Source organism: Hyperoodon ampullatus (assembly GCF_949752795.1).
Source record: "Hyperoodon ampullatus genome assembly, chromosome: 5".
Lineage (NCBI taxonomy): Eukaryota > Metazoa > Chordata > Mammalia > Artiodactyla > Ziphiidae > Hyperoodon > Hyperoodon ampullatus.
Window position 1 is genome coordinate 76,006,286 of NC_136918.1, and position 71,613 is coordinate 76,077,898.

The window sequence follows — 71,613 nt, forward strand, 5'->3', positions numbered from 1 at the left end:
CAGCCACCAGGGCTGCCTGCCCCACCCTCGTGGGAAGCTCGAAGATGGAAAAAGTCTCTGTGCTTCCTTGGTGACCCCCTCACCTGAACACCAGCAACATGGGTGCAGGAAAAGTGGGCCAGAAACACCATTAAGAACAGTTGTCTCCAGATGGCGGCATTTGGGAGATCTTGATTTTCTTGGTACACCTCTTTCATTTCCCATTCTGGGAACACACAGGACCCCACAAATCTCCAGGGAGCCCACATTCTCTGGAAAGTAGAAGTTAGAAACATTTGAACAATGTGAAAAATGCAAATGATGCTTTTTTTATATATAAATATATTTATATATTTTTATTTTTGGCTGCATTGGGTCTTCGTTGCTGTGCACGGGCTTTCTCTAGTTGCAGCGAGTGGGGGCTAGTCTTTGTTGCGGTGCGCGGGCTTCTCATTGTAGGGGCTCCTCTTGTTGCGGAGCACGGGCTCTAGGGCTCTAGAGCGCAGGCTCAGTAGTTGTGGCTCGTGGGCTTTGTTGCTCTGCGGCACGTGGGATCTTCCTGGACCGGGGCTCGAACCCCTATTCCCTGCATTGGCAGGCGGATTCTTTTTTTTTTTTTTTTTTTTTTTTTGCGGTATGCGGGTCTCTCAAACTTGTGGCCTCTCCCGCTGCGGAGCACAGGCTCCGGATGTGCAGGCTCAGCGGCCATAGCTCACGGGCCCAGCCACTCCGCGGCATGTGGGATCTTCCCAGACCGGGGCACGAACCCATGTCCTCTGCATCGGCAGGCGGACTCTCAACCACTGCGCCACCAGGGAAGCCCGGCAGGAGGATTCTTAAGCACTGAACCACGAGGGAAGTCCTAAATGATGCTTTTGATAAATACTTGATACCTTTGGGAATTGCCCTGGTTATAAGAAGTGAAGAAAAGATACAAGGATGTATAGAATCCCAATTTTGTAAAAGAAAACTAGAGGGGAAAAAAGATTAAGGGAAAAGAGACAGATGACTGCCCTTGGTGACCGCTGGGTGGAAAGTGTGGGTGGTGTTGGAGGGCCTCCCCTGTCCTAAATGTCTGATGGGAAGCAGGCGTCAGAGCCATCCCAAGCCAGGAGCTCCCATCCCCACCCTGAGGGGCCCCCCCAACCCTTGCTCAGGCCCCTTCAAGGGCACAGCCAGTTGGTCCCCGTCGCCGTGCCCTCGCCCTGCTGTCTCCCTGGCCCTGGCCCTGCTGGTGCGGCGGTGGGGAGGTTCCGGCCCCTGGGGTGTGATCCTCCCTTGGAGGCTGCTTTCATCCTCCCCGACGGTTGCCTCTGCGGAGCTGGATGGGATACGGGGCCCTGCCAGGCACCGCGGCCCTCGAGGCCTCCAGCGGGAGGGAGTCCTCATGCCAGGTTTCCGGAGAGCCAAGCGCTGCACGGCGCACCTGATTGCGTGTGAGTGACTTTGGCTAAACGGGGTCACGGGTTGGAGCCGTCAGGGCTGGTCCTGGAGGAGAGCAGGGGAAGCTGGCAGCGTGAGGACAGAGCTGCGGGCGCCGCGGGAGTATATTCTCTGCAGCAGATAAAGCAGGGGTTGGGGAGGATGCAAACGTCCCAGCTGTACTCCAGGGACGGAGGATTTTAAAACTTGGGCATATTTTCCCCGATGTTTTGGGAAAACTGCTTGGACATCAGCCTGCAGGCCGGAGGGACTCACGCGTTTTGGAGCCGGGCACCGTGACCAGCCCTGCTCGGCGTCTATCCTGCAGGATTCGGGATGTCCTCTTTTGCGGGACCTCGCTGTAAGGCGGTCTTCCCCAAGGTCAGGCTAGCGCGGTGGGGTCTCCGTAGATGAGCGGCCACCCTCCAGGCCTCGCCTGGCCCGACGCCTTTCTGAGATGGCAGTGATGGCGGCGTCCCCTCGCGGGACCCCTGCTTTGCGGCACTTTCCCCTGGTTTGTCGTGCGCTCAGCCGAGTAAATCAGACCGTAAGTTACTGACTCTCCAGCCCACAGGGGTAGAGCCTGTCCTGCCCGAGGGATGTTTTCTGGCTGTCTGGGCTCACGGTGGGCATTGGGTGCACAAACTTGTTGAGAAGCTAAATGCTGGCACAAGGGCCACCACGTTGGGGCCAGTCACCGGTGGCCCTGAAGTTCAAGGGCAAGGCCCACACCTTTCTCTTCTCCTCCCAGCGGCGGCCGCTTCCCTGACCTGAAGGCACCGCATCTGCTGGTCCAGCCCCTGCCCCTTATTCCACCCAGCAAGGTGCCTGGGCCTCCACCTCTGCCTCACCACACGCTCGTGACCCGCCCAGTGCTCCTTTAAGGCCCGAGTCAGCGGCCGGGACTTTTGGGTGCCTGCCGACCCCGTCGGTACCTTTGTCGACCGCCAGCCCCACCCCCACCCGGGCCCACGTCTCTGTCATCCCCTGACCGTGCGCTTCTCCGTCCTTCCCTTGGTGGCCTCGGGCTTCCTGCTCGACATGGGGTCCTGTGCTGGAACCATCCCGGGAACGGGGTGCATCCGGCGGGCGTCTTCAGGCCAAAGGGCACCGCTGCCCACACCACGCCGACTGCCAAGAAGCGGGAGCTGAGGCATCCCTCTCCACCCCCGACTTTCCAACGCGATGCCACACGAGACAGAAAACCTTCTGTAGATGCTTATTCTACTTCAAGTAACAAAGCTATGAAGCTCCATGTTTTAATGTACAGTAATATAATATTTTGCAATATAAAATACAATTTACAGAAATTTCTATCAAGTAAATACTTGATTTTTTACATTTGTTGTATTTAAATTAGAAAAATTTTGTTTTACACGTAAAAAAGCCTTCACATGTTGTTAGATGTTGGAACTTGTCGCCACTTTAATGTAACCTACTGACAGGGTCTCTAACACCAATCACTCCAAATTGCTAAGTTCTCGATGTTCTCATAACTTAAACGTTTGTGCTAGAAAGTGAAAAATCTGTAGTGATGTACAATGGAACAGACTCCAAAGAACAAATGAAATTCTCTAATTTTATGTTTGCAAAAGTAAGTTTATGAAAATATAAAAAAAATTATCAAAGTTTCTTTGTACAGTCAAATAAATTAGCAAGGTTTTTCTCTCTTTCGCACTTCAGAAGTACTTGGAAAATACACATGACAAGAAGCAGTATACTGTGTCTCACAGTGAAAAGCTTTCTAGTTGGCAGTTCTTAAGCTAGTATCACTATTTTCATCTCAGGCTTTACACAAATATTGTTCCATGTCAGTGACAAACGTTGAGATTTGTCACCTGACAAGTACCACAGTGCGGAGCTCGTGCACGTTTCCCGGGACAGAGAACGAACCGCTCAGATGGTAAAGTTCAACAAACAAAACGTTCCTGATTATCCAAATCAAAGAAACCTACTCCCTCCACCCACCCTGCCTTTTAAAGTACACTTGATTGCTTTCTTTTCTCACTTTCTTTAGGCTGGTAAAATTTACACCTTTCAAAATAAATTGTTCTTTAAAATTCCACAATTTCTATTCAGATGTTGCTTTTAATCCTGTTTGGGGCTGGGAGCAACATGTTAAGGCGATACCTAAACACTGAGCAAAACCAAGAAATGTGTTTTTGTTTCCTGGTTGAAATTTGTAATTCAAATTTCTTCATGACAAGAGAAAGATGAACCTGTAAGTCTGGTGTTTCTCAACATTCCAGAGACGAGCTGACACAGCCATGCACAGAAACACACGGCCGGCTGCCCCGAACCCTGTGAAGTTAGCTTCTGGAAACAGGTATCACAGATGAGATGTCAGGAAAGGTATGGCTCTGAGGTCCACTAAACTCCCTTAAAATTTACAATAGTCAAGTTATTAGAAAAGATAACTTTATAATCTGACAAAGCAATATGCTCTTGTAGATACTTTCCCATTTCAGTACATTCAAATGGACATGTTAAAGACTTCTTAGTTTTTTGTTTTTATTTTAAAAGGATCAGAATTGTAAAGGTGTCAACACCACCTGCTTAGCACTTGAGCACGGCTTCAGGGCGGCCCTAGGTCTGGGCGGCGGCGCGAGGGGCCTCGGCCTTGGGGTCCCGGGGTCGCTCCGGGCTCCGACTGCGGTCCCTGCGGTGCTCCTGCTCGCGGGCCTTGTCGCGTTCGTGGTCCCTGCTGCAGGACCTCTCCCGCTCACGTCTGTGGTCGCGGTTGCAACTCCATTCTCGGGCCCAGGGCCACTCGTGACGCTTGTCCCTGCCCACGTTGCGCTCGCTGCCCCGTCCCACTCGCGGCCAGTGTCCTTGTCGCGGTGTCGGTCCCACTCGCGACTTCGGTCCCAGTCCTGCTCGCGGCTCCAGGTTCGGCCGCGTTTCTGCTCCCAGGGCTTCCCACGCTCCCGCTCGCGCCGCCGGTCCTCGAGGGCCTGGCCCGGGCGGCTGTTGGGCGGCGGGGCCTCGGGCTCCTCCGGGGCCTTGTCTCGGGGCCGCCCCTTGAAGCCTGGGCCTCTGTACTCGTGGCCCCTGCCCTCGCGGAATTCGGCCTCGGGGCCTGGGACCGGCGCAGCGGGTGGTGCGGGCGGTTGGCTGCGCAGCTCCAACAGCGGCCGGGGCGCCGGCTTGGCCCCGGGGGTGGCCCGGCCCTGGCAGTGGAAGCGCGGAGGCGCTGACTCGCTCTTCTCTGGGAAGGGAGTGACCCCCCGAGGCCCCCCAAAGGGCAAGGGCGCCGGTGCCCTCTGGCCGGTGAACCTGGGCGGCGAGTGGACCCTCTGCTCTTCGAACCGCTGAGGCTGCATCCCCCTGGGTCCCGGCACGAATCCAGGAGCTTGGCCCCGGGGGCCTTCAAACTGCCCAGGGTGTGGCCCCCTCGGATCCACAAAGTGGCCCGCGGTGGGGCCACTCTGACCTCTGAACTGAGGGGGAGGAGGGCCACCTCGGGGTCCTTTAAATTGCGACAGCAGAGGCCTCCTCTGGCCCCCGAACTGGAAAGGCGCGGTGTCCCTGTTTCCCAGGAATGGGGCCTGCTCGGGCCCCTCGCACTGCCCAGGGGGGCCCAAGGCCTCACCGTACGGGGCCTCCGGAAACTCCCTCTTTGCCCCGTGGGGGTCCTTGCGGTCTTCAAATGGAGGCGGCCCTGCTCCCTTCGGCGGCGGCGGCGACATGAGCGCGTCCGAAACGGAGAAGTGGGCCATGGAGGCCCCGACGGCCGCCCTCTGCTGCCTGAGCGCCTCCTCCTGCTCCTCCACCTGCTTCTGCTGCTCCTCGATCTGCTTGGTGAGCTCCTCTATCATCTGCTGCCGCTCGGCCAGGGAGGGCGCCTGCAGGCCAGGCCCGCCGTGCGCGTCCACACACATTCTGGTGGGCAGGTCGTCAACGGTCACTTTGGCTTCTTCTAGGATCGTCTCGTCCTCCGGGTCATAGGCCACCTCCTCCCGCTCAGCTGCCTCCGCGGCCTTGTCCGCGTCCTGGCGTCTCCCGCGGTCTCCGAGCTGAGTGTCCAAGGCTCTCTCAGGACCGTACTCTTCCTCGGGGTCATACGGCCTGTCGTCTTCCTCCTCCTCCAGAGCTCTGTCTTTGGAGAGCTGACCAAACTGCTGGACAATTGGGTCCAGCAGAAGCGCCGACGGCACCCCGCCGCCGGCTTTGGCTCTCGAGTCTTGGTGGGGGGCTGGGGCCGACTCGGCAGGCTCTTTGGTGGGGGGATCAAACGCCTTCTTCTTCCCAAAGAGAGTCTGCAGGATATATTCTAGGGGTGAAGCTGTTTTTCAAGAAGAGGAAGTGACAGAGGAAGCGGCCACCGCAACCGTCACTGACGCGGGTGATGCTGTGACAGTGTTCGTGGCTCCTGGTTTGAGCGACGACAGTATCTGTAACCCGGAAGATGAGGCCGGCGCACCTGGTGCTTCTGGAGGAGGGGCTGGGGGTGGGGGAGACCCCGGGGGTGTGGTGCTCACAGCCGCGTTCCCTGGGCGCAGCGGGTACTTGCGGGGCTTCTTCTCAGGGAGCAGGGCTGCTGGCATTCTGGGGTGGACGGCATCCATTTCTTCTTGTGTCTGAATACGGGGCCGCTTCTCCTCTGTCTTGTCTCATTCGGCAGCATTTGAAGGCCGCTGTATTTTTTGGCAGATTACTAACCCCAGTATTATGTTTGGACGCGGTGACTCAAGACCTAAAAAGCAAAACAGTTGTGCAGGGCTTCCCTGGTGGCGCAGTGTTTGAGAATCCACCTGCCAATGCAGGGGACACGGGTTCGAGCCCTGGTCTGGGAAGATCCCACATGCCACGGAGCAACAAATCCCGTGAGCCACAACTACTGAGCCTGCGCGTCTGGAGCCTGTGCTCCACAACGGGAGAGGCCGTGACAGTGAGAGGCCTGCGCACCGCGATGAAGAGTGGACTCCTCTCTCCACAACTGGAGAAAGCCCTCGCACAGAAACGAAGACCCAACACAGCCAAAAATAAATAAATAAATTTATTAAAAAAAAAAACAGTTGTGCAAATTTTAGAATCGAATTGTAGCTTTTGTCCTTCAGGGGTCAACTCTGGGTGTGAAGGGCAGCGGGGGGATGGTTTCCAGAGGGAGGAGGAGGGGGAATTCTGTGGCAAAATAGAACCAAGTGTTCGAAGACCGGCCGCAAAAGACGCAGACTGCACCGCACACCTGCCCAGCCTGACGGGCCCACAAACCACAAAACCAAGGGCCCAATGCACACGCGCATTCGCCCAGTGCTAAAATTATTACAGGTTTTCAATTATACACAACGCTAGGGTAGAGGCGCGCTGGGGGAGGTGGGGAAGGCCAGCACGCACACACTCCAGACCGTTCACCTACTGGGAGTGAAGCCTGTATGTACCAGGATGTTTTCTAAACAAACTCTTAGCTGTGTTCCTTCATTTGCCTCTTGCTACAAATCAGGAAGGCAGCACCCCCTTTCGACTTTAACTTATGAGCTGCAATACGTAAATTAAGCTATTCATACTAAAATTAAAGGTTCAATTAAGGACCAATTCTACAACTCAATTATAATGATCAACAAAATTATACGGATCGATATAGCACAACCATTCGATAAGTTCATGAGTCACTGGTGTCAAAATGACAATTGATGGGAAAAGTGATGCTGACCAAAATGCCTAAAACAAATGTTCTTGCAGGTTTAGAGAGACATTCAATGACCAGTAACTTCTCAAAAGCTACCGAACGCTCAGGTGTCTGTCAACACAGGACGTGCGGCTTAAAGCCCAAAGGTGTTCAGTACAGAGGCAACAGAAGACAGACCACGTGGAGAACACGCTGGGAATTTCAGAACATTGCGCAGTTCTTAAAACATAATTATTTCTTAACAAATTCTTCGTGCAAACCTTCTGGACTGTGGTGCACTGAACCAGGGATGCTATTGTTTCTGTATGGCTCCGCCACCCTCACATAACAACAAACCCGGAATACCAACAGGGGAACAGAGAAGCCCACGTCACAGATCAGTAAGTTAGGGAGAAATGATAAACACGGGACCAACATTTTGTTTCAAGAGCATATTTTAAATTAATCAAATTGTATAAACTCAATTTACACATAAATCACTATTGTGTAAAAGACATTCATGCTATATATTTTTTGTTGACTCACTAAAAAAGAAAATCAGCACTGTTTTTCCTATTCTTTCTGTGATTTGAAGTTGATCACAGATCAAAGAGTTGTCCCTAGACACCCTCTGTGTAGTTCTGAGCGCCTGTCACCCTTCCTAAATTCCAACAGAGACGGGGTGACATGCCGAGCACGAGGGTGGCGGATGTCCCGTCCCGCCCCCGAGGAGGAGGAAGACCTGGCATGCCAGAGGGAGCTGGGCTGGCCCAGCATCCGCATGGATCGGCGAGGTACTGCTGGCGCCCCTCCCCACTGTGCTCAGCGCCTCGTTTCACAGGCTGACATTCAAGGGCTGAGGTGCCCATGAAGACACCCACACATGATAAGAGGAATGGCTTCCAGAATGTCCTCTGCCTGCCCTTCTAATGACAGTGGTGACTCAGGGGAAGGAGGAGCTGGGCAAAGGAGGGCGTGGACACAGGAAGGCCAGGCCCACTGCACTGAGCATGGCATCCAGATGGTTCTGCTCAGATGTGAAAGATACTCTATCGTTTGCTTTCTAATCAAAATGAATTATTTTAACTTAAAATAGTAAATCTCTCACTCACTGTAACAGCCACTTACTGAATAATTTACAGCTCACTAATATGCACTCTGGGGCACAGTCAATAGCTCAACTGGCTCTCGTGGCCCTCTCTGGACCGACTGTCACCGACACGGCCCCAGATCTGGTAGAACAGGTCCCCATCCAAGCCACAAGCTGGAGCCTTGGCCAGCCCCGTGAGCAGGAGCAGCAGAGGAATGTGCTCGGCCACGCGGGCGGGGGCGGGGAGGGCTGGGGAGCCCTGGCCGGGGGCGTCCTCTCAGCAGCCTAGGGCCCACGACTGTCCTCACTGTCCTCAATGCAGATGGGCTATGCTACCTGTGAAGAGCTTAACCTCTAAGGTGCCAACACCAGGGCTTGCGGCATGAATCACGTTTCAGGTCAAAGATGCTGTGTGTGGAGGCTAAGGCACTGCGTTAAATCCAGGGAGATGGGGTCCTGTCCTCGGGAGGTGTGCCAGCCCTACAACTGGCAACAGCTTTATATGCCTCCTAACAAAAAGGATACACCCCAGACTTGGCAAAATTCTCTACACTCTACCCTTTGGGGTCACAGGCATCACAGCTGAGGGTAGGATTCAATTACTTAACATTTACATTTGTTTCGAAAACAGTAAACTCCCTGGAGACCAGCATCTAACTAAGCAGCTAGTATTTTTAAATGCTTTCAGCTCTCAACTACTTCATCTACACACACCCGTAAGCGATCTAATAAAGTTGCAGAGTAGGAGGAGTGTTAGTTTTGCATTTCCCCACTAATCTTCCCCAGGATTTTACATTTGAATTGGGCTGTTTTTGAAGCAGTCAAACCTTCTCTACTTCACCTGTGCACGTTATGGCTGCATGGAGACTTGAAATGTAACTAGCACCGTGGAGATGACTGACTCGTGGAAGGATATGATTCACTGTGCTACCGGGGTCTCGGCAGTGACCTTTAGGGAGGTGAGGGCATGTCTGGCTCCACCCCACTCTGCACCCTCACGACAGGAGCCTGGCAAGGGCACGCTGGACACAGTCAAAGGGCTACTACCACTGGGGCGGTGGCAGGGGCAGCTTTCCCCCGAAGGCCCCATTTTATGCCTGGGGCCCCTGTGGGCGCGCCCACTGTTGACTGTGACCCCTGGAGAGGAAAGGGTGCCCCGAGACGGCGCAGCAGCAGTGAGCACGCTGGCTGTGTGCAGAGACAGGGCTCCCGCCGGGGGCCCGGGGCCCCCCCTCGGCTCCACACAGGGCCTCTGTCCCATGGTTACAAGCGGGGTGCTTACTTACCGACCTCCCTTTGAGGGTAGTGGTGAGGCTTATGACTCATCAAGTAGATGAGAACTAGGTGGGAGGCCACTGAACTATCATTTCCAGACAAGGGGTACTGGTCAGACTGAGCACCGGGGTGTCGGCACCCCTGCCCGACCCCCTCCGAACTGCGGGAGCAAACGTGTCCACAATGAACCGTCTGGTTGAAACGAGCCTTCCTAGCTGCATGTAGGTCCCCGAGTCTTCACGGTGAAAGAACGGGTCAGCCCCAGACCACCCGTACAAAGAGAGAAGTGGACAAACCCAGGGACGAGGGACAGCTGAAAAGGTGTGTGTGGATTTCCTGAGCCAAGACCCAAACCAGGATCTGTGTCCGGGTGTGTCAGCAACAGGGCCGCGGGGGAAGCAGCCCCCATGCACCTTGGACGTGGCACAGCGGGAGACAAGGTTTAGTTTTAATTAATAAACCAGCTGAAAACTGCCCAACTATCAAATGAGGCTTTTACCCCTAAATCAACCTGGCATGCTCCACTATTCAGTATTTACAGTGAACACCTTCTTATGGTCTGAGTCCGACAAGACAAAACGTCCACACCTGCGGGAACAGAAACTGTGCTAGAGTTAGCAGCAACCATCCTCAAAGAGGACTTGGGCAGAGACCCAGCAAATACAGGGAGAAGCAGCTGCCCGCCCGCCACACTCGGCTCCCATGCAGACTTCGCCCGCTCCCACTCTTGGGTCCCTAAGACCTGAGCAAAGCCAGGGCTCCGCGTCCCAGTGAGGAGAGCGTCGTCCATCCATCCGTCCACCCGCCCGTGTCCAGGCGCCCCCAGCGCAGCACCGCCGCCTGCACAGCCAGAAGCACACTGGCGTCGGCTGAGGCAAAGCAAGGTGGAGACAGTCCTCCCTCACAGTGCACCTGGATGGGCACCAAGAGCTACCAAATGGTTCAAATTCAGACAAACAATGGCCAGTTTCCATGAAATATTCATTGATTTCAAAGGAGAGAGAAGCACTTTCCATTCAGCACCATTTTGCCTTTGATTACAACATCTGTACACAGCTACGCAGGAAGACACGCAGAAACTGAAGACATGCTTTTATCTGACAATACTGCAAGTCACGGAAACGGTCTGCTATTCAGGAAGCAGTTAAGAGTGAGGACAGAAGGCAGACACCACGGATGGAGCCAGCCTAAGAGAATGGCCCTCTCCCGGCAGTGCCTCGGAAGGCAGGTCCCTGTCCTCTGCTCAGGGTGGTCCACACCTTAGATGCCCGAGGGCCCTCGACAGGCGCCCCCCACCCCCTCGGGAGGGCCGGGCACCCTGGCCTAGGCCCAGCATCCCATCTGCCTGCTCTTCCTTCCGTGAATAAAGCCCCTAGAATTAAAAACATATATACTAAATTAAACAAGCTGAGATTTAGAAGCCCTTCGATTAAAAAAAAAAGTCTTGGGGCTTCCCTGGTGGCGCAGTGGTTGAGAGTCCGCCTGCCGATGCAGGGGACACGGGTTCGTGCCCCGGTCCGGGAAGATCCCACATGCCGCTGAGCGGCTAGGCCCGTGAGCCATGGCCGCTGAGCCTGCGCGTCCGGAGCCTGTGCTCCACAATGGGAGAGGCCACAACAGTGAGAGGCCCACATACTGCAAAAAAAATAAAAAATTAAAAAAATTAAAAAAAAATAAAAGTTTAGGGTAAAATTGCCCGTACAATCACGTTTCCAAAACCCCTCCTTTTTTTTTTTTTTTTTTTTTTTTGCGGTACGCGGGCCTCTCACTGTTGTGGCCTCTCCCGTTGCGGAGCACAGGCTCCGGACGCGCAGGCTCAGCAGCCATGGCTCGTGGGCCCAGCCGCTCCGCGGCATGTGGGATCCTCCCGGACCGGGGCACGAACCCATGTCCCCTGCATCGGCAGGCGGACTCTCAACCACTGTGCCACCAGGGAAGCCCCCTCCTATTATTTTATTTTAATGAAACATTCGTTCTCTATTGTGGATGAAATCCTGCAGGGTTTTGAGCATCCCCTTCAGGAAGTGACAGCCTTGGCAATGCAGGTGGAGGAGTGATGTCCACTCCGCTGGTCATCAAGTGTGGTCACTTAGCAGATGAGGTGGGCGCCCTGCCCAGCCTTCCTTGTCCCCGTGTCACCCCGGAACACCCAGCGAGGCCCCCTCCCTCTGCCAGCCGGGCCCCAACCCAGCACTGCACCAGCTCCCGCCGCGGCTCCGACCGGGGGTTTCCTCGGTGGCCCCCGCGCCCCTGCCTCCTCACCACGCCTGACCTCGTCCACCTCTGCCCCCCTCAGGGTCTGTCTGTGGACCCGAACCCGGCAGCCCCCTGCTCGTGTGACAAGGTGCACCGGGACGGAGTCAGATATGACCCCACCGCGGGCTCTGCAGGTGGAGCCGTGAGAGGGGCTCCAACACGGGTGAAACAGGGCTTCGTCACCTCCCAGGTCCCGCTGCTACAGACGCGCAGAGTGTGCGTGTCACAGGATCTACGCTCACACTAGGCCCCGCACGGGCTTCCGCCCTTGTGACTGACCGGAGGCTCCTCACGGTATCGGGAAGTCAGCTTCGCCACCGTCACCGCTGCGTCGGGAACATGGCGTCCAGGGAGCTGGCCGGCGCCCCAGGAGCTGCCCGCCAAGAACCTCGGCCACAGCCCTCCCTGCTGCCTGTCAGGCGGCACCGCTTTAGCGCGAGGAGTGGGACAGCCCCCCGGAGAGCTTGGCTTCTAACGTGTTTGGCACTGAGATAGTTCCGTGTGTTGTGTCAGGGGCCACGAGCCCTGCGGTCACGGGGACCGACCAGGACGCTGGGCCCAGCCGCAGAGCTGCCGGGGCGCGTAAGTGCCTGGCCGCGGCAGGGGCGCTGGCCATGGACACGGAGGCGCCGGGCGCAGGCGTAGCTACTGCCTGTAGAAGCAGGTGCTTCAAGAGCCCTCACCGCGGGTTACACTCAGAATCTTTTAGGCTTAGCCGTTTTGGGGGATGCCACGGCCAATGAGACACCCCCATTTAGGAGAGACTTAAATCCCGGCAACTTCACAGGGTTAAGAGGAGTTGGGTCCCCAGAGACCACGCCCCCCTTGGAATCACCCTTAGCTCCCTTGAGAAGCCTGAACTTTCTTTCTGGTCAGCCTGGAAGTAATTCTTTAGAAGCAGCACTTTCTAAGGAATGAGTGACCAAAACGTGGTCTGCCAAAGACACGAATTCAAGCAGCAGATTTCAAAGTGACTATTTCTAGAACTAGTTCCTGTCTCTCAACGCTATTTTTCATTTCTCCTCAAAACGAATGCCTGCAGCCAAGAGGCTCGGCCTGAGGCCTTCAAGGAGCCAAGCCCACAGGCCAGGCCCAGGCCCTGCCCTCCCGGCACTGCCCAGCCCCTGCCAGCAACACCCTGCTCATGCCAGGCGGGCGGGCTCCGGACAGGGTTGTCCCTCTTCACAGGACTTTTCTAAGACAATGCACACCTTCCTCAGGGGACCTCCCGTGCCACCCTCCACTATCCGCTGCTTCACCCCTGTTCCCAAGTTCCGCTGCCAAAGGCCGGGTCTAGGTGAGGCACGCAGCTCGCTGGGACGGACTCCGCAGGGCGTCGGGGGGACGTGTGGGCGGAAGCCTGGGGCCTACCTGGTCCCTCAAAGGGCAGGAGTTTGGAGGGGACGGGGTCCGCGGCGCTCAGCGGGATCAGGTAGAGGTTCTTGACGTGCCTGCTGTCGTTTACCACGACGCCGAAGCGGCCGCGGCTACTGAAATAGGAGTACAGAGACATGTAGGCCACCTCCTCCTTCTCCGTCGTGGGGTGGAAGCGGATCAGACACAGCTCCTGCAACAAACAGAGGGCGGGGAGCATTGACCTGCGGCCACTCGGAAAGGCAGCCCCTTCTCCTTGCACCTAAGCCCCAAAAGCAGGAGGGAAGCGAGGAGAGAAGCGACCAGCCCTGATTCTGACTGTCACAGCCCTGCTGCCCAACACATCAGAACAATGAGCTGCTGAAGAGGACACAGGACCAAGTCTCAAGACTGCTGGGTTTGATCTTGGTTTCGGAGGACTTGCTTTAAAACTACTTAGCCCCACTGTCCTCAACACAGAGCCCACCTCCTGGGGCTCTCGTACTGATGGGGTACTCAGTGTGCAGGGCCAGTCTGGGGCAGCGTCTGACACAGAGCTAAGTGACCACTAAGCGTGCGATGAGCTGCCCGCAGCTCCGAAACGGGAGGGCTGAACTAGACCAGGGTCGTAACCCTTCTGTGACCCCAGTAAAAACCAGAGCCCCACCCCCAAAGAGCACTGCACACGCAGACACACAGCTGCGTCCGCATCTCAGCGGTTCACAGACTCCAGCCCAGCCGCCTCCCCCGACCTCTCCTCCATCAGCTCAGACAAGAAGGGACACAGCATCTGTATTTCTAACTCTGAACCACACATGCGCTTTCACAAAGCTTCCACCGTCGTGCTACTCAGACCCCCCTTCACAGGTTAGCCAGCTATCAACTTCAACGTCCACCTGCAAACATCTCACCAACTAGAGACAGTTCAAGTATTAACGCGCAAGATGAGACGTCAAAGAAAGAGCCGTGTGTAAACAAACCCCTTCTTCCTTGGGTGCAGAGGTCAGACTGTGGGCAGGTACCTTAGACACCGAAGACCTGAGTTTGCCGACGTAATCCCAGACTGTCTTCGGGGCAATCCGTCCACCGATGTGAATTGTGTCGGGCAGGTCCTAAGTGAAATGAGCTCTGATTCAGTGGCCGGTGGAACCGTGGCCGTCACAGAGACAGACCCCCAACTACCCGAGATTCACAACTAAGACAACTGCAACTATCCCAAACACAGCGGCAATGACTGTGTCAAATGTTGCTTAGTTGACTAACATCCGGGATTATGAGTGACCAAACCCAAGGGTGGTAGGAGGATAACCTTCTGCTAAATAGGATGACATTTAGCAAAGTGTGTTACTGTTGTCTTTTAGGAACATACACATACAGGAAAGATCCAGGTATGTCTCAGAAGAGACTGAGCACTCTTTCTTAAGTCTGAAGTGCTAGTGCTGTTTCGTTAATTTTGAAAAATAAAAGACCTGTCAGGTGTGCCCCTCCACACCAGGGCAGGTCACGCGTGCCTGGCCACACCTGCAGTGGGCACATGCACACCCAGCTTTTGCACAAGCTCTAGCAGAACACAGGGATAAGGAAAACGAGCTTCAGCTTTTTCAGAAAAGAGGGAGGGTCTGATTTCTCATTTGAATTTTCACCACTGTCCAAACTGCGTAACCTGCTGACTCGGCCCGGCAACCCCTATTTTGCCTTCAGAGGTGCTTGTGCGTCCAGACACTCAGCAGGAGGGGGGGTCGCACGCCTGACTCCAGCGCCGGATCAGAGTGCCTTTGGAAAACGCGCGTGCACGCACACGCACACACATACTTCTCTCCCTCCTGGTCCTAACCTCACTGAGATAATCAAAACATCCAGACAGGATACGCCTTAGTGACAAACTTCGCTACACTCTGCATGTTAATGAATCCTTTCCAAATGGTGCTGAGTTGAGACAAAAAGAGGGTGGTATCTCCTTCTGGAGGGGACCAGGACTCTGAGATGCTGTAAAACAAAACCACAGAAAATACGTGAATCTTTCTCTCTGCCCAAAGAATCCCCAAGATTTATTTATTTATTTATTTAACGTGTTTATAAAAGCAAAGTGAATTCTTGCAAGTTTTGATAGCTCACTTTTTCAAATTAATTACCTTCATCATAATGATATGAACAAATTCTGGTCAAAGAAATATAAACTATATAGGCAATAAACTGGATGGCTGTAAATTCAAATTCCAGTTTTCAACAACTATATGTCTAAGGTGATAATTAGTCATCCTAAAACTGAAGCTTTAAAAAAACGACTTTTTAAAATAGAAAATTGAGGAGAGTTGTGTATCTGGGTGGATTTCAGAGCTGAACGACTGAATCACTCATTACTGCTCCTTCTCTTCATCTGAAAGAAAGGCCACAGCTCAGCTGCTCAGACCACACACGGGGGCAGCACCTGATGCTTGGCGACGGCGGGACCGACAGGAGTTATCTGGGCTCGGGCAACATGTACGGCTTGACCAGGATGGACTTGGGCACCGTCACGGAGGTCGGCACAGGCTTCGGGACGTCCTGTCTGGGCTCCGCTGGGTGGGTGCTGTCTGGGCGGGCTGCCGAGGGAGCCGTGCCCGTGCTCGGCCTGCCTGGTGCAGTCCTGGGGTCTCGGCCGGACACCGTGACTGTGGTGAGCACTGCGCCGCCACCAGGGGCCGGGCAGGGGGTGCCTTCCAGGGCGGAGGGCTCGGGGTGGCCGCCCTCTGGAGGCACCGGGAGGGTCTTTCCCTCCAAATGGGCGCGAGCAGTGCTTTCCAGGTCTGGCTCCAAGGTGTTTTCAGGCAGAGTTTCTGGGGCCGCATCATCGGCTGAGCTGAGAGCAGGCTCAGAGGCAGAGCTGTCACGCTTGGACTTTGAGTCCTCCTTCTTGGCACAAGTTGACCACTTTTGTCTTCGCAGAGCTGGCTCATCTTCCGACGATGGAACCTGACCTGGAGAACAGAAGGCAGGCCTTCGTGAGAAGTCCCACACATTCGAGAGCAAAGCCTTCCCATGGGTAGACAGACGATCACTGCTTTAAAACAACAACACTATAAAGGTAGGGGCTCACTTCCTAAGCTTGAAGAAACGATTCTAGCCTTTCCACTGTGTGACTTGGTTTGAATGCAGCCGTCCTGAGAAGGGTCTCCACAGTCTCCCCCCAGATCTGCTCACCTGTGCAGATCTTACAGTTCCGGTCAAAGAGGTGCGTGCGGTGCTGCCCGGTCGTGTCCTGCAGCGTGCCGCCGCCAAGGCCCAGCAGCGGTACCGCGCTCCTCTCGGGGGCCGCCCGCACCGATTCTTGCTGCTCCTAAAGCACAAGAAGCAGAGGAGGTCATGTCTTTCCCACCCCCTCTCCAAATTAGCAGCACCCATGGAAAAAACATCTCACGTGATTAAGAACCACTGAAAAAAGAGGAAAAGGACTACTGAATACAAGTCCTCGAGAAGCAATACAACTACACACACTTGTGTCAGCTCAGTGTCTTGCCCAGTAATTCAGGCACCTAACAACGCCTGGAACGGGATCATCTTTGTCAATTCTCGTGAGCACTGGAAATCCTAAACGCTTACATCACAATCTGATACTGGTGGAGAATCTTCCATATCGGGAATAGTTTCCGGTTTAACGGTCGGCTTCTTAGTCTCATTATGCAAGTTAGTTCCGGACTCCATCACCTAAGATGAAAAAGACAGACAAACGTGAACCCTTAGCCCTTCTTTCCCAAGGGGACTCTCTCATGCCAACAGGCTATTAATTCACTCTGGGGTGGGGTGGGGGGGCGTTGGTGTCAGGCTTCTGGCACTCGCAGCCGCCTCTCCCGTCGGCACACACAGGATTTGACGATCTCTCTTTCCACATGGAAAGCTCCTTGGAGACAAGTTCTTCTGGCTTCATTCTCACAAGTTTTGCCAAAGAGATTTCTTCACGCAGAACACGATGCAAGAGCCCCTGTAAACAAACATCTCTTGTTCACTCGTTCAAAACCCTCTAAGATACTAGAGAGGATGTGGAGGTGGGCAGCAAGGCAAGCCCCTGCCCCGCGGCAGGACGAGGGCCCGGAGCCTCCCATCGATGCTTGGAGAACAAGGGCCCTGAATTCGGGCAGCTCATCTCCAGTATCCCACCGCACTAACCCTGCTACAAAGACCACTTCACAGAAAACACAATTGACTGAAGAAGGTACAGTGTTAGGGACAAAGGTAGAAGAAATCCCTTCTGCCAGGGGGTTAACAAGGCGAAATGGAAAGTCAAGAGTATGTGCCCTGCTTCTAAACACAGGCAAGAGGTCAAGAGGCCGATCCAGACAGCGTGGGCCCCGGCAGGCACACAGGCGCGCAGGTGGCAAGAACCTCAGCTGGCGAGCGCCTGGCCCCACGGGAACAGCATGCCACTCACCCACAGCCGCAGGGGGACCCAGTGCCCTAACCCAGGCCTGGGCAGCCCCTGGCCAGGACTGCCCCAGCTCCTGACGGTCGGACACGCACCTGGTTGTTGGGGTCCTTGAGGTTGAACATGAGGCTGCGGTACTTGCTCTTGTACCGACTGTCTGTGACTCGGAACAAGTTAAACATCTCCTTCTCGAGGTGCAATGCAATTTTTCCTACTTCATTTTCTGTCATGATTAAGTCATCGCTGTCAGTGACTCTAGATGGAGTGAAAAAAGACCCACGGTAACTGCTGCACTTACCATGCCGCGTGGGATCTCAGCTCCCCAAACAGGGATGGATCCCTGGTGCCCCCTGCAGTGGAAGCGCAGAGTCTTAACCACTGGATGCCAGGGAAGTCCCACATGTGACATTTTTCTTAAACAGCGGGGCCATCGTGAAACAACCACCCTTTACGTGGAAAATTTTCCACTTCAACAGATAAGAAACAAAGTGGAACAGCCCACCTTTTCCACAAGATCTCCTTCAAGGAGCGTCGTATGTTTTGCCGAATTTGAGAATTTGGCTGTGACGAGGCGGGGCGCGCGGGGCCCAGGCGTACCGGGGCTGGAGAGGCCAGGGGAACCGAGGTGGTCCCAGGCTTCCTGATGGCGCCCACCGAAGCAGCGGAGCTGGGGAACTTTCTGGAAGAAGACGTAGCAGCAACAGGTGCCAGCCTTGCCTGCTTGGCCGAGGGAGCGCTGCCCGAGGGGGAGGGGCAGCCGAGAGCCACGGCCTTTTGGGGATGGTGCCCTTGAACCCCGGTGGCTACTTTTTGATGGCCGGTTTGGCTGCCGCCGCGTTTGCAAAAGGAGGGGACTTCTTTGGAAGGAGACTTCTGGGCGAGGGTTGCTTGAGGCCCCCCGAGGAGCCTGGAGGAGCCACCTTCTTCGGCACCGCCGCCACCGCCGCCTTGGCCTCTGCGCCTCTGTCCTCCTTCACGACTGAAAGGAGAGGGGCCGCTTAGTGAGGCAGGGGTGCAGGGGACCCCACACAGCATGTGCACGCGAAACCAGCAAAGCTAATAACCAGGCATCACTGTGAGACACATTTAAAGAGGATTTTTAAAGTAACTGTTAAATTCAGAAAAGGAGTGTAAACAGGGCTACCAGCAACTTTTATGATAGTGAATATACTTTATTTCAGAGAGAAATGGTTTAGTATTAAAACTTTTACTTCAACCGATAAACCAGTAAGCTATAAAAGGCTTGATTTGAACCGTTAGCTTAGCTTGGAACTCCAAGGGCAAATTTCGCTGTATCAAGAGAAGGCATAGATTTCAAAAACTTAGAACCATGTTAGAAATACTTCATTGTCATCAAGCAACAACCTTAACTGCAAATCTCCTATTTTCATCTCACAGAGCACCCCCCCAACCTTATGTCCCCTTGTCCACGGTGTCCCAATCACTGGCCCCACGTGTGCCGGCACCCCCGGGCTATGCTGTCCAGGCTTTCCCAAGACCACCCGCTCCCCGCTGAGCAGCACGCTTGTGCTCTACATCCACCCTGCTGGCTGTCACCCACGTCCCGTCAGCAAGTCACAGCTGTCTGACAAAGGAGGAACTGGCCACGTCATAGGAACTAAGAAGTATCTTTCTACGTATATTATTCATCAGCTCAAATCCATATTCCTAAGGCGCTACCATACCTCAGTACATGGAAACTTATCTTTACCAGCTCAGCCTCGGCTAACGGGGTCCACAGCACCTAATCTAGGCGGGGGGTGGGGGGAGACACTGCTAGAGCTTAAGTTAAATGAAATGGACAGAGGCCCCTCTTCTTGGGGGAAGGAACGAGAGTGGAGTGGAGCAGGACGCGGCGCCAGCTGTGACTGCCAGCAGGGGAAGAAGGAACAAACCCGTCCGGATTAAAATCGAGTCCTAAAACCAGCTCACTCACTGACTTCATACAAACTTTGCTGAGATTATTTTAGTAGCACATGTTTAAGCCACTCTAAAAAGCTGGCCTAAGGTGCTTCCAGAATTCTCAATGAGGCACCCATGATGGGGCCTCAAACAAATCTTATCATGTGACATTTACATTGTTTCAAGTGAGAATTCCTGTTGACTCCGAACACATTCACTCCCTAAGATCAACGCTCCTACTGGTCAAACTGGTGGTTTGTCTCATTCAGGGAAAACAGAAGCCAGGAGCTTAATTTTAGGACATTCACAGTACAGGTGATTAAAGGGACCTGCTATCCAAGAGTGGTAATGGCAAATGAACGTACTCTATTTAAAAAGCAGGGGATGGCTTTCCTTAACCATTGTGCTGCTCTTCTAGAAGATTAGCTGCTTCTGGCTTTTAAAAGTCAACTTTCATTATCCCTCACCTGCGTCTCAGAGCGTATGTAAGTATGATTACAGAAATAAAAAGTTGGTCAAATGTGGAAACTGGTGGACCCCAACAAGTCAGCTCTATCCCTCTTCTACTTGGAGGAAAAATGCTCAAAACAGAAAACAGTTGCATGTGGTCCCACCGTCAGCTGGATGCGGGTTAGCTGCTGCTGGAATGGCAGTGACACCATGTAGTGCCAAAGCATCTGACAGCGACAGAAGCATTACTTCTGAGTAGAGCTAAAATCACATTTGCAAATTCTTCATCCAAATTCCCTTTGAACTGTATTATGTGTATACATTCACAGAAGAGCAAGGCGTAACCAACCGACCTCGAAGCGCCAGTTCTAGAACAGAACAGCAGCCCACGCGCCCCCAGCAGAGTGGCTCCAGCAGTGGCAGGGCCCCCAGTGCTGCCAGCTCGAGGCAGGGTGATCATCTGCCCACGTGCGGGACAGAGACGGCCTCCTCGGAATGTACACCCAGTCTGGGCCATCCCGGGGTCTCCGGATGGGGAAAAGAGTGGCCCAAGTTCCAGGCCAGGTGCTGTCTCGGGGAGCAGATACAGGAGGAAAGGCTGGCCGGTGGCCAGGCCACCGCCCCACATGACGTCGTTTCTGCTGGGTCTGGCCATTGGTTTCTACTGGAAACGAGTTGTTTGTGGTGAAGCCCGGCAGGAACCAGGCAGGCCAGTACGCTCAGGGACCAGCAACAATCTAATTGGCTAACTTCCCAGTAAGCATGAACCTGGGGGCCTTCCCACAGGGCAAGCTGGGCCGTGGTGCTACGGCATCGCTGGCCACTGGGTAGCACTGGTGGGCCTTGATGAGGACAGGAGGAAGAGGGAGTGGAAGCTGTGTTACTCGGAGCAGCCAGTGCTGTGCAGCAGGACGAGAAACCAGCGCCTGGCAAGAGCCGAGTCGCACCGCAGAGCACAGCATCGCGCGGCCCCCGCCCTGTCACAGCTCAGTGACAGCCGTTGCCGGGGTGGGCCCTCACAGGGACCACTGAGAAACCCTGAGGGACGGTCACTGCTTTATACATTTCGTCCTGCCCCAAAGAGGTGCCAAGTTACCCTACAAATCCCCAGATATGAGGTTTTCAGTCACACTGACACGGTGGGGGGTAGTGGGGGAGACACTACTCAGAATGATTGGCTGTAAATGCCAAAGGAATCGAAGAGCTTCTGATGTGACCAGGTGCCAAGCAAGCCCACGTGGTGCAGGTCAGAGCGTCCCCTCCCCCCCGCCATTCCCACAGGGCCCCAGATCCACCCAGGCTCAGTGGTGAGGCCGAGGCAGCTACCGCCACAAGGCCCGGGTAATGTAACGGGACCAGCCAGGGCTCAGAGGACACAGTGGACCAGCGGCAGGGGTTGGGGGGAGTGGACTCTGCTCACTGTGACAGCGGTTCTAATTTCAGCTCAGCCTGACACGTGTACGAAGACGTTTCTCATTACAACTTTGTTTCTTGGCTGTCAAGACTTCAGTGTGAAAATTCAAGTAGCAAGAGAGAACCATTTTACTTTTGTGCCTTTGCTTAAATAGTTTGCAGTGAATTATTCCTGTAGAAGTTATGTTTACACAGAAACAGAGACAATCCCCACCGAAGACTTGGGAGGCCTGATCTCCATCTCTGGGGCCCTCACGCCAGCTGCCCTCCATCGCTAGGGGTCTGTATGTGGGTCCACAGCCAAACTGCCATGATCTGGGGCTACACAAAGCTTGTCCAGATTGACTTTTTCTTACTGATGTGCAGTATTTGAGCGACTTACACCTCAAGAGAGGTGCACAGAACCGGCCGTAACAAGCTTGCAAAAAACCAAGTACGCCTCTGGAGGCAAATGGACCCTTCCTTCTTTTCACAGTTTCACAGATTTTGAAAACCAAAAGCCAATTCATGTTGGACTGGTAATATATGAAAAAAATGGTCACATCATCCTTCAGCACGAACCACGAGAAGGAAACGGGGCCGAGGCTGTGTGTGAGACAGGCGTTCCACTCTCCTGTCTACGCCAACTGGACTGGCGGGGACTGGCCGCCAGACCTGACACTCAGCTGCAAGTAGAGCTGCTGCTTTCCCTCATCTCCAAAGCCCGCCAACAGGCACTTTCACCACTTTGACAAGGTTCAACTTTAACTGTTATCTGTGCCTGCACCATCTGCTACTTGAAGCAACATGATGGGGTCGAGGGCGTGATAAGACTCTGGGGCACAGAGCCCACGGCACCTGCTGACCCTGGCGGGTTTAGCGGCCGTTACCTTTGTGCTCGTCTTGCTGACGCCTCCAGGCGCACGGCAACGCCCCGACCTTCGTCGACAGAAATCAAAGTGGAAACCCTTCTTCTCGATCTTCCAGGTTTACTTCTTTAACTTTCAGAAGGTAAGACTATGACTACGTGCACGGTGAGGTACAACACGCAAAAAATCAAAAACATTACTTTACAGCTTCAAGTGTACCTGAGACTCCTACACCGTGTGGGAGGGTTTACAGCTGCATCTTCAGAAAGATCCCTTGGGACTCGATGCCACCTAAGGGACTCTGCCGCGGGACCGTCTGTGAACAGTGCCACAGGAGATGCAGAGCCCCAGAGGCCACATGAAGGCCAAAGGGCAGGTGAGGTGAGCAGGACCAATCCTGCTAGAAACTTCTACCCCGACCCCCCGCTAAAGCACAAGAACTAAGGGGGGCAGCCAGGATACATCTGAGGGTCTCTGTCAGAAAAAGTACATGTACATGCAAAACCTTCCCTGCACTAATTTTCTGAACAGTTGGCTATTAAAAAAAAAAAACCTGTAAAAATTAAAACACTTAAAAATACGAGAGAATGCCAATGACCAAGAAAATTCCAGGTATTTGGATAACATTAAAAACAGCTGTCAAGGTAAATCCTTATCAGGACAAGTTTTGGTTCTCTCTCCAAATGGGGGAGGGAATTGGTGAGATGTGCAAGGCTGCTTTGTCCCCACCCACATTTTTTTGCCACTGCAGATCTGGAAGAGACAGAGACAAACAGCTCGTGTAGCTGATAAAACATGCCTCTCCCACCGTTCCATTCCTACCAAACACCCCTTGGTCCAGGCAGAGCCCCCCATCTATGTCACCATGGGGACCTGTCTTCTCTTACTACCTGTGAAGCGTGCTCCCGGAACTCACACCACCGATCCCTGTGAAACCCGCGCCCCCAGATCCACTTCGCCACAGCACAGGAACGGACATGTGGCACACGGAGACCACGGGGCAACGCTTGCGTCAGGGCAGGATGCTAACACATCACTGGACCTGGGTGCACAGGTTCTGCCAGGGGTCCCCATTTCAATTCTCAAACCTACATGGAACTGCAGAAATCTGATTTCCCAGTCAAAATTTATTCAGGTCCCCAGAGTTTCAAGTCATCTCGGAGCCATTTAGGGAGCCCCAAACATGGGAACATGTGCCTATGCCTAACACAATTCCACTTCCAAACCCTAACCAACCAGGGCCACTTTAGAAGAACATCTTCAGCCCTCTTCGTGCCTGTGCCTGGACAGTAACGAGAGGCGATGAAGAGGAAATGAAGAGCAACCATGAGGAGGACTACGAGACACAGGGACCTGGGGGGAAATAAAATGGCAACTGTTTCCCTAAGTTACACTGTTTTTGTTTTCAGAAACTCTGAAAAACAATTTTAAAAACTCATCAGAGAACAAGTGGGTGTTAATCCCATCACTATGAGGACATTAAGATCTACTGACTGCCCCACGAGAGAAGCAGGTCAGAGCCTCTGTGTAGCAAGGTCTTGCCCACGATGCTCACGAAAGGCTGCCCTGAACCCACAACCCAAGGCCAGTGCCAATGGCCTGGGAGAAGTGGGGTGGGGGCAGAGCACCTCCAGGGGCCGCACACTGGCTGCCTAAGGATCCACCCAAGACCTGACCCGAGTCCAGGGCAACAGGGAAAACGCCCCCTCCGAAGAGCTGTCCCGGCATCACCTGCACCCAGAAACATATCACGCTCTGCAGCCAGGGAGGCGGCTGGGGGCGTGGTGGGGGTGCAGGGCTCTGCTGAGTGTGTGCGGGGGGCCCCCTCCCATTGTGCCTGTGTGTGGGGACCCGCGGAAGGTCCACAGCCACTGCCACTGTCAAGTAATGGTTTGGGGAAGAGGCAGAGGCACAGCTGCTACTCACCGAGGCTCAAGTCGGGTGTTGACCTTCGACCTTTTACACTCCTCCCAATCATCTTTTGGGAAGAGGACATTTCTGGGATAACAGAAAATGATCAGAAGCAACTAGCTCAACAGCATGTCCCTTATGCAGGCTACAAGCTGTGGCTATCCATCCACGAACTTCTGAGACGTAAATGCGCTGGGAAGGTGGTCAGTGAGGAGGTGATGTGCAGAGGAGGGGGGTGGGGCAGAGGGAAGAGAAACCCGGCCTGTGAGCAGAGCCACCACCTCCTTGAGGCCGGGCTCCCCGCCCCTCCACCCCAATCTTCCCTCAAAAACCGGGAAGTCAGAACTGGGGATAAGTAAGCACCCACCCCTCCCCCAAACCCCCGCCAGCTTTCCTTTCTCACTGTGCGCCCTACATCTGACTCCACACTCCGAGCCTGGGGGCAGTCTCCCGATTCTGGTCCACAGACATGGAAATCAACTGAATTGAAATCAATCACCCAGGGTTTTGTGGCTACACCTCTGGTTTCCTTTCATTCTGTCACGTGCCTATACCCAACTGAGAACATTCAGCCCAGGATTCCAACATGATGGCTCCCCACCCATTCACAGCTGGGCGATGCTTATATTTAGGTCCACTCGTAACCCCTGTAGAGGCGCTACGGTGTAGAGGTGCTATAACTTGATGGATGTTTGCGACACGTTGTTAGCATGAAGTTCTTGGATCAAACAACCTGAGGTGTACTGAGACTCGTTTTAATACAGCAAATGGTTAATTCTATATTTAACCACTCACTCCAAAAATCCAAAAATAAATACACAAATAAATATGTATAGAGACATATACACACACAGTATTGCTTGGCACTTTACTTGCAATTCCATTTCTTAGGTCTTGGGTCATTTACATTCTCAAAATGCATCTAGTTATGCAGTCTTCTAACCACACTACATCCACGAGGCCTTCCCTCAGGCCGCTGGCCTAAACAGCCGGCTGAGAGGAGGAAGCAGCACATGGCTATAATCCTGGAATTTAGGGCCATTTAACCTCTTGTGCTTTTAAAAAAAGTTGCAAGAGTATAAAAGATAGCATAAATAAAAACACAAAATGACCTTAATCATAGAATAAGAATAAGATGTGCCCCAGAGCAATTTAAATTTCTAACATTTAATTTTGGAGAATGAGCTGAAGAAAAGAAGAAAGAGAAAAGATTCAAGCTGCATGATCTCATCTGGGATTGCAAAGGTCTGAACTTGAAGCCTGGGTTGGGATGACCCAGCAGTGCACGTCAAGACTCCTGGTCTGGGTGCTGCTCAGAGTGGACAGACATTGTGCTCACTTACTTTCAAGCACGGGAAGCAGGGTAAACAGCCTTCAAGACTGGCATGTGTGTTTATGTTGTGTGTAGTATGTGAATTGGACATAAAAAAAATTCCGGTTCGGTCAAGAATAATATAACTCCTGCAAATCATGCTTCAGTTGAAAATCAGCTACAACACTACTGTGCTAATAGTAATAGGTTCCCACAATATACAAAGAAGTGAGGGTCACGTGTGCTGGGAGCAGACTGTGTGGAAAGGCCCCCGCGTGGAGAGCCCACGGCGGTGACGGCGCAGTGGTGAACACCTGGATGACGGCGGACCCTGAGTGCCGGGCAGCGCGTCCCCTTGTCAGATTCTGCTGAAGATACTACACATACTTACCAGAACCTGATAATAAAAAAAGCGATTAAAGACATCAATCGTTGGAGGTGAAACATTCAGCAACGGGGCTGGTACAGCTTTTTGGAAACACGGACAGGAAGTCCCGACGGACTAAGGATGGGCACGCGGGGCTCAGGAGGCCTCCTGGACTTGGGCAAGGGCTTTGATCTCTGCAGGTGCAGCAGAAAACACGGCTAGAACTCCTAGCTCTGGACAGGCCCGAGTGCACGGCCGTCCAGAAAGACCGGGAAGGGTCCAGAGCTCCCCCCCCGGGTGATACATACATTTATACAACAGTGGCGGCCAGGGGGCGGCAGTCTTTTCTGGCTTTACTGCATTGTACTTGTGGTCGCTGGCCCACGACGGCGTGCTGCTCTCACAGGGCGGCTCCTTAGCGAGGACCTCACTCCTTGGAGGCACCACCGCCACCTTCCTCGCTGTGTTCTACTTCTTGTCTGGAGCCGGTCTCTTGTGCACAGAAGAGATTTTAATGCCTGCCTGGATAATCAGTAAAGCCCCAATCATGAACGAGGTCAGAAATTAACCTTTGCGCATTTCACTCTGCAGTGAGGGTCACGACTCAATCAGCTCCTGGACCATCCTAAGCCCAATACACTGCATCTGCTCAGCAGAGGGCTTGGCTACTCCCCCACATCCAGCAGGCCCGCATCAACATCCGAACGATGAGAAGGTCCCTGACACAACAACCCGTCAACCTAGCATCCTGATGACGCGCTAGGCCGCCAGGATAACCGAGGGGCCGTGGAGTGAGGCAGTGAAGCAAGGCGGAGAGCACGACAGACCGGGGCCCCGTGTGAGAACGCGCCCAAGCAGCACTGACAGGCAGGAGCTGCAGACACAACAGCACGTGGAGAAAGGACAGGCGTACAAACGACATCCCTGTACCCTACCGGGCACTCAGTGCAGTGCCCCCAGAACCCACTGGCCACCCCGCTGACTGTGTGTCAACTCCCCGCACAGACTCCAGCAGGGACCACTCTCCTCCCAGCGGGGCTGGCGTGTGGGTGGACAGCTATTCCACGCAGCAGCCGGTTCCCACGTTTCTATCAGTTAATCCCTCGGCAGGAGGCGGAGAAGGAAAACATGAGAACACGTGCCTATTTGTCATTTCGACAAGAACACTGGTGGGCAAGACGGAGGGCAGTGTGAAGGTGCCTGCATCCCGTCCGGGCCTGTGTGCCCTACACTCTCCAAATCAACCCACCGAGCCTGTAACCTCCAGACGCTCATGGTTTGAACTACACAAATGGTTGGTCTCAGTCAACTTTCCTGAACGCTCCATTTCTGAAGAATGATTTTTTCCGGCCTTGTCTTGGGTTTCTTTTTAGGTTTTGGTTTCTGCTCTTTCCCTGCGCTCAGGAAGCGCATGGTGGCCGCGGCGTGTTTCCGGATACACTCGCTGCTGCAGTAGACAGAGTCGGGCTGCGCCACGCTCGAGCACCCGGGGCCAATGCATCTGGCGGCACCAGGCGCCTCTAGGACCTGCAGGATCAGACGTGGCTTCAGTGTACTCACCCACCAGGTGGGTACGGCACTTTGTAACAGAACTATTTATGGTACCGAGATGACTGCTTTTAATCATGTATGAAAAACTGTGAATAAACATGTACCTTTGTTTATTCAAAACGCACAAATCTACCTCCCCTGAGGAAGGCCCTCGGGTTCCTACCTGCCCTTCAGCCACGCAAGAAGGGCGGAACCCTAAGCGGACCCGGCACTCACGCTGCGCACTTCTGAACACAATGGGGTTTCACACCACAAGTAGGTTCCCTTATCGGGCAAATGGGCAGGGATTTTACCAACGAATTAAGATCCCAAGTGAGAGGATTCTGAGTTAGTCCAAAGGGTCCAACTTCATCAACTGTAAACCCTTCAAAGAGGAACTGAGCCTCCAGAAGATAGAGGATTCCACTGCTGCCTCTGCTGAGAGGGCGCCCATGCCTAGGCTCGGCGGGCAAGGTTGGGAGACGACACCCAGGACACTCAATTAAACATGGGTCTTAGAAACAACAAATAACTTTTTGCTATTATCAGGCCACAAAAATTGCCCGGGATATATTTTTCATGCTAAACCAAGTCAGAGCTTTTGGAAGTGGATCTTTCCCCAGCCGAGCCTCTGATACCTCAGGCCCCACAGACACCTGGAGGGCAGTCTTGTAAGACCCAGAGCAGAGGGGGCCCAGCTAAGCCAGGCCTGGATTTCGGAGCTAATAAATGTGTGTTGTTTAAGCTGCTGAACAAGTCTGTGGCTGCCTGCCGTGCAGTAGGAGCCTGGTTCACTACAAGGGCTGAACACAGCTGTCCATGATCACTAGAGCATGTTCTGATGGTCGAGACTAATAACATACATGAACATACCCCTCCAATGTACTGGAGCAAAATCTTAAATATCAAATTATGCACTTAATTGTTTTTCCTCCACAGAATCCAAGTTTTACTCAGAGAAATACTTAAGTTTCTGGGTAGTCTCAAACACATCAGCAATCACAGGACGTTTCCTACTGACTTCCATTTCCATTCATTCTCTTCCTTACCAGTTATCATCATACTTCCACTCGATGCCTCCTCATACCCCCATGACAGGTAAAATTTAAACGGTCCAGCCCTCGAGGCTACCTCAGTGCAAGGGGGAGATGGCAGGGAGCTACCACACGGCCACCGCAAGGTCGTCTGCATGCCCAACACTGGCTAGAGAACGGGCTGTGGGGGCGGCATGGGCCCCCAATTCAAGGAAGGCTTGGGGTGAAAACATGCTCTGAGTAGGACGATCATGAGAGCCTGTGACAGCTCTCAAGATGCACGGAATCCATGACAAAGAATCACAGCCCTTGGGCAAAGGACACTAGTGAACAGAGCTGGGAAAGGAGAAAATAGAGCTGCACAAGCACTGGTGAGTGGGAGACCACCATAACAGAGGGCGTGCCAGCCGCAGCTGTCTTGTCACCCTGCGGACCCGTGCGGTCACCAACACTGGCCTTGGCATCTTGCTGCGAGGAAGGGACAAGACCACTGGTTCTCTCAAGGCGCTGACGGGTAATATAGGTGCACACGTGCCCCCGTGACTCAAAAATAATTTTGTTTGTTCACATATGTACTTCAAACTCCGGATCCATTCATGAGAAAACTTAAGGGAAGACTTACAAAAGTGAGTCCACTTATGGAAAATGTTAAGTCAGTAATAACAGCATAGGAGATAGATATGATGAACAAACATAGAGAAAGAATAGACAGGCGTGCCAGCCTTGAGCAGGTGCATGGACCTGGGAGCTCGCAGAGCCCAGCCCCGTGCACAATGCCACTCCTGGGAAAAGCTAACTTATCTCAGGAAACAAATGCTTCTGTCTTGATGTTTCTGCCAACGGCAGCTGAGGGCTCCACAGTCACCTCTACCGCTGACCTTGGGAGACAGGTACTTACGGGCTGGAATATCTTGAGTTTTTTCTTGCAACTTGGGTTTGCAGCTTTCTCAATTCTAACCTTAATTCCTTGGTCTTCACTCGATTTCTGCTCCACGGTTCCTATACTTGTACAGTCCGTGCCGTCGGCATCTGCAGGTCTCGAACTCGAGTCCTGCGTGCCTGTGGTCTCGGAGCTGGGCTCGTCCTGCACTTGCAGGATGGTGCAGTTTGGGCAGATGTAATCCTGCCCGTTCCTTTCCAAGAGCCTCCCTCGAGCCTCAGAAATGCCCACACAGTCGCCATGAAACCATTCTTCACATCGGTCACAGCGAATCATAAACCTGGAATGATAAAATAAGGAATGGAGATTATTATTAGTATTACGAATGGAAAGTGAGAGACCAACTCAATTTTAAACACAAGTCAAATTTCAACATTCTATTATGAAAAAACAAGAATATTACAGAAACGTGGACAGAACAAAGAGCATCCACGTGCCCTTCTCAATTTTGCTAACATTCAATCAAATTTGCTTCATCTTTTCTTTCAGGGGAGCACCCTGCCCTGGACACCACAGTTCTTGTCCACAGGAGGGCAGCCATGCCTTTACCCTCCCCCTCCCTGAGCTGCCCCAACGTCCACACCACAGCCCAGTCGCAGCCGATCTGGAGCAGCGTCACCCAGCGAGCTCTCTGGGACAGCAGATCCCCTCTGGTCCAGGCCGCCCTGTCTGTGGCTGCTGGGACCGAGGCAGCCAATGTCCCACGCCAGTCCCCACCTTGGTGGAGGGTGTGGCTCTTGGCAGTGACCACCCATGCCGTATTTGTTTGTTTTTTCACAATGACTTGCTCGTCTTTCCCAAGAGAACAAGTCCCTCATTCAGGCCACCCTGGGACTCTCTAAACCAAAACGAATGGAAATCCCTCTCTGGCACTTTCCACAGCTTGGACTGCCCACCGGAAGCCTGGGCAGCCACACCATCCTCCTACGACCCACCTGTTGTTGTGAGGCTGGCGGCACAGGCAGTACAGGGCATTGGGGTCGTACACCTCACATGCGAGCTTGTGTCGGACTGCGTCTCCGGGTTCCTCTGCATTCCCCCCTGGGGCCGCCCTCCCTTCCAGCTGGCTCTCTCTATCCATTTTCGCCGCCTTGGACGCAGCCCCCAGGTTGGCCTCCGGCTCCTGCGGGAGGGGCCGCGAACCCTCCATCGCATCGCCTGCCTCAGCATCCACGGTCTCCACCGGGTCCTCCTCCCGATGCTTCTTCCTCAGGCGGTTCTGGATGCCCTTTGGGGGCCTGTCGGTGGGCTCCTGCTCGCGCTTTCTCCGCAGGCCATTCTGGAGTTCTTTCAAAGTCAAACCGTCACTGTGGCTATTGGAGGTGTCAATCTCGTCGCCACGCCCTCTGGCCTTTGCCGAGGAGGCCGTTCGTTCCTTAGCACCCGTGCAGCCAGACCTGGGACCGCTATTCCCGGCCGAGGTGCTCTCCATGCTCCCCTCGGAGGCGCTCTCCGCTTCTGTCACTGGACAGGACGCCGGCTCCGCTGAGTCCTCTAGGGACACGGAGGTGCCCCTCCGGCCCCGGCGCCGGACCGTGGTTGGGAACTCCTCCACCCGCTCCGTACGCTTCGGTTGCCTTCCACTGCAATGCAGCGACGGGCTCTGCTGCTGCCCGGGCAGCGGCTCCAGGGCATCCACCTCCGCACCTCCGCATGTTCAGTAGAAAAACACAGCTAGCAAACCAAATCTGTGCATCTGTCAACTGCTGAGGACGAGGATTTGTACAAGATGTAGCGGGGAAAGAGGAAGCGAGCAGCAGTGCTGCCAGGACAGGACAGGGTGGCGGGTGCCTCGGGCTCTCCCGCACAGAGACGCGGGGCCCATCTGGCTCTGCCCGCAGAGCTCGGTGGACAGAATGCCGTGCTGGCTCCGGGCCTAGTGCTTGGAAGCCCCGAGCTGCGTGTGAGACGTCTGACCACGCTGCTGGAGGGATCACGTGGAGATGGGGGATTCGGACCCTGAACACCCACACCCAGCCCCCGCTGAGCCCTGCCCAGATTCCCGAGCCATGACTGTGTTGACACAAGATGGGCCCATCCAGCTCTGCACGCAGGGTCTGCAGCAGCAGACCATCAGGACACTGAGAAAATACTGACCCACGCAGCACCTGTGGTATTTATTTCTTCTCTCCTCTTTCTAACAGACTGTTTAAACGGTCGTGTTTGTGAAAACTTCACTCCTGTTTAAAATGAAAAAGCCTGAAAAAGATAGTATATACCTTGAGAATTTTTTCCCAAGCTGCGCGGGCTTCAATTACATTTAAATGCTAACGATGACTCAGGTTTTACGCCATGATCCATCCCAGGGGAAGGACTAGTACAGAATGGAAACCTTCAAACAGAAAACACACAAAATTAAAAATCACACGTAACTGAACTCTCTTTTTCGTTCCCACTAAGTATGGTCACCTCCCATTTCCATGTCCAGCTCTGCAGCTCCCCCACCCTGGGCCTGGGCCCACACTCTCCCAGGCCACTTGGAAGCTTGCAGGAGTAGCTGTGACATCAGCACCTGTGCCACCAAGGACCACGCCACTGTCCTGGCCACCCAAGTCTTTCTGCAGGAAGGACTCTCCTCTACAAAACACAGTTCTCACCAGAGACAACATACAACGTCATCGTAAATGCACTAAAGAAACCACCCATGTAAAAATAAAGTAGTGCTCTGGATCAGATTCTTAACACACAATTAGACACTCTTCAAGAAATCTTGGGCTATAGCTTAAACCACTGCAAATAAATACTAATATCACATCAGTTTCTTTATATATAATGCCGCGTTTGAAATAGAAAACATGACATCAAAATTTAAAATTGTGTTGCTGGCGTTTAACACTATTGCCACGTTACCTGCCCCACACGGAAGCTTGGGCACTTCTTCCGACTTCCTAAAAACAACGAAAACCAGGCTGATGCAACTGCGGGGTTCAAGGGAAGCGCCAAGCCCCGAAACCCTGCTGCTGCCGGTCACTATTCACAGATTACAATGCAGATTATCTCGAGACTGTCACCACAGAGTAAGCTCCTAAAAGAAAACAACAAAACAGTTTAAAGATTTAAAGCAACTATAACTAAAATCATGTTTAAGAAAAAAAAGGCATGAAGCTTTCCAAACAATCTCTTATTTGAATGTACATTACATGACCCACAAAGACATTGGGCGGGTCGACAAACAATACCCACAAAACAAAGTCCCCTGCTTCCTTAAGGACTTTTAAAGAAGGGAAGATACTTTGACTACACTCTGAAAGCAGGGGGCTGGAAAGGCCTCCGCTTGCGCACTGGTGGGGAGGAAGCTGGTGGGCAGAGGGCAGAGGCCTCAGTGGGAAGGAGGGTTTCAAAACTGATCATTGGTACCAGCTGCTTTCCAATTACAATCGTATTTTTAAGATGGACCCAGGTCAGTAAAATCCCAGAGACAGAGAGAAAGGAACAAAACATGAAAAGATGAACAAAAAAATTACACATGAAAGTCATTATTTAGAAATTCTTTTCTTTTTAAATCTATTTATTTAATTTTTGGCTGTGTTGGTCTTTGTTGCTGTGCGTGGGTTTTCTCTAGTTGCAGTGAGCAGGGGCTACTCTTCGTTGTGGTGCGTGGGCTTCTCATTGCGGTGGCTTCTCTTGTTGTGGAGCACGGGCTCTAGGCACATGGCTTCAGTAGTTGTGGCACGCGGGCTCAGTAGTTGTGGCTCATGGGCTCAACTGATCAAGGCAAAAGTTAAAAAAGAAAAATTGTGTCATGTTCCTAACACAACTTAAAATGTGGGTCCACACACAACAGCAGGTCACCAAACGGTGCTCACACTGTACTAGTAACAACTTTTCCCCAGAGGAAAAAGAACGGTGGGTGGGCATCCCTGAAACTGGGAAAAAGAAAACCTGGAGGCGAACCTGATGCACTGAGATCGTTTTAGATCTTTACATTTCTAAGTGCAAATGTCCTCTCAGCTGAAAACGGCTCCACTTCCTAAGCAGACCTAGGAATACCAACACGAAACCTTAGGTTCCCCCAGGCCACCCAAGGGCAGGAAGCAGCCCACCACCTCCCAGGCAGCTCTCCAACGTTTTGCTGTCAAGGTCCCTTTATACCCTTACAAACTGAGGACCCCAAAGAGCAGTTGCTCATGTGGGATATGTATTTCCAAAATTAAACCTGAGAAAGGCTTTCAGAATTGTGGATGTTCCCTGATACCACATCAAACCTCCACAGGCCGCAGTTCCATGAAAACTACTTGGGACACGAATCTGCAACCACAGCCATGAATGCTCCACACCTTCCTGCGTCGTAACGCACTCTGAAAACATCTTTTGCCTATGTGCACGGTGGCCAGTTGGACACGTGCAGAGTCCACACGCTGGCACATTTCATTAGAACGACATGAGACGCATCTCTTAATGTGAGCGCCCATCTCCTGAAATGTCTTTCATTACTGGGAAGCCATCAAGCTCAGGGTGGAAGATAAAAGCTTTTCAAAATGCTAATCTTCGTTTAACGCTGGAATTTTGTCATCAGTAACAAATACAGTCAGTTGATTTCCTCGAGTCTCACACTGTGCATCTTCGAGAAAACGCCTGACACACACCACCTGAAAAATGCAGTCCATCGGCACTGCTCTGCGGCCCCTGGCTGCGGGCGCCTCTGGCCCCTCAGGGGCACTACCAGGAACCTCTGTGCCAGCAGTGCAAATGCCGACCCAGCAGGGCTGGCTCACGAGGCCGACTGTGACCCTGGACAGGGCTTCTGAGCTCTTAGCCTCCAAAGGGTTTCAAAACACACCATTTCCGGCAGCTCAAGAACACTCTGGATACACGCCAAGCACTCACACGTATCCGCACTCCAGTGTCAGAGGAGAGGAAACATTTGCTTCCACAAAAGTGTTCTAAAGACACCACTTCGTTTTCCCTTCAGACTCTCCAACCCTTGGAAAACGTTAAGCTGCCAGAAGTGATTTTCTTTCAAGCAAAACCCAAAATACGCTCCCTAAACAAACAACGTGGGTGCTGCCCGACTCTACAAGCACGTAAATCTGAAGGCTCCACTTCTACAAAGCTCGCCACAGGTAAGTAACCGCATCTTACCCATCTGAAGATGCTTAGTTCTATGGACTGGAGACTAATTTCTCTGAGATACTTTAAAATGTAATATATAACCACAATGAAGCTCCTATTTTCACAGCACAACAAACAGTTGTGGCTTCTCAAAACATAACACACAAGCGTGCACCTGCCCTGCCCACCTAGCGGCAAAACAAGGTGGTCCTCCGAATCTCACACCCCGAAACAATATTCAAAGCTAACAATTTTAATTTTGAAACAATTCTAACCTGCCGGTCACAAATTATATCCAATGCTACAATATAACCTCATTATTTCGGACACTGCTAACTCAATTTATGGTTCTAACAGGCTGGGCCAAAGTTCACAGTTACTGATATTTCACGTTAAGAGTCTTCCTTTTCATGACGAATCCTCTGCTGGGTATGAGGAGGGATTGAGAAGATGCTGAAAGTTCTATGAAGAACTGAAAACAGCAAGCTTTCCCAATTCAAGCCTCTTTCAAAATTCCATTTTTATTAATGGGACAGTCACTAACGAGGCCACGCCCAGGAATTTGAGAGGACCTGCGATATCCTGCCGACCTGGCAGCGGTCCCTCTCAGCGACCCCAAGCTCATCATGACTCGACTGCACAAGTGGCACTGCAGTCCTTTAGGTGGCCAATCCAAAGTCTGCTGCTTGCCAAATAACACTGTCATTCAAATTCCACTGAAGCAAAAGGACCCACAGCACGATACGCTTCTCAAGCGGTAACTACAGAGAGAAATCTAGGAACGACCTGCTGTCCAAAATTTCTTAGGTGTTTTTGCTTCACAGGTCTGTGCAGACAAAAAGTAAAACTTGTTGCTTAAAAGCTCGCCACGACTGGTGCCTCGGCAAAGCTCTGGTGAGGCCGGGACCCCAGCTCCGTCTTGGTGGGCAGGCAGCGGGCACTCTGGTTTCTCTCTATCCACTTCCTAGTGAAAACACAGGCTTGTGACCTCGGTGGGCAGCTCTCCAAAAGCGCTTCAGGAACAACCAGCAGAGCCACCTGAATGCGTCCAGGTTAAGGTGGAAGAAACGAGGCTTTCCCTGTCGTCTACGAAACCTCTTGCTACCTTGGATGGACTCCTGCTTGGGTCTGCACGTTTGTGCCCCCGGAGCCCTCCTGAATGGGGTATCTGCCCTGGAAAAGAGGCCCCAGAGTTCACCTGGCCCTGCCACCGGGACCCATCTGCCCCGGCATCCTGACCTCGGGTCTCCCGCCTTCAGAGCTGCAAGAAATCAAGTCCACTGTGTCAAAGCTCCTAGTCTGTGGTCCTTGCCACGGCAGCCCGAGTGCACTGAGGCAGCTCCCTCTTGTCTCTCAAGGAACAAGAAGACATGGCTTCAAACACTGGCAAGGGACTATCTGAATCCTACACCCTGGGGGTTGGTGATTGTAAGACAAGGCCCCCGCCAGGGTCTTAGGGACCCTCTGAACTGCACAGGCTCCTGTCCTCACCGAGTCTGCAAGATGGGGCAGGTCTGGCTAAATGCCCAGGACAACACTGGGATGGGCCCCCAAACGGGAGCCTCCCCCATCTTTCCCCAACCAAGACAGAGGGTGTGACTGTGAGGTGGGGGGGAGGGAGGGTCACAGACGGGACCTGGGCACAGTAAGTCGCTCCCCAGGACAGTCAGCCCTGCTGGGCACCTCAGGGGCTGCTTCCTAGGGACCCTGATCCTCCAGCTCCGCCCCACTAACCACCCACCCTATCGCTTTCATATCCGCAGTGGTCTCTCTGGGCCCCGAGTGCACCCGGGCTGGCTACTCCCTTCCAGCACCCACGGGGGCACTGCTGCCAGATCCCCGTGTCACCTGTAGCACCCAGTGCAGGCCCGGTGCACCGTGTCTCGCTGCGGCAAGAGCTGTTGGTAAGGATCCGGTGAGAGGCTGTGGGTGAGCACAGCCTACAATAAAGGCAAAATGCCACCGTTCCCTCAGGCCCAAAGACCCCTGGGGCCTCCTCACCCACAGCGCACCCCGGCTGTACTCTAGGGCTCTGCTTCCAGGCGGTCCACTTTGAGGGGGACGTGTGCACTGAACCCTCTTCACTGGGGACCACAAACTAGCCAGATAGTCCATGCTTTTCCCAAAAAGCAAGAACGTGGTTGAGGGCCCCCTGAAAACATTGCCTATCTTCTTAAAAGTAACCCATTTCCCCAGGTGTTAAGGTTCAGAGTCAACTGCCTTTTGAAATTCCCATTTCTCAACAATAAGAGCATTTCTAACCATGACCTACAGCAGAGGTTCTCAAAGTGTGGCCCCCGGGCCTTTCAGGAGGGGCCCCCAAGGTCAAACTATTTGCACAACACTAAGGGCACAGACGTGGTGGTTTCTCAGAAGCCAAATGACAGAGATAGGACGAAGGAGACAAGAGAATCTGGCTACTGTCGCTTAAACCAGACATTCAGGAGACCTGCAAAACCCTAGGACAACACTACCTTTCTCATTAAATTGTTTTTGTTTTGGAACATAGTTGCCATAAGGTGTTATTTACGTTATTATCTTTAAGTATATTTAAATGTCTCATTTTTAATGTCAAATATGGAAAATATCAATAGACACAACGTAAACAAAAGCCCTTTGGGGTCCTTGTTAATTTTAGGTGTAAAGGGGTCAGTCTGAGAATGGCCAACAACACAGACTTGACACTACTGGCAACTTCAAAGGGCTGCTCTTGATGGGCCAGTGAGACTGAAGGGCCGTGACAGTGACGCTCCAGGAGGCTGCTCTCCCAGACCCTCCCCACCTCTCCTCGGATGACTGAGAAGGCACCAGTTATGAAACGGCAGCATTCAGAGGGACGGCCACCCAAGCCCAAAGAGAAAATGGCTGGAGGAAAAAACCAAAGGCCTGCTGCTGTCTCACAAGCACCTGCTTCATGAGTGGAGCTGCATCTCATGCCACAGGCCAAGGGGCAAAAATAATGCTTGGAGACCTTGGAAATGCAAAAGTCAAGAATTCAACTGTACACCTGAGCTGGAATCTTCCTTTCTTTCTCTGAGATTAGAAGAGGCCAATGTCTACCTTTGGGGGGCAGTGGGGAAGGTCCAAGCTTAAATAAAGCAGTTATTAAATAAAAACAGGATTTTCTGTACTGATTTTTACAGATCCACACAGAGCTCAACTTGAGGCAACTTCTCCGACTCCTGCCACCACTGCCTGGGTCGGGAAAGTGCAGAAGAAAGCCACCTTACTACTAAAAACACAAATACTGTTTAAATTACAATCTAACAAACCTAAAGAGTCAATGACTAGCACTGACCTAGCCCTGTCTCCACGGGGCACTGGGGGCATTTCAGGGGGACCACTCCTTGTGCCGGCTCAGCATCCCAAGTCCTGACCAAGGCAGCCCCCAGTGTCCTCCTCCGCTGACCACAGCATGACCACACCCACACACTAACAAGTAGGGTAAGTCCTCTGATAAGCAGAGAGGGGGCTGGGAGGCTCAAGGGGCAGCACCACGGAAGAAGGCAGGCTTCACACCAGGGTGTCCCTGCCTTCAATCCCAACTACAAACCTAACAGCTAGGTGTGCTGCCCAGGGAAATGGGGACAACTGTGAAAATCCATCAAGTCAAGTGCCAGTCAGAATATGATAAATAGCCTGTGTCATTTGTAAGGGGGCTCCCAGCATGCCTTTTTTTTTTAAACTAAGGGACACAAAGCAATGTCCATCACCAGGAGACCAGTTTGAGAAAAACCCAGAAACAGTCATATGATGCAATTCTTTAAGACTGTAATTAAAGGATGATGAACTCCACGGCCCCTGCCATGGAAAGAGCCCCACACCCTTGAGTGAAGCCAGCAGGTAACAGTTCCCAGCGCATCTTGACCCCCAACCCCACCCCGTCCCAACCAAGTTCACAAACACATCCACAGCTGTAACTGGGCTTCCAAATGGTGCCATTTCTGGGGTTTCTGCTTTCTTTATATCCTTTCATATTTTATATCCTTTCTTTATATCCTAATTTTCTCTCTATATAAACTTATCTTTGCAACCCAAACACAGTACAGCTCTCTTTACATTGGGGGAGAACCTCATTTCCCTTCCTGTAGTAAAGGTGTATTGAATACCTCTTGAGTGTCTCTATCAGCATATGAAAAACAAAACCATAGCATCTAAGTTTGACACTCAAGAGAGAAACATCTGCTTTACAAATTACAAACAAGATAATCACATCTACTAAGTAAGTTTTATAATCAGGGCTACAACAATTCTTATTAAAACGCATACAATTACCTATTCAAAATTACGGAACAACTTACCCTCAAAATTAGAGGTGACCTTTCAACAACGCAGGAACTGGACTCCCATCCAGTTCCTGGGTATAACTTATACTTGACCTACGTATACAGCAGACTGTGCAGTACCATAGTATTTACAACTGGAAGAAGTCCCTGTGTAAGTGCACCTGGACAGTTCAAACCCATGTTCTTCAAGGGTCAACTATACTCAAAAAATAAAATGAAGAGAACAGTATGGAGTTTCCATTAAAAACTAGAGTTGCCATAGGATCCAGCAGTCCCACTCCTGGGCATGTATCTGCAGAAAACTCTAATTTGAAAAGAGAAATGCACCTCACTGTTCACTGCAGCACTATTCACAATAGCAAAGACGTGGAAGCAACCTAAATGTCCACTGATGGATGAAATGGATAAAGAAGATGTGGTTAATGTATACATCAAAACATTACTCAGCTATGAAAAAGAATGAAACGCCATTTGCAGCAACATACATGGACCCAGAGATTATTATACTAAATGAAATCAGAGAAAGACGAATATATATCACTTATATGTGGAATCTAAAAAACTTGACATAAATAAACTTACTTATTACAAAACAGAAATAGACTCAGACGTAGAAAACAAAGTGTATCCCACGGCCCGCATGCTCGGGCATGGGGATAAATTAGAGTTTGGAATTTAAAAAAAAAAAGGCCTAAGCGAGAGACTCCAGGAAGTGTGGGCGCTTAAGATCAACGGAGCTCAATGTAGACCGTTAGGCCTCCTCCTTCCCAAATGGTACATGTCCATTAGCTGTTAATCACAGAGCCTTTGCAGTGGAATTAACACACATCATTTGATGCTGGCCTTAAAGAGAGTAACATTAGGTTTCCACTGTACCTGATGCCACCATTTCAGTAAGAAGAAATGCAAAAGGGACTCTTTAAGGAAAGTTTTTCTTAAAGGACTTCCCGAAGCCACCAGTTGTATGAGAAATCAGGCCTCTACTGGACACAGTGCCAACTGCAGGGACCCAAGGACAACAGTGAACTGACCTGTAAACATTCAATCTTCGCTCTGTAAAAGCCAAATGGAAGTCACTTGGTAGCCTGCAACACGTGGATAAAAAAGGTAAAACACGTCATGTTAACAGAAATAAAAAACAATCAGTACCTGGAACATCTGGAAAACCTGGAAAACACACACACAAAAGACCCAGTCCGCGGGCTGCCAGGGAAGGGGCTCCGCGCCAATAAGGCACCCTGTGCTCAGTCACGGAGAGACTTCCAGTGTCAACAGCAGGACCCACAACTCCACCGCCAAGAAGAAAACGGGAGCCGAGTCCCCACTCCGAACCCTCCCCGCCTCACCAAGAAGATAAACCCCACCCACACGAAGGGCCACCTGAAGCACTGGGCGTCGCCCCGTGTCCAGGTTCCAGTGACGCATTTCCTCAACAAGCCATGGTGATGCTCACACACGCATACATGCTGGGAGGGGCACTGCTCGCCAGAAAGAAATGGTGACCCCCGGTAACAGCAGACAATCAGGGGAGGGGCCAACTGCCCAACTTTGAATTCTGCCCTTTCTTATCAGAGCATAACTCGCTTCGCCTGGAACAGCCTGAATTTAATCGAATACTAATAGAAGACAGTTCTCGGTGGAAACTCAGAAGGAAATTAAAGATACGCCTTATTCCTAAACTCACTGCTAACCTAAGTCTGCAAGAACACGGGCAGCTAGGAAACAGAAGGTGCTCAGGAAATGCATTAGGCAGAACGCTTCACAACAGGGTTGGGGCTGGGCCTCCCCAGGCGACCCCTGAGACGTCTCTGCCGTGTTAAGATGGGAGAGCAGAGGACTAGACGTGGAGACGTGGATGTTCAATACACGCCACCCTCAAGCGCCAACAAGGGGCCCCAGGCTCCAGGGACATGGCTGCCGACCCTCACAGGACCCCATCACACATGTCTCCAGGGCTGGGAAGGCCACCCTTCTGGTCCCTGCTACAACCAGGGTGCTTGGCACACAGGATGCAATAAATGTTTGTTGAATACAACGAGAAATCGTTCTAAAGGTCACAGATCTTATTTCCTTAAAATCCATGACTAAGATATGGGGATATGTGCATGTGGATAACTGAGTCACTTTGTTATAAAGCAGAAACTAACAAACCATTTTAAGCAACTATACTCCAATAAAGATGTTGGAAAAAAAGAACCAGGGCTAAAGCACCTTTCTTGGAAACATGAAGGCAGGGACTACGTAGCTCTGGGGAAATCATGGAACATTTGTTTGGGGTTGGCCCAACGGCCCAGTTAGAACCCAGCTCTGCGATCTGGATTGCTGGATCTGGAATCAAGGGGTGCGAATGGGGTGGCCCCTTTCCCTATTACCTCTCCTGATGCCCCGCAGAATCTGTGCTTCCTGTACTGTGACTCTCGGTTCTAGAGGGCTCAGTCCCGAGGGGAAGACAGCTTCCTCGCAGGGACGCAGTGAGGCTTCCTGGGGCCGTCGCTGGAGGCTGTGGCCTGGCCACTTGGGACTCTTCAGGCACAAAGCAGGGGCGGCAGGGCCCGACTGTCCAGGGTGAGGAGCCGGAGAACCCAGGTCCTCTTTGTCCTCCAGGCCGGTGGACTGCCACAGCGATGCCCTCGGGCCCGACGGCTGAGGCTCAGACCCGGCAGAAGCAAAGGTTTGGTTCACCCACCAGGCCACGAACTCCCAGCAGCTGCTCGGGGGCCCAAGGAGCGTGGACGGGTTCATGGAGGAGGGTCGTGGAGTGACGGCTGTGACAGCCGCGCCTCGTCCTGCCTCTGATGGAAACGTGCCTGTGTGTTTATCCACTGCACGCTTTTGTTTTCTCCTCCTTGCTCGTCCCTGGTCGCGTAGGATGCGACGGGAATGGCCGGCCTTATTCCCATCGTCTGTAGGACCGGGAAGCCCGCCCAGAAGTGACGGGAGGTCCGGTCCCCTCTCCTGGGGGCGGGGACAGTGGCGAGGAGGGCGTCGTGTTGGGTGGGAGGTGAGTTTGTGCCTGTCTTCCTTTGGGAATTTGGCTCAAAGGCCGGCTGTAAGCAAGGCATGCAGGCACGTGGGGGCCCGAGATGATGGGTCCAGTCACCCAAATTTGGGTCCACTCACCCACGCACAGTAAGGCCAATCTACTGACACTGGCTTGCAGTGAAAGAAAGTGCAGCTTTTATTGCGGGTGCCAAACAAGAACTTCAGGTCTTTTGAGCAATAGCTGCCCACACTGCTTCTTTGGCACCTGCAAGAAACGCTGAACTTTTTTTCACCGCAACTGGTGGCAGCAAATTGGCTTTACTGTGCGCAGGCAAGTGGACCCACATGTGGTTCAGTACGATTCAGCCTCATCAATAAACAAACAGCAAGGAAAATAGGCAAGGGGAGCCATAACAGATTAAAAGGTATTGAAGAGCCATGAACCAAATGCAGTGTTTGGATACTGACTTAAGTAAGTCAACAGTAAAAAGACACTTGTGAGCCAATCACAGAAATCTGGACACGGATGGAGATTAAGGAAGATGATGATGACGTGATTGTGCTTTTAAACAGCCCTTTTCTTTTTAGAGATACGTTTGTGAATGAAAATGATATGACATCTGGAAATGCTTTTAAAATAACTCAGTGACGGTGGGAGGATGGCGATGTATAGGTGAAACAAAGTTATGCCTGAAGCTGAGTTATTGCACACGGGAGTTCATTATTCTAGTCTCTCCGTTTTTGTGCATGTATACATTTCTGTAAGTTTTGGGGTTTTTTTAAGCATAGCATTCCTACACAACTAAGTCTAAGTTTATATGTTTTTATTGTGGTAAAATATATATAACATAAAATTTGCCATTTTTTACCATTTGGAAGTGTATAATTCAGTGGCTTAAGTAAGTGATGTTGTATAAACATCACTGTTATCTATTTGCAGCACTTTCTCATCTCCCCAAACTGAAACTCTGTCCCTGTGAAACATGTACCCTCCATCCATCCGCCTCCACCAGTCTCTGGAACCCGTCATTCTAATTTTTGATATTATGAATCTGATGACTCTAGGTACTTCACGTAAGTGGAATCATACAGTATTTGTCTTTTTGTGTCTGCCTTTTCCCGGTCAGCATCCTGTTTTGGAGGTCCATCCATATTGTGAGGCATGTGTCAGAACTTCATTCCTTTTTATGGCTGAATAGTAATCCATTGGCTGTACAGACATTCTGCTTATCCATTCGACTGTTGATTGGATTGTTTCCACCTTTTGGTGACTGAATAAAGCGGCTACGAACACTGGTATACAAATATCTGTTTCAGTCCCTGCTTTCTATTCTTCTGGGTAATTCCTATTCTTTTGGATCATATGGTAATTCTGTGTTTCACTTTTTGAGGAATCACCAGCTGCACCATTTTACATTCCCACCAGCAATCCCGAGGGCTGCAATGTCTCCACATCCTCACCAACACTTGTTATTTTCTTTTATAAGAGCCACAGCCAATGGGTGTGAACTGCTATCTCACATCCATTAAAGTGCTTTTGATTTGCATTTCCCTGATCATTAGTCATGTTGAGCATCTTTTCATGTGCTTATTGGCCATTTGCTTATCTTCGGTGGAGAAATGTCTATTCAAGTCCTTTGCCCATTTTTGAATTGTGCTGTCTCTTTGTTGCTGGACTACAATAGGTTGATATTTAATTTGTGTCCAGGAAGGGAAGTATAAGCGCTCTCTCTGCTGCCACTGCGCTGACTTCTGAGTCATCTGGAACGGCTGGAGCACTCCACCTGTCCACACGCTAAGTGGCATCCCAACCAAGGCCATCTGCCATTTGCAACAACTGTCTATGCTCAGAAGCTATATCTGCACATAAATACATTCTAATTTCCTTCCCAAAATTTAAAAGATTTTCAACGGGTCTTAATGCAATGTAAGATGAACCATGGTTTGATATATTGGTTTCTATATTCTGACACCCAAAGCTCAACTATAAAATATTTGCCTATATTTCAGAAGGTAGAATTTACCTTTGAGAATACCTAAATAGAAGTCAGAAGGAAGACGAGAATCATCTCTCAGATGTAAGAAAGTACTTCAAGAGATTTTCTAAACAATCGTCATAAAATGAGGTGGATAGCCCTGGGCACCCGTCTTTATTTTGAATACTTCTGCCAGCAGTGGGGTTAAGGTGTAGCTCAATCTAGACTCTCACGAGGTCCCTGGGACTCAGTTCATGGGAAGTTGGGGTGACCGTGAAAGAGGGAGACAAGTGGACACCTCCCGCCCTTGACTGCCTCAAAGGGAAGCTAGTGATTGTTACTCTGCTCTCTCAATTAGCGTCTATTTCAATGAAACATAATCGAAATACCTGAGTTTGAAGGGATTTTTACAACTCATCAGACACCCTGAGATGACCTCTGGTCAAAGTTGGATATTCACATTAAATTTGTAAATAGGAGAAGGTCAATAATAAAAACTATTTTTAGTAGGAAAAAAGAAAGACTGTTCCAATTACATGTCAAGAAATTATACCAGGAAGTCAGGAAGAGGAAGACAACTGGTGTCATCTGTACAGAGAGACGAGAGACTTAAAGGAAAAGGGTTAATGAAACCAAGAGGGGTGACAAACCTCAGGGTCCCGGTGGGAGGATGTGCCCCTGAAACTCAGCCACGCTGAGAGCCCCACAGACATGGGACAAGGCCAGTCACGGCGGGAGATGCCACGGGGGCTCTCAGAACCACAGGTCTGACAGACAAGAGAGGACAGGAAAGGCCTGAACCACAATTCGTAACCTCAACCTAATAAACATACAGAATTCGCCAAACACACATCCTTTCCAAATAAACACAGAATTTAAAAAAATTGACCACATAAGAGGTCACAATGGAAGTCTCAACAAGCTTTTAAAAACTACCATCTTCACTGATCAGAATGTGATAAATAAATGGGAGAAATAGATAAAATGCTGTTCTTACAAAGAACAGTCTTATCTGCAAAACAGAAACAGACTCACAGACATAGAGAACAGACTGGTGGTTGTCAAGGGGGTGGGGGTGGGGGATTGATGGAGTGGGAGCTTGGGGTTAGCAGATGCAAACTATTACATATAGGATGGATAAACAAGGTCCTAACCCTATATAGGGTTACAGTTCCCTGTATAGCACAGGGAACTATATTCAGTATCCTGTGATAAACCATAATGGAAAAGAATATGAAAAAGAATGTATGTGTATATATATATATATATATATATATATATATATATATGTGTGTTTGTATATATATATACGTGTATATACATATATATACACCTGAGTCACTTGGCTCTACAGCAGAAATTAACACAACATTGTTAATCAACTATACTTCAATAAAATAAATTTAAAATAAAAAGGACAGAATTCCTACTGCACAGGAAAGGGAGAAGTAATAGTACAGCTGCACCTGATAACTGGGGATGGTGCGCAAGGACAAGTGGGTGCGGGGCGGCCCCCAGCCCGTCTTCAGGTGGAGGAGGGAAGACAAAGCAGGGGGGCAGCGCCACCGTCCTGCCCAATGACTGTGATGGTGACACGACACAGGAGAGGGGAGCACAGAGTGAGAGACTGCCCCACAGCCCCAGAGCCTGGCTAGGGTTCAAGGTCATGACCCCAAAATGTCACCTCACAACAACTGTGTCACCAGTGATCCTGCATTGGGGCTGGACGGGGGAAAATGGTGTAGAGGGTGTTATTGGGACATGAGGCAAAATTTGAATTAGATAAGAGTATTACAGCAATGTTAAGTGTCCTGATTTGGGCCATTGTATTCTGGTTATGTAAGATAATGTAATAGTCTTTAAAATCACAGACTGAAGTGTTTGGGTATCAAGGGGCATGGTGCCCACAGTTTACCATCAAATGGTTGAGACTGCGAGAGACAGAACAAATGGGGCAAAATGTGAACAACTGGGGGTTCTGGGTAAAGCTGGGTGGGCACACAAGGAGCTCCTAGCACTCATCTTGGAATTTTCCTGCAAGTTTAAAATTATATAAAAATTTTTAATTACCATAAATAAATACAACGAATCATCTAAATCCAGGGTTCTACAGGCACCTGTCTGGCCCGATCTCTTCAAAATCTCAGTGCCGTAATAGAAACTGTGGGGTAGGAAGGACTGCTATAGCTTAGAGACAGAAAAACGTCACTGAATGCAACACAGGAGCACGGCTGGGTGCTGGTTTGGAAAAACACGCAGCCATAAAAGTCACCTTTAGAACATCTGGGGGACATGGGAATACGGACTGGGTAGTACATGGTATAAGACAATGACTATCGACCTTGTGAGGTGTGAAAACGGCACTGGCGTTACGTGGGCGACGCAGGCGTAAATATTTAGAGGTGACGGGTCATGACATCTGTGATTGTCTTTGAAATTGTGCTGTGCGCGTGCACGTGTGTGTTAAACATGGGAAATGTTGACGGCTCACACTAGGTGAGGGAAGGGCAGGTGTTCAGTGAACTCTGTGCTCATTAGAAAAATAAAACAAAGCGAACCACTTGCTTGCAGACTCGTTTACTCGTTCTCAACTTCTCCACCTGACGCCTCCTGGGCACTGAAAACCTAGCCCGTCGGACACAGAACGTGGCTTCCGCCCCACCCCATCCTGCTCGTCCACACATCTTCCCATCTCAGGAAACGGCGCCACCCGCCCACCTGCTCCAGCCAGACGCCCCACCGTGATCCCCACTTCCTCTGCCCAGCAGCCCTACATCCAGCACCGCGGGCCCTGGCCAGTCACAGCAGAGCGGCTGCGGCCTCTGACCAGGGTCTATGTCTCCACTCCTGCCCACCCCCAACCTCTCCTCCTGGAGTCCAGTCTCCCTGCTGCACAGCAGGGAGAGCCATCTTTGCAGCATGTCAACCAGACCCCACACCGGGATGGAGGTGGTCCATTCACCCTCGACCTCTCAGCCGCTTCCCTCCAGCCCACGGGGTCTCTGTCTTATTCAAGGTGCCCCCAGTGTCTGGGACACAAGCCTGGTTAGAGTCGGAACAGACCTGTGGCATGACATGTGTACTGAAATAATTTAGGAAAATCACGGAAGACTTTTGGGTATCACATCTTTCAAAATGTTCATGCAAGGAAGAGGGGGAAAGTCACTAAGGAAACAGGAAGGACACAAGGATTTAAGCTACCTACATTCTAATTCCCCCCCAAGTTGCTACGGACGTCACTTCAGCCTGTTTCCTGATGGGTCTTGTAATCCGACCCAGAAACAATCTACAACTTCAATGTAACTAAATTTCACAAAGATTCAGGAAGCCTAAGACACATAAAAATTAATGTCCGGAAGTTTTTAACCTATTTAATCTGTGAGTAGAGATAGTGACACTTACGTTTTTTTATTGCTGTAAACACCTTCATCATATTTGAATGAATCATAGAAATAATAGTTTACCACTATTACGTACACACAGCCAACCAGTAAATCATTGTTTTAAATAGAAAAGCTTTATTTTTTTACAATAAACCAAGTCTATCGCTAAAAAATAATGTTAAAGAGTAACCACACTATAAATAACCAGAAATGATCCAATCAGCACAAACTGCACACAGGGATCGCTTTCAAAGGCAACTAAATATACAAGGAAAATAAGGAACTTGACCAAATTACGAAATACACAAGATGGAAATGCCCATAGGCACAGAAAAGGGAAACGGAGAAGACAAACTCTTAGCACTCAGCCCCAGGGGCCTCACTCCAGGCGACCTGGGGAGCTCGGCCGGCCGCTGCCCCAGGATCTCGATACGGAAGGCTCTTTTGCAAAAGGTTCCACGTTTACAGTGCCAGCCTCAGCTCGGTTCTCTAACCAGGCCCGTGCTGCCGTCAACGGCAGCGACTACGCGACAGCCGGGACCAGCAGCCAAACCCGGACGCTCTTCACTAAGGCCTCATCTACAGCGGCCAGCCCCCCTTCAGTGGCCCACTAAGCCCAGTTGCGCTCCCTGGAAAGTTTCCTGTTTACTTCTCCTGGGCCAGGAGCAAGGACCAGGTCCAAGTCTCTAGACCAAGGATGGACCCAAACCCTCTGAAACTGGAAGCAAAATTGTGTGTGTGTTTCTTCTGGGCAGGACATTCTTTCACTCACCTGCCCTCCAGGTGCCAAGAAAGTCACAGAAGCTAGGATTCACAGCTTTCATCCTCCAGGGGTCCCGGTTCATAAAGGACCACAGACTACCAGCCGGTTAATATCCCCAAACCTGCTCTTTTTAGGGATGATTTACATCACAACTGGAGTCTTAGACCATCTTTAACTTTTACGTATTACGTTCAGATAATACGGCCCTTGTTTCTATTTCCCCACCTGTACGCTCAGAGCTTTAGAGCAACTTTCTAAGGTAACAACAACAGCAGGAATTCACTAGATGCTCTGTAACTGCAGGCACTGGGCCAGACACTACATTTCAGCTTGTTTACTTCCTGTGTCCCATCTACGCAGTAGGTAATATACCTATTTTATAGACGAGAGACTCAGGTGGAGAGGTAAAGAATATGTAGGAAGTTGTTAAACTAGGGAATGGCAGAGCAAGAATTTAAACTTTTACCGTCAACACGTAGTACATATGAGGCTTTTTTTCAGACGGTAGGTGCTCAGCAAATGTTTATTAAATAAATATAAACCATGCCCATTATGAGTCACGGTGAGTTCAGTGATGCCCATCACTTGGCGTGTATGTGCGGACACACCCTTAGGAAAGGGATCTAGATGCCTAGCTTTAATATATCCCTTTAAAGAAATAAATTTCCACCGCTCCACACTGTAGGTTCAGAGATGAATATTTCTCTTGCTCAATGCTCTATTTCCTGAGCCTAAAACAGAAACTGGTACAAAGTACTCAATAAATGACTAAGTTAATTAACTCTATGTTAGGGAATCATCCCGTACCCAGCTATAACAGAAAAAGTAACCACCTTTTGCTTCTACACAGAACAGCAAAAATAAAATCCACAGATAAAACAACTTACATAAGCTGTAACTTCCTCCTTCTTCAATATCCTTAAAAGAATCAAGCAAAACTGAGTAACCCCGTGTGCAGGCGGACTCCCTCCCAGGAAGGCGGCCCCGGCCAGCACCTGGGAACTTAGATTTCGGGGGGGTTCCCACCACCATTGGTCACTGGCTTATGCTAAACACCAGCTTTCCTTCTGGGCGTCTGGGATTTGGCCGCGTGCCACCTAGGGAATACCCCCCACAACCAGCCCCCAGTAGGATCCACGGCCCCGAGTCTCTAAGGAGCTTTGCTGTCCGGGAACATGTCACCAGTGCTGGGGGGTGACAGGCATCCTGAGTGGCTCCACTGAGAGGTGTTCTGGGGAGCTGGCGCCTGGGGCCCCTAGACCTCTCCCCATGCGCCTCTGCTGACTTTGCTGGGTTCTTTGCCCAAAATAAATCAAAGCCATGAGTCCTCCTAATGAATCTTCAAACCTGGGGGTGGTCTTGGCTACCCCCATCCACCTAGCAAAGCAAGGTGACCATTGACTCTTGCCAGCTTTCCCTCCCTTGAACACAGAAGTGCCTACACCATTGTTTTCTACAAAAAGGTGTCTGTTACCAGCACTGACTCTCACCAGCTTGGCGTCTAGGACAACTGTATACCACCGGCAGCACGCATTACCTTCTATCTCTTTCCATGCGGTTGTGCCTCTCCCTCTGCTGGGACCTGCCCCGTGGGGGCCCGCTCTGCCTCTGCTCCCCGAGGGCGGCCTGGGGCGACTCCACCGACGGCCAAGCACCCTGCGCTGCTGTGGAGTCTTCACCCACATTCTGGAGCTCTCCAAGGGTTCTTCGTTCTATGTTTGTGTCCAACTGACGTATCCTACTCCGACTCCTCTTATTTATTGCTTGTTTACATAGCGCTTCTTCTTTGCAAAAGAAGGAAAAAGTGGTATTTTAATTTTTTGATTCTTCTAAACTTACCCTCGTGAATGCTGAATATATTTTTTGGTATTTTCGATCCAAGATATAAACATGAATGGGTAAGGAGCACACAGAACCAAACAAGAAGCACTCCAAAATTCCATACAAACATCCGGCACAAGGCTCTAGGTTTCAAACTATACAACGGAACATAAACTAAATTAAAACACCCCAGAGGGCTTTCCTGGTGGCGCAGTGGCTGAGAGTCCGCCTGCTGATGCAGGGGACACGGGTTCATGCCGCGGTCCGGGAAGATCCCACATGCCGCGGAGCGGCTGGGCCCGTGAGCCATGGCCACTGAGCCTGCGCGTCCGGAGCCTGTGTTCCGCAACGGGAGAGGCCACAACAGTGAGAGGCCCACGTACCGCAAAAAAAAAAACACCCCAGGTATTATGTCATCAATACAGCTTATACAGCAATACAATCAAAAGTCCCCCTTTTAAATCAAGAGCCATTTTAACTGTCATCTATGAATAAAAAAACCAAGAAGTTGTTTGATTTTTCTGATATTCAGAAGGGGAAAAAAAAAACAAACCTAGAAATAGTTTCTCCAAAAGATTTTCTTGATATGCAATTATTCTAAGATGACAACTGATATTCTAACTGCAATGCTCAGAAGAGGACAGAACCTAAGTGGTTTAGGATTAAACACGCCCTCACCTGACAAGTGAGATTCCCCCCACAAAAGGAGTCATCACGTCATAGCTTTGACCTGTGCTACAGAAATATGTCAAATTTCTATCACAGTACAGCAGGCGTCTAAGAAATACCTGTGGTGATGTGCATTCCCGAGGTACCGTACAAAGCCAAACCCTCTACGATGAAAGAATCACTTAACACACATTTCAGAATGGTGATAACTTTTCAAAAGACATAGAGAGGAATTCACAAGTATTGGTAATATTTTGGTTCTTCAGCTGAGTAGTCAGTACAGGGACTATTTTAATTTTAACCTTTATACCTCACAAATGCTAACATATACTTTCACGAGCAATGTCATAAGAACAATGGAAAAATAATCACTGGCGTGGGAGAAAGAAGGAGAGCTCCATCCCTACCCTGTCTTTATCAGCTCTTGAAAAGCTGAGTGTGAGCTGTGTTATTGTTGGATAACTCGAAAAAGAATGTTTTCCAGGAAAAACAGATTGAGGGTTAACGTCAGGGGTAAGCAAAGTTTGCCTTCAGAAGTTTCTTTCTTTCTAAGACTTTCTGTATCACCTTATGGCCTCTTGCTCCCAACTCAATCCTTTGCCCATCTGCAGATGGTCCCCTAAAGCTCTGAGCGGATTCCAGACTCCTGCCTCACTCATGAAGTATGAAATAAGAGAAAAAAAAAAAAACCCTAAATTTGCTGTCAGTAACGAAAATGTACCTAAGTCTATCATGTTTCTGTTTAAGGAGGTTACTGTTAAGAAAAAGCAGCCCCTAAACTCAACGTTTCCAGGCCAAGGATAAACGTGATGTTCAAAATTCGCAAGGATGTTCCAAGTGAGGTGACTGGGCAGAGGGACAGAAGGATTCCTAAGATGCAAGCAGGCTTCCGAGATCCTTTCATTTGTTTATAAACCACCTCTCTCCCCTCCCCCACCCGTGGCCAAAAAAAAAAAGGGGGGGCAGAGACATCAGGCAGGAGGAGAAAGCAGCTGCCAGCTTCTGTTTTATCGCTTACCTCCTACTTTAATCCGAACGTGCTCAGGCAAAGCTTTGTTTCTACTACCCAAAGTCTGTTTAGTGGATTCAATTTACTTCTGATAACAGAAAGAAAACGCTCTCGGCAATCCAATATCCTGATGCTTGGTAGCTTCAAGTACAGAACGTGAGTTACTAGAACTCTGGAAAACAATGAAGCAACCGGAACGTTATCAACAGGTGACAATCTCCTCTCTACGCACAAATAAAATGCATTTTAATAGAAGTAACGTCAAAGTTATTCACATGAACTTGAAGAACTTTAGGTGCACTAAGGATTTTTAAATATCCCCGAACCACATAAATACTCTCGATTTTAACAAGTTATCGAGCTCAATGAAAGACAAAAACAGCCTTGGGACCTAACTAAAATACAATTTATCCACTTAACACAAAAGAGCAAAGGTTCGCAAATCATTTTCCCTACCTGTGTTTGTGAAAGATTAGAATTTCCACTAGTAGAGCAACTATTTGCAGTTAACAGAGGGTATGTAAATTGAAGAGCAGTAGTTGCAGCAGCTGTTTTGTTTTTCACTCATGTTCTACATTTGTTTTGTTGCTGATGAAGTGGAACACTCATTAATCCGGATGGATGGCGAATAAGAGTTACCAAACTGCCAAGACAAAAGAAACCCAGAAACACATGAAGAGTATGTGGCAGGTAAGTTTCCTGAAACACCACAATCACTATCACACTCTAATGGCTAACATTTGATTTTCTGGATAGGAACTCGAATCTGTTACCATGAATGCCCCCCATCATGGAAATCTCTACAAAGCAATTATCAGCTAGTGTTGTAGGGGACAAGTTCAAACTTTCTTCCTCACATTGGAAGGTGTGGCTGTGTGTCATCTTTTAGTTACACCTCCCTTCCCATTACACTTCTGACACCAATCTCTGGTTTTTTCTGGCCATCCTCCAAAATCTGACGACTATGGGCAAAACGGGGAAAACTACAGGGTGGGGACAGACAGAAAGCTGAGGAGACACCCTAGCAGACAGGCTACTCCTCTCCGATAGTTGTTGCTGCGAGATCACTTATGGGCTGGCAGTCTGGCTGAAGGATGAAGCTGCATTTTACACTCAAAGCCTCACAACATGACGTCTGTCCTCCCAGGGGATGCATCTGTGCAAGATCAGGTCAGCCTCAAGCTGAGTCAACAGAGGGGGAAGCAGAGGTCTCTCCTGACATTTAGGTGGGTGATTTGGGGACAAAACCTTTGTTCCTCAGGAACACGTGTGCACTTATCTCAACTCATCTCTCTTCCACATGCAGACGCAGAGCGCACACCGCAAAGGTAATGCTGCAGGCTCTGTACTTAATATCTGCTTGCTGTGCCTGCACAGAGCACACAAACTTTCAGCTCAGCCTCCACACCCACTGAGGTCTGCTCCCTGTTAAGATGCAAGCTGCAGTGAGGCCGCTGGCCTCTGCAGAAAACCCGGGTCTACATCCAGACCGAGGCTGGTGCTTCTCTGCACAGGACCCTGGTCTACACCCGGACCCAGGCTAGTGCCTCCCTGCAGAGGCCCCTGGTTCCACCCGGATACAGGCCGCTGGCCTCTGCTGAGGACCCTGGTCTACACCCAGACCCACGATGGTGCTTCTCTGCAAGGACCCTGGTCTATACCCGCACACAGCCTGCTGCTTCTCTGCACAGGACCCTGGTCTACACCCTGATCCAGCCGGGCCCGCTCCCTGGGGGATGCACCCACTTGTTGAGCGCCATGCCAGGCTCGGGGGGATCCGCACCGCGCGGGGCTGGCGGGGGCTCGGCTGCTATGCTGTTGAAGCCGTCCTCCAGGCGGACGCGCACCGCCCACTTGGCCCGCACCTCGGTCGCGCCCTCCACGTTCTCCTTGACGCCGCCGTCGGGCGCCTTGGGCCGGGGTGCGCCGGCGCCCGGCACGTCGGCGCCCGGCGTCTTCTCGGCGGCGCGGGGCGCGCCCGCCTCGCTCAGCAGCATCATGCGCAGCTCCTGGAAGTCGATGTGGCCCAGGCACTGGTTGGCGCCCGCGAAGCCACCATCGGCCAGCGCAGGCGGCACAGCACCGGGTACACGGGCGGCGCGACACCGCCGCCGCGCCCACGGCCGCAGCGAAGCCCCCCGCCGCTGCGCCCGACGCCGCCGCCGCCAGGAAGCAAGAGTTGACGCGCGTCTCGAGCTCGCCGTCGGCCGCCGCCGCCTCCATGTGCGAGTAGAGGATGTGCTGCAGCTGCATGTACTCGATCTCCGTCATCTCCACAAGGCTCAGCTCGCTGGTCCTGAAACTCAGCCCCGCCTCGCCGAGCGCCGCGTCCGCGCCCTCGGGGCCCGCCGGCCCGCCCGCCTGCGGCGGCTCCTGCTGCCCGGGACCCGACATGCCTGCGCCAAAGGCGTGTGGCGCGCGGGCGGGCCGGCTGGGCCAGGCCGGGCGGTCGGGTACGCACAAACCGACGGCCGCGGCGGGGCTGTGCCGCCCGCCCGCAATGGCGGACCCTCCCGGGCCCCACCCCGCCCCGCCCGGAGGCCCCACCCCGAGGGCGGGCCACACTCACCGCCGCCCCGCCCCCGCGGCGGCGCCCCTTCCCGACCTGCGCGCCCATGTTGGGGGCGCGGGGTTCTGGTGGCGGGGGCGTGGCGCGCGGGTCCAGGCCGTCCAAGTCCAGTGCCTGAGGGGCCAGACCACCCGGGTCGAGTGTCCGCAGGGCCGGGCCGCCCGGATCCCAATGTCCAAGGGGCCAAACGCCCGAGTCCAGTGTCCGAGGGTCAGACACACCTGGGTCGAGTGTCCGCGGGGCCGCCCGGGGCCTGGCCGGGTATCAGGGCGCATGCAAGAGACACCTCTCTAGGTAACGCTTCACCACCAGTCCACGTATCCACGGGGTGCCCTGCGGTCCCCCCCTTCTCGGGACACGAGGCCTGCAGTAAGCCCGAACAGTAGACAGGTGAGACAGCGGCCCCAAATACAGGTGTGACAAGGCAGGCTGTACGTAGGTGAAAACTCAGGCAGGTAAATCAATACACGTGGTGCACGGTTCCTCCTACAACCGGCAGGGCTCGTGTAATCAATGCACTGGACAAACACTGGCCACTGATGAGCTGGAATGCACGTGCCATGTGGGTTCATCCTTTTAAAGTGCGCTCTTCAGTGGTAGTGGGTTCACATGCCATCACCACAACCAGTTTTCGAACATTTTCATCACCCCAAAGAATCCCATACCCATTAGCACTCCCTAAACACTAACCTTCTTTTTGTCCCTATGGGTTTGCCAACCCTGGGTACGTCCTATAAATGGTATCATAGAATACGTGGTCTTTAGAAGAATTAGTTTTGCAGGCTCAAAATGATGACTGTACCCACCTCTCACCCTTACCCCCATCTCAACCAGTGGCTGTTTTCTGTATGGGAACCACGTGCTTTAAAGAAAGGCCTGTGATTTAGGCACAGTTTTCTTCCATCAGGCTCTGAATCGCTCATTCTGTCAGAGCTCAGACATCTATGGAGTGCTATTCATTTCTTCTGCAGTCTCTTTTCTTTGAACAATGTAAGATCATCCTGCACTTCCCTGGAGGACCAGTGGTGAAGACTCCGTGCTTCCACTGCAGGGGGAGCAGGTTCAATCCCTGGTAGGGGAACGAAGATCTCACATGCCACGTGGCACAACCAAAAAACTTTCAAAAAAAAAAAAGGAAAAAGACAAAATATATATACATTTGCTTTTCTTTTTGTCGACTTAATATGTCCCCAGTAGGATAATGATGGACCACTTACTCAAGAAAAGGTATCAGGTGTGGGGGGGAAAAAAAGAGCACTTTTTCTCACACCTAACATAAAAATTAGTTTCAGATCATCGAAATACCTACATTTAAAAAGAAAATTATACAACTCCTATATGTATAGGATGATATCGATAAAATCTTTGAGAAGATTCTCAGCGTGACATCAACACAGACCGTAATGTGCACAGGCTCGCCCTGGGGATCTTGTTTAAAAGCAGATTCTAATTCAGCAGGCCTAGGTGGGACCCGGAATGCCACCTTTCTAAGGAGGCCCCAGCTGACGTGTGTGCAGCTGATCAGTTGACCCCACTTTGAGCAGCAAAATCACGCAGTATGGTGAAATTTACAATGTTTAAAAAAGAAAATAAAATCAAGATTATATGCGACTTGGTTTTTTGCTTATTGGAAATAAAGACCTTTGGCACCTACATTGTTTTCTGTGTTTCTTGATTTGGGCGGATTCCTTGCAGATAACAGTTTTTGAGCCCTCTTTTATTTAGACATGAAACGTGAGAATGATCTGGCTTTAGTGGGACTTATTTCATAAATAAAATGTGAAGAAAATATAAAACATGTTTTTTTCAAACTCTAAACGTGGCTCCAAGTGGTTCTGGTGTAGCCCTCCAGGGGTAGCCCTCCTTAGCTGAGGACCCTGGCTGTAGGGTCAGGCAGAGCCCGGCGGAGCAGGTCAGGGTGGGAGAAAGGCCCCACCTGGGCTCCCCTGAGCTAAGAACTAAACATGCAAAAAAATCAATAAATGAATAAGTAAACAGCATCATGGACCGATGCGAAGGGCTGGCTTTCGAGAACAGGAGGAGCTGCTCTGTGGACAGGCCATCGTGCAGGGGGAGACCCCCAGTGGGTGGCAAAGGCAGTTTAGTGGCTCCGGACTAACGGCCAGAGACCCAAGCACAGCATCCACGTGAGCCTCAAGGAATGCGGGCAAGCGTCGGACATGACACCGCTGTACAAATATATGGATTCGGTGGAACCAGCAGGGCTGGATAGCAAAACCAGATAGAGAATAGAGACATTACAAGAAATCAAAACTACAGGCAATATTGGACATGAACAGATAGGCACACATTCTTAACAAAAGCTTAGCAAATTGAATCCAACAAGATTTCTTAAAAGGAATAACTCATCGTAACCAAGTGGTGTTTATTCCAGGGATGCAAGTTTTGTTTACATTTGAAAATCAACCAATGTAAATTACTATATTCATAGAGCAAAGTGGAAAACCATATGATTACCTCAAAAATGCAAAAAAAAAAAAAGTGGCTGGCAAATCTAACATCCATTCCCAATAAAAATTCGGCAAACCAAGCATGGAGGGCAAGTTCCTCAACCTGATAAAGGAGTACATGAAATTACCACACTTCACATCATACTTAAATGGCAAAAGACGGAATGTTTTCCCTCTCGATGAGGAAAAAGGAAAGATACCCACTGTCGCCACTTCTATTCAGCATTGTGCTGGAGGGTCTACTCGGCGTGACAGGGCAAGAGAAAGAAGAGCATGCAGGTGGGAAGACCAGAAGTGGAACTGTCAACTTTCTCCCTAGGCAGCACGATGACCTAGGGAGAAACTCCTACAGAACCTACAGAAAAGCCAGTGAGTTCAGCGAGGTCGGAGAACATAACAACATCCTAATACCAGTCATGTTCCTATACAATAGCGGTGGACATGCAGACCCTGCAATTAAAGTACAGTAGCACCTACCATCACTCAAGTGCACACCGAGGTGTGAGTGTAACAGAATACGTATAGGACATGCATGTTGAATAGCATACGGGGTGCTTTCACTGCCCTAAATATCCCCTGTGCTCTGCCTACCCATCCCTCTGCCCCTTTGCCCCCTGGCAGCTACCGATCCTCTTACTGTCTCCATAGTTCTGCCTTTTCCAGAGTGTCATAGAGGTGGCATCATGAGGCCTTTTCTGATTGGCTTCTTTCACTTAGTTAAATGCATTTCAGGTTCCTCTGTGTCTTATCGTGGTTTGATAGCTGATTTCACTTAGTGCTGAATCATATGCCATTGTCTGTGTGGGACACCGTTTATTTATCCGTCACCTGCTGAAGGACATCTTGGTTGCTTCCAAGTTTTGGCAACTATGAATACAGCTGCTGTAAACATCCGTGTGCAGGCTTTTGTGTGGACATGGGTTTTAGCTCCTTTGGGTAGGTACCAGGGAGTGTGCTCCTGGAGCGTATGATAAGCGGATGCTTAGTTTTGTAAGAAATAATCAAACCATCTTCCAAAGAGGCTGCACCATTCTGAATTCCCACTGGCGTGAACGAGAGCTCCTGTCATTCCACATCCCCAGCCCCATCTGGTGTTGTCAGCGTTGCATGCTTTGGGCAGTCTACGAAGTGTGCTTGACGGCCTTTTGAAGACTCAGTTACTGTGCCGGCTAGGTGGCAACCCCGTGCGGGGCAGGGCGGGGGCGATGTCTCCCAGGACACGGTCTGGGCTCCGCAACCAGTGGTGCTCTTGCTCCAGGATTGCTGGATCGGGAATCAAGGGGTGCGAATGGGGTGGCCCCGCTCCCTATTACCTCTCCTGATGCTCCGCAGAATCTGTGCTTCCTGTCCTGTGACTCTCGGTTCTAGAGGGCTCAGTCCCGAGGGGAAGAGAGCTTCCTCGCGGGGACGCAGTGAGGCTTCCTGGGGCCGTGGGTGGAGGCTGTGGCCTGGCCACTTGGGACTCTTCAGGCCCAAAGCTGGGGTGGCAGGGCCCAACTCAGCAGGGTGAGGAGCCAGAGAACCCAGGTCCTCTTCATCCTCCAGGCCGGTGGACAGCCACAGCGATGCCCTCGGGCCTGACGGATGAGGCTCAGACCCGGCAGAAGCAAAGGTTTGGGTCACCCACCAGGCCACGAACTCCCAGCAGCTGCTCGGGGGCCCAGGGAGCGTGGACGGGTTCATGGAGGAGGGTCGTTGTCGGTACCAGCGCCGCGGCTGCCACCAGGAGTGACGGCTCTGACAGCCGCGCCTCATCCTGCTTCTGATGGAAACGTGTCTGCGCGTCTATCCACCGCACGCTTTTGTTTTCTCCTCCTTGCTCGTCCCTGGTCGCGTTGGATGCGACGGGAATGGCCGGCCTTATTCCCATGGTCTGCAGGTCCAGGAAGCCCGCCCAGAAGTGACGGGAGTTCCGGTCCCCTCTCCTGGGGGCGGGGACAGTGGCGAGGAGGGCGTCGTGTTGGGTGGGAGGTGAGTTTGTGCCTGTCTTCCTTTGGGAATTTGGCTCAAAGGGCGGCTGTAAGCAAGGCATGCAGGCACGCGGGGGGCCGAGATGATGGGTCCACTCACCCAAATTTGGGTCCACTCACCCACGCACAGTAAGGCCAATCTACTGACACTGGCTTGCAGTGAAAGAAAGTGCAGCTTTTATTGCGGGTGCCAAACAAGAACTTCAGGTCTTGTGAGCAATAGCTGCCCACACTGCTTCTTTGGCACCTGCAAGAGACGCTGAACTTTTTTTCACCGCAACTGGTGGCAGCAAATTGGCTTTACTGTGTGCAGGCAAGTGGACCCACATCTGGTTCAGTACCATTCAGCCTCATCAATAAACAAACAGCAAGGAAAATAGGCAAGGGGAGCCGTAACAGATTAAAAGGTATTGAAGAGCCGTGAACCAAATGCAGAGTTTGGATACTGACTTAAGTAAGTCAACAGTAAAAAGACACTTGTGAGCCAATCAGAGAAATCTGGACACGGATGGAGATTAAGGAAGATGATGATGACGTGACTGTGCTTTTAAACAGCCCTTTTCTTTTTAGAGATACGTTTGTGAAAGAAAATGATATGACATCTGGAAATGCTTTAAAATAACTCAGTGACGGTGGGAGGATGGCGATGTATAGGTGAAACAAAGTTATGCCTGAAGCTGAGTTATTGCACACGGGAGTTCATTATTCTAGTCTCTCCGTTTTTGTGCATGTATACATTTCTGTAAGTTTTTGGGTTTTTTTAAGCATAGCATTCCTACACAATTAAGTCTAAGTTTATATGTTTTTATTGTGGTAAAATATATATAACATAAAATTTGCCATTTTTTACCATTTGGAAGTGTATAATTCAGTGGCTTAAGAAAGTGATGTTGTATAAACATCACCGTTATCTATTTGCAGCACTTTCTCATCTCCCCAAACGGAAACTCTGTCCCTGTGAAACATGTACCCTCCATCCATCCGCCTCCACCAGTCTCTGGAACCCGTCATTCTACTTTTTGACATTATGAATCTGATGACTCTAGGTACTTCACGTAAGTGGAATCATACAGTATTTGTCTTTTTGTGTCTGCCTTTTCCCGGTCAGCATCCTGTTTTGGAGGTCCATCCATATTGTGAGGCATGTGTCAGAACTTCATTCCTTTTCATGGCTGAATAGTAATCCATTGGCTGTACAGACATTCTGCTTATCCATTCGACTGTTGATTGGATTGTTTCCACCTTTTGGTGACTGTGAATAAAGCAGCTACGAACACTGGTATACAAATATCTGTTTCAGTCCCTGCTTTCTATTCTTCTGGGTAATTCCTATTCTTTTGGATCATATGGTAACTCTGTGTTTCACTTTTTGAGGAACCACCAGCTGCACCATTTTACATTCCCACCAGCAATCCCGAGGGCTGCAATTTCTCCACATCCTCACCAACACTTGTTATTTTCTTTTATAAGAGCCACAGCCAATGGGTGTGAACTGCTATCTCACATGCATTAAAGTGCTTTTGATTTGCAATTCCCTGATCATTAGTGATGTTGAGCATCTTTTCATGTGCTTATTGGCCATTTGCTTATCTTCTGTGGAGAAATGTCTATTCAAGTCCTTTGCCCATTTTTGAATTGTGCTGTCTCTTTGCTGCTGGACTACAATAGGTTGATATTTAATTTGTGTCCAGGAAGGGAAGTATAAGCGCTCTCTCTGCTGCCACTGCGCTGACTTCTGAGTCATCTGGAACGGCTGGAGCACTCCACCTGTCCACACGCTAAGTGGCATCCCAACCAAGGCCATCTGCCATTTGCAACAACTGTCTATGCTCAGAAGCTATATCTGCACATAAATACATTCTAATTTCCTTCCCAAAATTTAAAAGATTTTCAACGGGTCTTAATGCAATGTAAGATGAACCATGGTTTGATATATTGGTTTCTATATTCTGACACCCAAAGCCCAACTATAAAATATTTGCCTATATTTCAGAAGGTAGAATTTACCTTTGAGAATACCTAAATAGAAGTCCGAAGGAAGACAAGAATCATCTCTCAGATGTCAGAAAGTACTTCAAGAGATTTTCTAAACAATCGTCATAAAATGAGGTGGATAGCCCTGGGCACCCGTCTTTATTTTGAATACTTCTGCCAGCAGTGGGGTTAAGGTGTAGCTCAATCTAGACTCTCACGAGGTCCCTGGGACTCAGTTCATGGGAACTTGGGGTGACCGTGAAAGAGGGAGACAAGTGGACACCTCCCGCCCTTGACTGCCGCAAAGGGAAGCTAGTAATTGTTACTCTGCTCTCTCAAGTAGCGTCTATTTCAACGAAACGTAAGCGAAATAGCTGAGTTTGAAGGGATTTTTACAACTCATCAGACATCCTGAGATGACCTCTGGTCAAAGTTGGATATTCACATTAAATTTGTAAATAGGAGAAGGTCAATAATAAAAACTATTTTTAGTAGGAAAAAAGAAAGACTGTTCCAATTACATGTCAAGAAATTATACCAGGAAGTCAGGAAGAGGAAGAAAACTGGTGTCATCTGTACAGAGAGACGAGAGACTTAAAGGAAAAGGGTTAATGAAACCAAGCGGGGTGACAAACCTCGGGGCCCCGGTGGGAGGATGTGCCCCCGACACTCAGCCACGCTGAGAGCCCCACAGACATGGGACAAGGCCAGTCACGGCGGGAGATGCCACGGGGGCTCTCAGAACCACAGGTCTGACAGACAAGAGAGAACAGGAAAGGCCTGAACCACAGTTCGTAACCTCAACCTAATAAACATACAGAATTCGCCAAACACACATCCTTTCCAAATAAACACAGAATTTAAAAAAATTGACCACATAAGAGGTCACAATGGAAGTCTCAACAAGCTTTTAAAAACTACCATCTTCACTGATCACAATGTGATAAATAAATGGGAGAAATAGATGAAATGCTGTTCTTACAAACAACAGTCTTATCTGCAAAACGGAAACAGACTCACAGACGTAGAGAACAGACTGGTGGTTGTCAAGGGGGTGGGGGGGATCGATGGAGCGAGAGCTTGGGGTTAGCAGATGCAAACTATTACATATAGGATGGATAAACAAGGTCGTAACCCTATATAGGGTTACAGTTCCCTGTATAGCACAGGGAACTATATTCAGTATCCTGTGATAAACCATAATGGAAAAGAATATGAAAAACAATGTATGTATGTATATATATATATACGTGTGTGTATATATATGTGTATATACATATATATACACCTGAGTCACTTGGCTCTACAGCAGAAATTAACACAACATTGTGAATCAACTATACTTCAATAAAATAAATTTAAAATAAAAAGGACAGAATTCCTACTGCACAGGAAAGGGAGAAGTAATAGTACAGCTGCACCTGATAACTGGGGATGGTGCGCAAGGACAAGTGGGTGCGGGGCGGCCCCCAGCCCGTCTTCAGGTGGAGGAGGGAAGACAAAGCAGGGGGGCAGCGCCACCGTCCTGCCCAAAGACTGTGATGGTGACACGACACAGGAGAGGGGAGCACAGAGTGAGAGACTGCCCCACAGCCCCAGAGCCTGGCTAGGGTTCAAGGTCATGACCCCAAAATGTCACCTCACAACAACTGTGTCACCAGTGATCCTGGATTGGGGCTGGACGGGGGAAAATGGTGTAGAGGATGTTATTGGGACAAGAGGCAAAATTTGAATTAGATAAGAGTATTACAGCAATGTTAAGTGTCCTGATTTGGGCCATTGTATTCTGGTTATGTAAGATAATGTAATATTCTTTAAAATCACAGACCGAAGTGTTTGGGTATCAAGGGGCATGGTGCCCACAGTTTACCATCAAATGGTTGAGACTGCGAGAGACAGAACAAATGGGGCAAAATGTGAACAACTGGGGGTTCTGGGTAAAGCTGGGTGGGCACACAAGGAGCTCTTAGCACTCATCTTGCAATTTTCCTGCAAGTTTAAAATTATATAAAAATTTTTAATTACCATAAATAAATACAACGAATCATCTAAATCCAGGGTTCTACAGGCACCTGTCTGGCCCGATCTCTTCAAAATCTCAGTGCCGTAATAGAAACTGTGCGGTAGGAAGGACTGCTATAGCTTAGAGACAGAAAAACGTCACTGAATGCAACACAGGAGCATGGCTGGGTGCTGGTCTGGAAAAACACGCAGCCATAAAAGTCACCTTTAGAACATCCGGGGGACATGGGAATACGGACTGGGTAGTAGATGGTATAAGACAATGACTATCGACCTTGTGAGGCGTGAAAACGGCACTGGCGTTACGTGGGCGACGCAGGCGTAAATATTTAGAGGTGACGGGTCATGACATCTGTCATTGTCTTTGAAATTGTGCTGTGCGCGTGCACGTGTGTGTTAAACATGGGAAATGTTGACGGCTCACACTAGGTGAGGGGAGGGCAGGTGTTCAGTGAACTCTGTGCTCATTAGAAAAATAAAACAAAGCGAACCACCTGCTTGCAGACTCGTTTACTCATTCTCAACTTCTCCACCTGACGCCTCCCGGGCACTGAAAACCTAGCCCGTCGGACACAGAACGTGGATTCCGCCCCACCCCATCCTGCTCGTCCACACGTCTTCCCATCTCAGGAAACGGCGCCACCCGCCCACCTGCTCCAGCCAGACGCCCCACCGTGATCCCCACTTCCTCTGCCCAGCAGCCCTACATCCAGCACCGCGGGCCCTGGCCAGTCACAGCAGAGCGGCTGCGGCCTCTGACCAGGGTCTGTGTCTCCACTCCTGCCCACCCCCAACCTCTCCTCCTGGAGTCCAGTCTCCCTGCTGCACAGCAGGGAGAGCCATCTTTGCAGCATGTCAACCAGACCCCACACCGGGATGGAGGTGGTCCATTCACCCTCGACCTCTCAGCCGCTTCCCTCCAGCCCACGGGGTCTCTGTCTTATTCAAGGTGCCCCCAGTGTCTGGGACACAAGCCTGGTTAGAGTCGGAACAGACCTGTGGCATAACATGTGTACTGAAATAATTTAGGAAAATCACGGAAGACTTTTGGGTATCACATCTTTCAAAATGTTCATGCAAGGAAGAGGGGGAAAGTCACTAAGGAAACAGGAAGGACACAAGGGTTTAAGCTACCTACATTCTAATTCCCCCCCAAGTTGCTACTGACGTCACTTCAGCCTGTTTCCTGATGGGTCTTGTAATCCGACCCAGAAACAATCTACAACTTCAATGTAACTAAATTTCACAAAGATTCAGGAAGCCTAAGACACATAAAAATTAATGTCCGGAAGTTTTTAACCTATTTAATCTTTGAGTAGAGATAGTGACAGTTACGTTTTTTTATTGCTGTAAACACCTTCATCATATTTGAATGAATCATAGAAATAATAGTTTACCACTATTACGTACACACAGCCAACCAGTAAATCATTGTTTTAAATAGAAAAGCTTTATTTTTTTACAATAAACCAAGTCTATCGCTAAAAAATAATGTTAAAGAGTAACCACACTATAAATAACCAGAAATGATCCAATCAGCACAAACTGCACACAGGGATCGCTTTCAAAGGCAACTAAATATACAAGGAAAATAAGGAACTTGACCAAATTACGAAATACACAAGATGGAAATGCCCATAGGCACAGAAAAGGGAAACGGAGAAGACAAACTCTTAGCACTCAGCCCCAGGGGCCTCACTCCAGGCGACCTGGGGCGCTCGGCCGGCCGCTGCCCCAGGATCTCGATACGGAAGGCTCTTTTGCAAAAGGTTCCACGTTTACAGTGCCAGCCTCAGCTCGGTTCTCTAACCAGGCCCGTGCTGCCGTCAACGGCAGCGACTACGCGACAGCCGGGACCAGCAGCCAAACCCGGACGCTCTTCACTAAGGCCTCATCTACAGCGGCCAGCCCCCCTTCAGTGGCCCACTAAGCCCAGCTGCGCTCCCTGGAAAGTTTCCTGTTTACTTCTCCTGGGCCAGGAGCAAGGACCAGGTCCAAGTCTCTAGACCAAGGATGGACCCAAACCCTCTGAAACTGGAGGCAAAATTGTGTGTGTGTTTCTTCTGGGCAGGACATTCTTTCACTCACCTGCCCTCCAGGTGCCAAGAAAGTCACAGAAGCTAGGATTCACAGCTTTCATCCTCCAGGGGTCCCGGTTCATAAAGGACCACAGACTACCAGCCGGTTAATATCCCCAAACCTGCTCTTTTTAGGGATGATTTACATCACAACTGGAGTCTTAGACCATCTTTAACTTTTACGTATTACGTTCAGATAATACGGCCCTTGTTTCTATTTCCCCACCTGTACGCTCAGAGCTTTAGAGCAACTTTCTAAGGTAACAACAGCAGGAATTCACTAGATGCTCTGTAACTGCAGGCACTGGGCCAGACACTACATTTCAGCTTCTTTACTTCCTGTGTCCCATCTACGCAGTAGGTAATATACCTATTGTATAGACGAGAGACTCAGGTGGAGAGGTAAAGAATGTGTAGGAAGTTGTTAAACTAGGGAATGGCAGAGCAAGAATTTAAGCTTTTACCGTCAACACGTAGTACATATGAGGCTTTTTTTCAGACGGTAGGTGCTCAGCAAATGTTTATTAAATAAATAAAAACCACGCCCATTATGATTCACGGTGAGTTCAGTGATGCCCATCACTTGGCGTGTATGTGCGGACACACCCTTAGGAAAGGGATCTAGATGCCTAGCTTTAATATATCCCTTTAAAGAAATAAATTTCCACCGCTCCACACTGTAGGTTCAGAGATGAACATTTCTCTTGCTCAATGCTCTATTTCCTGAGCCTAAAACAGAAACTGGTACAAAGTACTCAATAAATGACTAAGTTAATTAACTCTATGTTAGGGAATCATCCCGTACCCAGCTCTAACAGAAAAAGTAACCACCTTTTGCTTCTACACAGAACAGCAAAAATAAAATCCACAGATAAAACAACTTACATAAGCTGTAACTTCCTCCTTCTTCAATATCCTTAAAAGAACCAAGCAAAACTAAGTAACCCCGTGTGCAGGCGGACTCCCTCCCAGGAAGGCGGCCCCGGCCAGCACCTGGGAACTTAGATTTCGGGGGGGTTCCCACCACCATTGGTCACTGGCTTATGCTAAACACCAGCTTTCCTTCTGGGCGTCTGGGATTTGGCCGCGTGCCACCTAGGGAATACCCCCCACAACCAGCCCCCAGTAGGATCCATGGCCCCGAGTCTCTAAGGAGCTTTGCTGTCCGGGAACATGTCACCAGTGCTGGGGGGTGACAGGCATCCTGAGTGGCTCCACTGAGAGGTGTTCTGGGGAGCTGGCGCCTGGGGCCCCTAGACCTCTCCCCATGCGCCTCTGCTGACTTTGCTGGGTTCTTTGCCCAAAATAAATCAAAGCCATGAGTCCTCCTAATGAATCTTCAAACCTGGGGGTGGTCTTGGCTACCCCCATCCACCTAGCAAAGCAAGGTGACCATTGACTCTTGCCAGCTTTCCCTCCCTTGAACACAGAAGTGCCTACACCATTGTTTTCTACAAAAAGGTGCCTGTTACCAGCACTGACTCTCATCAGCTTGGCGTCTAGGACAACTGTATACCACCGGCAGCACGCATTACCTTCTATCTCTTTCCATGCGGCTGTGCCTCTCCCTCCGCTGGGACCTGCCCCGTGGGGGCCCGCTCTGCCTCTGCTCCCCGAGGGCGGCCTGGGGCGACTCCACCGACGGCCAAGCACCCTGCGCTGCTGTGGAGCCTTCACCCACATTCTGGAGCTCTCCAAGGGTTCTTCGTTCTATGTTTGTGTCCAACTGACGTATCCTACTCCGACTCCTCTTATTTATTGCTTGTTTACATAGCGCTTCTTCTTTGCAAAAGAAGGAAAAAGCGGTATTTTAATTTTTTGATTCTTCTAAACTTACCCTCGTGAATGCTGAATATATTTTTTGGTATTTTCGATCCAAGATATAAACATGAATGGGTAAGGAGCACACAGAACCAAACAAGAAGCACTCCAAAATTCCATAGAAACATCCGGCACAAGGCTCTAGGTTTCAAACTATACAACGGAACATAAACTAAATTAAAACACCCCAGAGGGCTTTCCTGGTGGCGCAGTGGCTGAGAGTCCGCCTGTTGATGCAGGGGACACGGGTTCATGCCGCGGTCCGGGAAGATCCCACGTGCCGCGGAGCGGCTGGGCCCGTGAGCCATGGCCACTGAGCCTGCGCGTCCGGAGCCTGTGTTCCGCAACGGGAGAGGCCACAACAGTGAGAGGCCCACGTACCGCAAAAAAAAAACACCCCAGGTATTATGTAATCAATACAGCTTATACAGCAATACAATCAAAAGTCCCCCTTTTAAATCAAGAGCCATTTTAACTGTCATCTAGGAATAAAAAAACCAAGAAGTTGTTTCATTTTTCTGATATTCAGAAGGGGAAAAAAAAAACAAACCTAGAAATAGTTTCTCCAAAAGATTTTCTTGATATGCAATTATTCTAAGATGACAACTGATATTCTAACTGCAATGCTCAGAAGAGGACAGAACCTAAGTGGTTTAGGATTAAACACGCCCTCACCTGACAAGTGAGATTCCCCCCACAAAAGGAGTCATCACGTCATAGCTTTGACCTGTGCTACAGAAATATGTCAAATTTCTATCACAGTACAGCAGGCGTCTAAGAAGTACCTGTGGTGATGTGCATTCCCGAGGTACCGTACAAAGCCAAACCCTCTACGATGAAAGAATCACTTAACACACATTTCAGAATGGTGATAACTTTTCAAAAGACATAGAGAGGAATTCACAAGTATTGGTAATATTTTGGTTCTTCAGCTGAGTAGTCAGTACAGGGACTATTTTAATTTTAACCTTTATACCTTACAAATGCTAACATATACTTTCACGAGCAATGTCATAAGAACAATGGAAAAATAATCACTGGCGTGGGAGAAAGAAGGAGAGCTCCATCCCTACCCTGTCTTTATCAGCTTTTGAAAAGCTGAGTGTGAGCTGTGTTATTGTTGGATAACTCGAAAAAGAATGTTTTCCAGGAAAAACGGATTGAGGGTTAACGTCAGGGGTAAGCAAAGTTTGCCTTCAGAAATTTCTTTCTTTCTAAGACTTTCTGTATCACCTTATGGCCTCTTGCTCCCAACTCAATCCTTTGCCCATCTGCAGATGGTCCCCTAAAGCTCTGAGCGGATTTCAGACTCCTGCCTCACTCATGAAGTATGAAATAAGAGAGAAAAAAAAAAAAAACCCTAAATTTGCTGTCAGTAACGAAAATGTACCTAAGTCTATCATGTTTCTGTTTAAGGAGGTTACTGTTAAGAAAAAGCAGCCCCTAAACTCAACGTTTCCAGGCCAAGTATAAACGTGATGTTCAAAATTCGCAAGGACGTTCCAAGTGAGGTGACTGGGCAGAGGGACAGAAGGATTCCTAAGATGCAAGCAGGCTTCCGAGATCCTTTCATTTCTTTATAAACCACCTCTCTCCCCTCCCCCACCCGTGGCCAAAAAAAAAAGGGGGGGCAGAGACATCAGGCAGGAGGAGAAAGCACCTGCCAGCTTCTGTTTTATCGCTTACCTCCTACTTTAATCCGAACCTGCTCAGGCAAAGCTTTGTTTCTACTACCCAAAGTCTGTTTAGTGGATTCAATTTACTTCTGATAACAGAAAGAAAATGCTCTCGGCAATCCAATATCCTGATGCTTGGCAGCTTCAAGTACAGAACGTGATTTACTAGAACTCTGGAAAACAATGAAGCAACAGGAACGTTATCAACAGGTGACAATCTCCTCTCTACGCACAAATAAAATGCGTTTTAATAGAAGTAACGTCAAAGTTATTCACATGAACTTGAAGAACTTTAGGTGCACTAAGGATTTTTAAATATCCCCGAACCACATAAATACTCTCGATTTTAACAAGTTATCGAGCTCAGTGAAAGACAAAAACATCCTTGGGACCTAACTAAAATACAATTTATCCACTTAACACAAAAGAGCAAAGGTTCGCAAATCATTTTCCCTACCTGTGTTTGTGAAAGATTAGAATTTCCACTAGTAGAGCAACTATTTGCAGTTAACAGAGGGTATGTAAATTGAAGAGCAGTAGTTGCAGCAGCTGTTTTGTTTTTCACTCATGTTCTACATTTGTTTTGTTGCTGATGAAGTGGAACACTCATTAATCCGGATGGATGGCGAATAAGAGTTACCAAACTGCCAAGACAAAAGAAACCCAGAAACACATGAAGAGTATGTGGCAGGTAAGTTTCCTGAAACACCACAATCACTATCACACTCTAATGGCTAACATTTGATTTTCTGGATAGGAACTCCAATCTGTTACCATGAATGCCCCCCATCATGGAAATCTCTACAAAGCAATTATCAGCTAGTGTTGTAGGGGACAAGTTCAAACTTTCTTCCTCACATTGGAAGGTGTGGCTGTGTGTCATCTTTTAGTTACACCTCCCTTCCCATTACACTTCTGACACCAATCTCTGGTTTTTTCTGGCCATCCTCCAAAATCTGACGACTATGGGCAAAACGGGGAAAACTACAGGGTGGGGACAGACAGAAAGCTGAGGAGACACCCTAGCAGACAGGCTACTCCTCTCCGATAGTTGTTGCTGCGAGATCACTTATGGGCTGGCAGTCTGGCTGAAGGATGAAGCTGCATTTTACACTCAAAGCCTCACAACATGACGTCTGTCCTCCCAGGGGATGCATCTGTGCAAGATCAGGTCAGCCTCAAGCTGAGTCAACAGAGGGGGAAGCAGAGGTCTCTCCTGACATTTAGGTGGGTGATTTGGGGACAAAACCTTTGTTCCTCAGGAACACGTGTGCACTTATCTCAACTCATCTCTCTTCCACATGCAGACGCAGAGTGCACACCGCAAAGGTAATGCTGCAGGCTCTGTACTTAATATCTGCTTGCTGTGCCTGCACAGAGCACACAAACTTTCAGCTCAGCCTCCACACCCACTGAGGTCTGCTCCCTGTTAAGATGCAAGCTGCAGTGAGGCCGCTGGCCTCTGCAGAAAACCCGGGTCTACATCCAGACCGAGGCTGGTGCTTCTCTGCACAGGACCCTGGTCTACACCCGGACCCAGGCTAGTGCCTCCCTGCAGAGGCCCCTGGTTCCACCCGGATACAGGCCGCTGGCCTCTGCTGAGGACCCTGGTCTACACCCAGACCCACGATGGTGCTTCTCTGCAAGGACCCTGGTCTATACCCGCACACAGCCTGCTGCTTCTCTGCACAGGACCCTGGTCTACACCCTGATCCAGCCGGGCCCGCTCCCTGGGGGATGCACCCACTTGTTGAGCGCCATGCCAGGCTCGGGGGGATCCGCACCGCGCGGGGCTGGCGGGGGCTCGGCTGCTATGCTGTTGAAGCCGTCCTCCAGGCGGACGCGCACCGCCCACTTGGCCCGCACCTCGGTCGCGCCCTCCACGTTCTCCTTGACGCCGCCGTCGGGCGCCTTGGGCCGGGGTGCGCCGGCGCCCGGCACGTCGGCGCCCGGCGTCTTCTCGGCGGCGCGGGGCGCGCCCGCCTCGCTCAGCAGCATCATGCGCAGCTCCTGGAAGTCGATGTGGCCCAGGCACTGGTTGGCGCCCGCGAAGCCACCATCGGCCAGCGCAGGCGGCACAGCACCGGGTACACGGGCGGCGCGACACCGCCGCCGCGCCCACGGCCGCAGCGAAGCCCCCCGCCGCTGCGCCCGACGCCGCCGCCGCCAGGAAGCAAGAGTTGACGCGCGTCTCGAGCTCGCCGTCGGCCGCCGCCGCCTCCATGTGCGAGTAGAGGATGTGCTGCAGCTGCATGTACTCGATCTCCGTCATCTCCACAAGGCTCAGCTGGCTGGTCCTGAAACTCAGCCCCGCCTCGCCGAGCGCCGCGTCCGCGCCCTCGGGGCCCGCCGGCCCGCCCGCCTGCGGCGGCTCCTGCTGCCCGGGACCCGACATGCCTGCGCCAAAGGCGTGTGGCGCGCGGGCGGGCCGGCTGGGCCAGGCCGGGCGGTCGGGTACGCACAAACCGACGGCCGCGGCGGGGCTGTGCCGCCCGCCCGCAATGGCGGACCCTCCCGGGCCCCACCCCGCCCCGCCCGGAGGCCCCACCCCGAGGGCGGGCCACACTCACCGCCGCCCCGCCCCCGCGGCGGCGCCCCTTCCCGAGCTGCGCGCCCATGTTGGGGGCGCGGGGTTCTGGTGGCGGGGGCGCGGCGCGCGGGTCCAGGCCGTCCAAGTCCAGTGCCTGAGGGGCCAGACCACCCGGGTCGAGTGTCCGCAGGGCCGGGCCGCCCGGATCCCAATGTCCAAGGGGCCAAACGCCCGAGTCCAGTGTCCGAGGGTCAGACACACCCGGGTCGAGTGTCCGCGGGGCCGCCCGGGGCCTGGCCGGGTATCAGGGCGCATGCAAGAGACACCTCTCTAGGTAACGCTTCACCACCAGTCCACGTATCCACGGGGTGCCCTGCGGTCCCCCCCTTCTCGGGACACGAGGCCTGCAGTAAGCCCGAACAGTAGACAGGTGAGACAGCGGCCCCAAATACAGGTGTGACAAGGCAGGCTGTACGTAGGTGAAAACTCAGGCAGGTAAATCAATACACGTGGTGCACGGTTCCTCCTACAACCGGCAGGGCTCGTGTAATCAATGCACTGGACAAACACTGGCCACTGATGAGCTGGAATGCACGTGCCATGTGGGTTCATCCTTTTAAAGTGCGCTCTTCAGTGGTAGTGGGTTCACATGCCATCACCACAACCAGTTTTCGAACATTTTCATCACCCCAAAGAATCCCATACCCATTAGCACTCCCTAAACACTAACCTTCTTTTTGTCCCTATGGGTTTGCCAACCCTGGGTACGTCCTATAAATGGTATCATAGAATACGTGGTCTTTAGAAGAATTAGTTTTGCAGGCTCAAAATGATGACTGTACCCACCTCTCACCCTTACCCCCATCTCAACCAGTGGCTGTTTTCTGTATGGGAACCACGTGCTTTAAAGAAAGGCCTGTGATTTAGGCACAGTTTTCTTCCATCAGGCTCTGAATCGCTCATTCTGTCAGAGCTCAGACATCTATGGAGTGCTATTCATTTCTTCTGCAGTCTCTTTTCTTTGAACAATGTAAGATCATCCTGCACTTCCCTGGAGGACCAGTGGTGAAGACTCCGTGCTTCCACTGCAGGGGGTGCAGGTTCAATCCCTGGTAGGGGAACGAAGATCTCACATGCCACGTGGCACAACCAAAAAACTTTCAAAAAAAAAAAGGAAAAAGACAAAATATATATAAATTTGCTTTTCTTTTTTTTTTTTTTTTTTTTTTTTGTGGTACGCGGGCCTCTCACTGTTGTGGCCTCTCCCGCTGCGGAGCACAGGCTCCGGACCCGCAGGCTCAGCGGCCATGGCTCACGGGCCCAGCTGCTCTGCAGCATGTGGGATCTTCCCGGACCGGGGCATGAACCCGTGTCCCCTGCATCAGCAGGCGGACTCTCAACCACTGCGCCACCTGGGAAGCCCCAATTTGCTTTTCTTTTTGTCGACTTAATATGTCCCCAGTAGGATAATG

At 50.8% G+C, this 71,613-nt stretch overlaps 1 protein-coding gene and 2 pseudogenes across 3 annotated transcripts; all 3 read right to left on the reverse strand.

The window, feature by feature from the left end:
- Positions 1–3,987: 3,987 nt before the first annotated feature.
- LOC307053771 (death-inducer obliterator 1-like) lies at positions 3,988–41,169 on the reverse strand (the record flags this gene model as incomplete). Its single annotated transcript, XM_079705253.1, is given in 23 exon segments — positions 3,988–4,212; positions 4,218–5,693; positions 5,697–6,014; positions 6,018–6,097; positions 13,002–13,197; positions 14,006–14,095; positions 14,818–14,845; positions 14,847–14,969; positions 15,412–15,443; positions 15,447–15,940; positions 16,164–16,299; positions 16,563–16,667; positions 16,825–16,941; positions 17,478–17,637; positions 17,885–18,134; positions 18,137–18,185; positions 18,189–18,361; positions 25,894–26,053; positions 26,057–26,103; positions 26,896–27,112; positions 29,048–29,369; positions 30,025–30,736; positions 40,800–41,169. Coding segments are annotated over 23 exon segments (5,880 nt in total).
- A 7,895-nt stretch (positions 41,170–49,064) lies between these two features.
- Positions 49,065–53,424, reverse strand: LOC307053243 (transcription factor-like 5 protein; annotated as a pseudogene). The gene is made up of 4 exons: positions 52,777–53,424; positions 51,487–51,673; positions 51,040–51,202; positions 49,065–49,315 (listed from the first exon to the last, which is right to left on the reverse strand). The product of its transcript is annotated as a transcription factor-like 5 protein (transcript).
- A 12,221-nt stretch (positions 53,425–65,645) lies between these two features.
- LOC307053244 (transcription factor-like 5 protein) lies at positions 65,646–70,006 on the reverse strand (annotated as a pseudogene). Its single transcript has 4 exons — positions 69,359–70,006; positions 68,069–68,255; positions 67,622–67,784; positions 65,646–65,896 (listed from the first exon to the last, which is right to left on the reverse strand). The product of its transcript is annotated as a transcription factor-like 5 protein (transcript).
- Between the last annotated feature and the right edge of the window lie 1,607 nt (positions 70,007–71,613).